The sequence below is a fragment of the Barbus barbus genome, assembly GCF_936440315.1.
Source record: "Barbus barbus genome assembly, chromosome: 4".
NCBI lineage: Eukaryota > Metazoa > Chordata > Actinopteri > Cypriniformes > Cyprinidae > Barbus > Barbus barbus.
In genome coordinates, this window is record NC_136732.1 from 3,556,982 (window position 1) to 3,629,070 (window position 72,089).

The window sequence follows — 72,089 nt, forward strand, 5'->3', positions numbered from 1 at the left end:
GTGCACATAGTGTAAAGTGTAAGTGTCCATAGTGTAAAGTGTCCATAGTGTAAAGTGTAAGTGTCCATAGTGTAAAGTGTCCATAGTGCACATAGTGTAAAGTGCACATAGTGTAAAGTGTCCATAGTGCACATAGTGTAAAGTGTCCATAGTGCACATAGTGTAAAGTGTAAGTGTCCATAGTGTAAAGTGTAAGTGTCCATAGTGCACATAGTGTAAAGTGTAAGTGTCCATAGTGTAAAGTGTAAGTGTCCATAGTGTAAAGTGTCCATAGTGCACATAGTGTAAAGTGTCCATAGTGCACATAGAGGAGAGTGTCCATAGTGTAAAGAAAAATAAGAATAAAATAAATAAAAAAAATTAAAGTTCCATACAGTTTTTCTTTGGTGTGGTAAGATTTGGGGTGGGGGGTGGTCCATGTTTCAGGAGGTAGGGGTTTGCATGGGGTTTCAGAGGGGGGCGGGGTGGTTTGAGTTCAGGGCTCTCACAGCCTGGGGGAAAAAGCTGTTGAGCAGTCTGGCGGAGCGGGCTCTGATGCTCCGGTACCGTCTTCCTGATGGTAGGAGCTGGAAGAGACTGTGGGAGGGATGGGTGGAGTCCTTCACGATGCTGTTGGTTTTGCTGGAGCATCGTGTAAGGAAGATGTCCAGGATGGAGGGGAGAGGGGCACCGATGATCTTTGCAGCTGTGTTCACTGTCCGCTGGAGGGTCTTGCGGTCAGCAGCACTGCAGTTCCCGTACCTGTCATGATACTGTACAGATGAGGAAGCAAGTTGCAGGTAAGGAAATGATTTATTGTCCAGAAACTGAATATACAGACACAGGATGGAATGATGATCGGTGACGCAGGAATGGATGGGCTGCACGGCCGGTGAGGTGAAGAGTGTCCAAGGTGGTGTGGGAATCCAGTACAGGAACGACGAACACACGACTACACGGACAGACCTTGACACCGGGAACCAGAACTGACGAGAACACACGGGAATTGGAGACAGAACAGCACGGGAAGACATCCAAAACGATCTGACAATGAGAAGAGAATCTGGTGATTATTTATGTGTGCGGGAAATGGGCTGCAGCTGCCGCTGCTGATGAGGCACAGCTGAGAGGAGTGAGTGGTGAATGCTCGGCCACGCCCACACACGTACGGCACGCACACACATGACAGTACACGGGACAAAGAGGACACAATGGATGCGCGAACCGTGACAGTACCAGACAGTGATGCAGCTGGTCAGCACACTCTCAATGGTGCCTCTGTAGAATGTGGTGAGGATGGGTGGAGGGAGACTTGCTCTTTTCAGCCGGCGGAGAAAGTGTAGGCGCTGTTGTGCCTTTTTGGAGAGTGACATGGTGTTGGTGGTCCAGGTGAGATCCTCTGTGATGTGCACCCCCAGAAATTTTGTGCTGCTGACTCTCTCCACAGTCGAGCTGTCGATGGTCAGTGGGGGGTGGTCAACGGAGTTTCTCCTGAAGTCCATCACAACCTCCTGTGTCTTCTCCACATTGAGGGACAGATTGTTTGTGCCACACCATTCAGCCAGCTGTGCCACTTCCTCTCTGTAGTGCGTTTCATCATTGTTGCTGATGAGACCTACCACTGTTGTGTCATCAGCAAACTGATGATAAATTAACACCATTAAAATAACTCTAAACAACACTGGATATTTTGCTGTGCAGGCTGTTTTGGGGCACCATTGACTTTGTTTCCTACTATGGAAGTCAATGGTGCCCCAGAACTGCTCTGTTTCCCAGATTCTTCAGAATATCTTCCTTTGTGTTCAGCAGAACAAAGACATTCATACAGGTTTGGAACTACTTGAGGGTGAGTAAATGATGACACAATTGTTATTTTTTGGTGAACTATCCCTTTAACAGCTACTGCTTTCCATGTTTGACTATTTGTGTGACTTATGTAACTATAGGTTCATAATGTTCAGTTACAATTGTATATATCTACTGCATTGTGGCATTGTATTTTTATCTTACAGACTTCATGTATTTCTTTTAGGGCTCAATATTTCCTGGAATTTTCAAAAAAGGCATTGTTCATTTTTTTTTAGTGATCAGCATGTTATTGATTCCTTATCTTACTTTTGAAAAAATATGAACTAAAAATAAATCTGTACACCTTAAAGAAAAAATTAATTTGTACACCATAGACACCTTGTAAACCTTGTGTACAAATTTTTTTTTTTGTCAAAAAATAAAGAAAGACAGAAATAAACGCCATACAGTCATTAGATAGCAGAAGAAAATTGAGAGGAACCAAGTGGATTCTGCTCACTATGTACATTGCATTGAATGTGATAAAAGCTCCATAGTATGTTTAAAATATATAATATAGGCCTATATTAAAATAATTAAATAACAACAAATACAAATAAGGCTCATTTTATTGATGTTAAATTTCATACTTGTATTGTCCCTCATAATCGCTATAACCGGTTTTATGTGGCATGCCTAGTTGCCACCCCTCATTCTACTCTTGCCCCCCTTTGCCACCCCAATTAAAAAACTCTGGACACGCCCCTGCTCCCCACATGTAAATGATAACAGTTCCTGTGAAACTACTGTGAACGGAGCCGGTGTGAGAAGCACGGGCTTAACCTACACGCATGTAAATAATTAAAGCGCATATACTGTATTAGAACTGCATCGCATATAATTATTTCATTAAATCATAGCGTTTGTGAATTCACAATTCTGATTTTTAATTGGGTTTAATATTTTATGGTGGAAAACAGTCTAATAATGTGTTTTATGGATTCTCGTCCGTGAAATGCACCACTTCTGCCGGTTAGTCGACGCGAGCAAAATTAAGTCGAGGATTTTTAAAAATCGAATAGTCGAATAAAATCGACCAATCGCAACAGCCCTATAGCTGTGCAAAGTTAAAACTAATAAAAACATTTTGAGTAATGGATGCAAACACAAACTTTTGATGCAGCATATAACAATGAGATGTAGAGATGAATGTGAGATTAATATTTTAGCTCAGTTTAGCTCTGTGGAGGAAGCATGAGCACTAAAAACAGAACCAGACTTTCCGGTGCTCAGTCAGTTGAGACCGAGTCCTACTCTGTAGTATGAGTTTACTACTGTATTAATGAAACAAAGGCAGGGGAGGACTGGCAGAACTGGTTCATAATCAAAGACAAAGTGTCACATTAAGTGATGTTGACGGTCAAGAAAACTGGGCGCTAATGCAATCTATGTTTGCATATGAATACTCAGGTTTCTAGGTTTATGTTTATCATTGTCATTTACATTTTGCATTGTGCTCTTTTTATTTAGATTTCAAGTATTTTAGTTCATACAATAAGACATTTATTTAAATCCTGTTGAAAAAAAGAAAAGAAACCATCACACAATTTGTAATGGTTTTTCTGGTTATAATGAAACTTGTATTGGTTTTAATGGAAACTGTAATGGCGCCTGTTGGACTCTACTGGTAATTGGTCACCTTCTATTCATGGCTTTTTTTAAAGCTAGTAGAGCCTAATGTAAATCCTAGTGTAATGTCCCAAAACACACTACAGGAAACCATTATTTAATTGTTTTAACGGTTAAAAGTTGATGAACAAAGGCTGATCAGAATGAAGGATGAGAAATGGGAATATCCTCATAACATTTGATTTAGGCGAAAACAAATACTATTCTGGAAAGTACACACATGGGGCCCTATTTTAACAATCTAAGCGCATGGTCTAAAGCGCACAGCGCAGGTGCACTTAGGGCATTTCCGAATCCACTTTTGCTAGTATAACGACGGGGAAAACGGTCGGCACGCCCGGGCGCATGGTCTAAAAGGGTTGTCTCTATGTGTTTTTGGGCATAACATGCAATACACCAATCAGAGTCTCATTTGTCATTCCCTTTAAGAGCCAGTTGCGGCCGCGCCATGGCAGATTCGCTATTTAAGTGGCATAATTTTAAGGTGCACAGACTGAACACGTCTCCAGAGAGCAAACAGATCTGCTCATGCGCGAGCAAATAGGTAGGCTAATTCTGATACTGTCTATGGCGCAGTCTATTTTCAGTTCCTCAAAATAGCAACGCACCAACAATGCGCCTGAACAAACCTCTTTTTTAGACCAGCATGCCCATAAGCGCACAAATGAGCGCAAATGCATTTGCTATTTAAACAATGCATCGCAGGACGGGAAAATGAGAACCGCGTCGGGCTGAAACTAGCAAAAACACTTACGCCGGGTGTATGATAGGGCCCATGATATTATGGCAATATGCTGTATAGTTCACTGAAAAATGACTGTCATCATTTATTCACCTCAAGTTGTTCCAAACCTGTATTAGTTTTTTCTTCTGCTGAACACAAAAAGGTTTTCTCCTTGCTTGATTTTACTAATAAATGTTTCTCATGGCTATAAGAGAGAGAAGCATGACACCTTACCTTTATTTACTCAAATCAAATTAATATTAAGAGCAGTTTCAGAGCAAAAATGTACAAAGAAGTCAGAACACCGTTAACTAAACAAAGAAACAAACAGTTTAATGGCAACAAATCAACTTCATCAAAACAGTTATCACCAATATTAGCACTCATTACTTGCCATGATATGTTAAATATCTTTCAAATTATTGTATGATATCTATCGCCAAACACAATTTAACATATATTTAACCTCTGCTATTTATGCACAGGTCTAAGAATAAAGTGCAGATATACTGTACTGAAAGGATGTCGGGAACGGGATATTGTTAGACCGCCCGCTGCTGTTCAAATTGCACCAGAGTTACCGACCGCTACGGCGTTTTATTTGGGAATTTAATCCCGTGTCGCAAGAAATCTGGTCGGGTCCCGTGGGAATGCAAACCTCTATATTAGATCAAGCACAGAATCAAGTTTGCGCTGCTGCGCGTGATCACTTCAAAGATCAGACGAATACAGTGGTGGGCCGTCAGAGGAAGCAGGGCCTTCTCTGCTGGCCCTAAAAAAAATTTAATTATGTGAAAAATGTTTTTATTGATTATTTAGGTATCTTAAATTGAATATCTTAAAAGTAAACGAAAAGAAAATGACAGCTGCAGTCATCGGCGCCAACACCAGCTCTTGTTGCCGATCTCCTAAAAACGCCTTTTTCAAGGCGCTCTTTTGCAGACAAAAAGAGAATAACTGAGAAAAGAACCTATACCCAAAGTGAATTCGCTAACAAAGGCCAGCAAAGTAATTTATGTGCCATTTCAAAGATTGCAACTATGAGTGGCTAACAGCTAGCACCGAGCACAAGTTATTTTGTTGGCTGTGTTTACTTTTTAATACGAGTAAAGGGGCATGGAATGACCGACCCAGGGACTTTATTTACAAGTGACAGGTGAGTACGTTATTATTTAATGAGTATTGTATCATGCACATTGTTATGGAGGTGTACGTGGTGCAGTTGATAATACTGTGGTGCGGTGTGTGGATGTCCGGCGGTTGTACAGTTTTGCTGCTTTGAGCGTGTCCTCATTTTAGAGTGACGTAAATGTGCAGTGACCAGTGGACTGGCAGATTACTTTTACTGACCATGTAGGGAAATTTACTCTGCATTTAACCCACCCTAATCTAGCCTACTGTTGAAATTGTTGATCAGCCATCATTGTTGTTGAGAGCCTGTGTGTGGCATAATATGTGCATTATATGCATATAGCTGTGCTAGCTGTAACAGAGATGTGTAAGATGTGTGCATGTAGTTTACAGTTGCTTACTGAAGGCCCTGACTGAAACCCCACATTACCCCACTGGACAAATATACACGTGCATCTTGAAAAGCGGATGTTTTGGAAAGTGCTACGCCACATTTTTGTGCCATCTAGTGGTTTAGATGAAAATAATCTCAAAGACGCTTTTCTGCCAGGGCGCCTTTAGCCTGTACATATTTAAGGGATGATGCACGACTAGCTGTGCATTAAATGATTTGAATGCACTTTGCGTCAGGTGGTTCTTGACCTCCATGTTGTGGATTAAAATTGTTTTATGCACAGCTAGCTATGCATTATCCCGCTTATACCACGGTCATTTGCCAGAATTGACAAGTTAAAGCTGGTAATGATATTTGCAGTGCAATATTTGACCAGAAGAGTAAAAAGGATGTGAATTTTTCATCAGTTGCGGCTTGTTAGCGCTAGCATTCTGCCCAGTTCAAATCAGACACAGAGATTAAATAGTGTGGTAAGATCACATTTATTTGACTTTATTGAATTATCTACTGAATTATTATTTGAATTAATTGTGCGTTACCTGTGTCTGCGCATCTCTGTACAAACAATGAAGCTGTGTTTAGTCACTTCAAAACACCAGCTTGTTGCTGAGGAATCTAGTATCTAGGCTATTTTATTAATAAAAGTCGCGGGGCAGCGCTGACAAGTTTCTGTGTGTGTGCAGCGCAATCTGGAATCTTCAACCTCTCTCTGTGTGTGTGTGTGTGTGTGTGTGTGTGTGTGTGTGTGTGTGTGTGTTTGTGTGCAAGTGATGTGTGTGAAAGCTCATTTACCACCATGTCTGTCATCAACAGGAAGTTACAATGAACTAATGCCACAGCTCTTCAGAACAGCAGCAGTGTGTGATAAGATGAAGAGCACTTTAAAATTAGTCAATACAATGAATACAGCCTTTAAGAGTGAATCCTCAAATCATTCATTCAAATGATTCATTTAGTATTGGCTGTACACTAGTTATTGCATTGCTTTGTGGGATTGAATGAGTGCACTTGATAATGTCCACTATAGTTTCAGGCACCACTATACACAGCGTGTTTGAAGCTGCTGTGTTTTCTTCTAAACATTTAGCAAATGAGAACAGTTCGGTCATTCATGATGGTGATGGTGACTTATGAACGTCCTTCAAATTCTTCAGTGTTACTATTGATACTATATATGTAACTCCACCGGGTCCGCACCGCCACAACTCGTTCTTGTTCTGAGTGAGTCTCAAACTCAGAGTCTCCGGCTTGGGAGGCGGGCGCTCTAACAAGGAGGCTAAAGCCACGGCCTCTAGTGTCAGTCGCTAGAACGCCTCTTTTTGAGATCAGGGGAGTGAGGTTTACACACAATAGCTCTACGTCAGTTACATGTGCAAGTTTTGATATTATATAAGATATTAAATTTACACACACAAACACACACAATATAGTGGTAAAGTGAGACAAATGGTTTTCATAATAATTATAGATTAAAATATATTTCTAAAAATCACTAGTCATTTTTATACGTTTATAGATTTATAGTAATACTATATATCATCTATATACCATCTATATACTTTATAGATGGTTCTAAACTTAAGTGTCTGATGACACGTTTTAATTTTTTCACACATTGACCACAACTTTGTTTCCCACTGGTGTTAAAAGAAGACAAGCTCTGACTACTTAAACACATCTATACAGGAACAAGGAACTATATAGTTTAATGGTTAAAGAGCAAAAATGTCTGATGATATTTATGACGATGCCTTCGGGACAGAGACTGAGGGAATGAAGAGAGAGAGAGTGGAGATGGCAGTGGATATCTATGACAGTATAGATCATGTGAGAGATCATGACTTCAGGACAGAGACAAAGATACACCAACCACTTCAGCGTACAGGTAATAACATTCATTTATTTGATTATATGTTCCAGTTTGCACATGTTCAGTCATTTAACATCATGTCTGTGGTGTCCAGGAAGTGATTGTGTGAAGATCAGAAGCTCCAGAGCTCTATATGTGTTCTTCAGATGCTATTATAGGACTTTAAAGTTAAAGTTACAGACAATAACTAATTATTTGCGTATGTCACAAACCTGAGTGTTCCTCATGAATGAACACACTCAGTAAGGCCATAAATCTGATATCTAGAATAAGTTACATATTTATAACTGAACTGTATAGTCCTGCTGACAACCTTAAACAAGCGTTGAAGCGCCCCTTACAAAACAAAAATATATGGGAATATACTGGAAAATATAATGTGATGTATTAAATAATACATTTCCATATTACTGGATACTAGTGCTAATATTTTTCAATATACTGCAATATATACATGGACCATGTACGGGTGATACCTGTACATATAAAAACTATATAGCAATCAAGACAAAACTGCACTACATTTTCACATAGTAGCTTTATTAAAAAAACTAATCAGTTCATTTCTCTTTGTAGAGTTAATGCATGGGTTTGTATAAAGCTGAACACATATTCATAAACTTCTATTTCACTTTATTTTTTGTATAGTTAAGGTCATTGCACACTGAGTCTGAAATTTTCGTATGTTTTTTCGTATTCGTAATCCTAAAAATTCATCACGCACAGAAACCTTGCACACTGAGTCTGATGCGTATTAATAAATCCGTTGCGACAGTAGTCTACTAAATGGAGTCTACAAGCATTGAGGATGATTTTGTTGTCCTCTCACTTCTTCAAAAAAAATAAAAGAAAGGAAATATTGGGTCCGTCCAATCCTGAGATTCCCCCTCCTTATTAAGGAGCAGCGGGATTATCCCGGGCGATTCAAAGTTTACTTCGGGATGTCAGTGGCTCAGTTTGATGCTTTGCTTCCGATACTAGAGCCACATATTAAAAAGAAGACAACCAATTTCTGTGAACTCAGTGTGCAAGGATCTATATACAGTGCTTTGTGCTGCAAGACGAAGTGGAGGAACTTGACAATCTCCATTCTGGATTTTGGCGTTCGCTTGTACGGTGGCTCTAAACTGTCAAAACACCTCTCAAAATGCTTTCCACGGATGCGAAAAACGAAAAAAAAAAAAAACCTGAACCTTATTTATCTTGAAATTCCGATTTTACCAGCATATGTAAGGTATAGATATACTGTCCAGGACCGTAATTCCTATTTGAAAAGGTTAACTTTAACAGACGAAACCAGATTGGTCGACCCGCACATGCTTTAATTGGAAGGAGGAAGGAAGATGGCGGCGCGATCGATCACAGCGGCTGCTCCGGGTCCCAAAGACGGTGCTTTTATGTCGTTTAATATCGTCTGTTTGTCTCCAAATAGTGTCAGTTTACCGCTAACTCTTAAGGAAATCACCCCAGAATTCATCTATGATCGCCAAAGTCTTTTGGATATCAGCAACGCATACGAACATCAACTCTCGCCGGCGGCTACTGAGAAGCTACGAGGCCTTTGTTTACTGCTGGAGCCGGACCTCGAGACCGCGGCCTCGCCTATTGACGCTACCCGCACAAGGCAGCGTCGCAAGCGGTGTGAGAGAGGACGGAAGCGCGGTAAGCGCGGAGTTATACGAGCTAGGCTAAGAGCTAACCCCTCAAGACCGGCTCTTCCAACACTCATGCTCTCAAACGTTCGCTCTCTGGAAAACAAACTGGACTTAATTCAACTCAGTCGATCTACACAGCATGAGGCAAGGGACTGTTGCGTGTTTGTTTTCACCGAAACATGGCTAAATGACAACATCCCGGACTCCGCCATTCAATTGCACGGGCTAACCAACTTCCGAGCGGACAGAGATTCATCACTGTCTGGTAAGACACGCGGAGGTGGCTTGTGTGTGTATATCAACAAAGACTGGTGTAACAATGCTGCGGTATTATCAAAACACTGTTCATCGCTGGTGGAGTTTATAGTTGTGAAGTGTCGACCACTCTATCTGCCGCGGGAGTTCACAGCCATTGTTATCGTTGCGGTTTACATCCCCCCGTGTGCAAACGCTAAGGACGCGCTTCGTGAACTGTATAGCGCCATCAGTGAACAACAAACAAAAAACCCTGACGGCTTTTTCATCATAGCCAGTGACTTCAACCACGCAAACTTAAAGACAGTTTTGCCAAAGTTCTACCAACATGTGAACTTTGCAACAAGGGGAAACAACACACTGGACTTTGTTTACACAACAGTAAAGAACTCTTACAAGGCTGTTCCCCGCCCCCACCTCGGGTACTCAGACCACATCACTGTTATGCTAATCCCAGCATAACTCACCAAACCGGTTCAAAAGCAGATCACAGTATGGCCAGACAATGCCACCTCAGCACTGCAGGACTGCTTCCAGGACACAGACTGGAACATGTTTAAAGAGGCAGCCACCTACAACCACACAGACCTGAATGAGTGCACTGAAACTGACTGCTTACATCAAAAAGTGCACTGATGATGTGACAGTCACCAAGACCATCACCACACGTTCAAACCAGAAGCCATGGATGACAGCAGAGGTTCGTGGGCTGCTAAAGACCAGAGATGAAGCATTCAGATCAGGAGATAAAGCAGCCCTCAAAACAGCAAGAGCCAATCTGTCCTGTGGCAACAAAAAAGCAAAACGGTCATATGCCCAAAAAATCAACAACCACTTCACAGACAGCAGAGACACACGGAGCCTGTGGCAAGCCATTCAGACCATCACTGACTACAAGCCCCCGCCACAGGCCTGTGATGAGGACACATCCCTCCCCGATGCACTCAACCACTTTTATTCACGGTTTGAAATGCAGAATGACACACCTGCACAAAAACTGCCCACACCTCCCAACGACCGGGCGCTCTGTCTGTCTCCAGCCGACGTAAGGAAGACCCTATCTAGGATTAACCCACGCAAGGCTGCGGGTCCTGACAACATACCTGGCCGTGTTCTGAGAGACTGTGCTGCACAGCTGACAGATGTCCTAACAGATATCTTCAACACCTCGCTGAGCCAGGCAGTCGTCCCCACATGTTTCAAATCCACAACAATCATACCGGTACCAAAGAAATCACCTGTGTCCTGTCTCAGTGACTACCGTCCCATAGCACTGACTCCAATCATGATGAAGTGCTTTGAGAGGCTAGTCATGCATAACATCAAAACCAGCCTCCCCAACACACTCGACCCGCTCCAGTTTGCATACCGTCCAAACCTCTCTACGGACGATGCAATTTCCTCCACCCTCCACCTGGCTCTTACCCACCTAGAAAATAAAAACTCCTATGTTAGAATGCTGTTCATTGACTTCAGCTCGGCATTCAACACAATAATCCCACAACAGCTCATAAATAAACTAAACCTGCTGGGCCTTAACAATTCCCTTTGTAACTGGATCCTGGACTTTCTAACTGGAAGACCTCAGTCAGTCTGTGTCGGCAACAACACCTCGAGCACTACAACACTGAGCACAAGTGCCCCACAAGGCTGTGTGCTTAGCCCGCTGCTCTTCACACTGCTGACCCACGACTGCACTGCCAAGTTCAGCTCCAACTGCATCATCAAGTTTGCTGATGACACAACAGTGGTAGGTCTCATCAGCAACAATGATGAAACGCACTACAGAGAGGAAGTGGCACAGCTGGCTGAATGGTGTGGCACAAACAATCTGTCCCTCAATGTGGAGAAGACAAAGGAGGTTGTGATGGACTTCAGGAGAAACTCCGTTGACCACCCCACACTGACCATCGACAGCTCGACTGTGGAGAGAGTCAGCAGCACTAAATTCCTGGGGGTGCACATCACAGAGGATCTCACCTGGACCACCAACACCATGTCACTCTCCAAAAAGGCACAACAGCGCCTACACTTTCTCCGCCGGCTGAAAAGAGCAAGTCTCCCTCCACCCATCCTCACCACATTCTACAGAGGCACCATTGAGAGTGTGCTGACCAGCTGCATCACTGTCTGGTACGGGAACTGCAGTGCTGCTGACCGCAAGACCCTCCAGCGGACAGTGAACACAGCTGCAAAGATCATCGGTGCCCCTCTCCCCTCCATCCTGGACATTTTCCTTACACGATGCTCCAGCAAAACCAACAGCTTCGTGAAGGACTCCACCCATCCCTCCCACAGTCTCTTCCAGCTCCTACCATCAGGAAGACGGTACCGGAGCATCAGAGCCCGCTCCGCCAGACTGCTCAACAGCTTTTTCCCCCAGGCTGTGAGAGCCCTGAACTCAAACCACCCCGCCCCCCTCTGAAACCCCATGCAAACCCCTACCTCCTGAAACATGGACCACCCCCCACCCCAAACCTTACCACACCGAAGAAAAACTGTATGGAACTTTTTTATAATTTTTTTATTTATATTTTTATTTTTTGTGCAATTCGAAGTGTGCTACACACAGGTGAGTGGGCCTGTACAAACCACACTCTCCTCTATGTGCACTATGGACACTTACACACACTGCTGCGTGTGCACAATCCCACAAAAGACTCAGCAATATATGTATGTTTACATGCTCATGCACTACAAATCATCCTGCACTGTTCCCCAACCAGCTGCTGACTCAAATGTCTCTTTGCACATGTACAGTATTTGTGAAGCATTCGTATAGTTTGTATTTTTTATCTTCTATTTTTTAGTTAGTATAGGGTAATATTTATGTGAAGCATTCGTATAGTTTGTATTTTTTATCCTTTATTCTTTTAGTTTGTATAGGGTAAATACTTATATATTAGTATACTTATAGTTAAATCTGTCAGTAGGTTAGTTGTGTATAGGTTTATAGTGTTTTTTACTTCATTGTTGTATGTCTGTATTTATGTAGCACCGTGGTCCTGCGAGACACGACATTTCGTTCCACTGTATGTCCCCACATGTAGCAGAATGACAATAAAGCTCAACTTGAACTTGAACTTAATTTAAAGCATGGTCGATCTGACAGGATTTCCTCCGGTTGAGTGACTCACATCTAACCTGTATAGTAAAGACAAACTCACAGTGTCTATCTAGTCATGAAGATGTATTTCAGTTTCAGCAGGCAACTATTTTTACAGCTACATTATTATTCCAGCCACAATTAATCACAACAATGTATATAGAATTACATATGATTAAGCATATAAATCGTCAGTTTGTTGTTTTACACACGTGCACACAGACATTATTTCATACACGACATAGTGAGATGCATAAGAAATCTTTAGACATGCCCATAACAACAAAAGACAATACTTTATTTAACCTTTTCTGATAAGAAGTGTGTGCTGCAAACGTGAGGATTTTTGACGATCGTTTCTGTCCAGTCCACTCGTTTTATCTCGTTTCACCACAGCTGTCGTCGGTTTTTTGTCTGGCAGTGGCAGCAGGTATGCCTTAAAATTTAAAATTGGAGCCTCTACAACATGGATTCTGGCACCCAACATCACAACAAGATGATATTTTAAGATCCTTAATATATAAGGAATATTTTTATTCCTGGTTTGAATGGGCCGCCTCCAGCTAGCGCTGTGACGTAACTGTGATGTCGGCCCTAAAAGGGTCTATAGCACGTGAAGATCCTGCAGGTGGCAGATCATTTATAGCCTTTTCTCACAGCAGCTAGAATAATTAAATGTCATTTTGATGGTGGATTGTAATCCAGAAAGGATTATGTGTTTATGAAACATGTGAATGAAATAAAATTATATTGCAGTTTTAAAGTGTTTATTATAATTAATGTATCCGTGCCCTTCATTATTATTTTTTAATTCATGTGCCCTTGTAATCTTTAATCAAAAATGTTGACCTCCCCTCTCCCTCAAAACGACTCCTCTACTCTTCCGGTCACGAGTGATGGAGCAAGGGCGTAAGATTCTGATTTGGGTCATATATTCCAAGACGTAGGCTAGAATCTGTGATTGCGAAGTACAGTGAATATCCACACCGGTGTGGTGACTGACAACTACACATACTCCTCAAAACATTAGATTCATCTGCGCTGGAGCCGTACCAGAACACATCCCACGCAAGCAAGATAATTCCACAAGCAGCTGCAACTCCAGGTTTTCAAACAGAGATGGCGATAAATAGGCAAAACTTATAGATTGCAGCTTTAATCATAATGGCCACAACACATAAACATAATTATGCATGTTAATTGGTATGAAACCAATAGGATGTCTGTCATATGCTCTTGTACTTTGACATACTTTGCCCCACATTGGCCTTCCCTACTGAGATCTCAAAAAGCAGAGAGCCAAAGTAGAAACACACAAAGACAGCTTCCACCTTTTACATAACTGAGCGAACAAAAACATCCTAACCTGTGTATGGCTATACAGACACTGATGGAACACGGGATAAGGACAGACAAGAGAAAACAACCTCAACACACAATATTGAAAGTGTAGTTATATTTGGACCTGTATGTAGAAATTAAAAAAAAAATTCTTCATGTCTGTCATCTTCAGGGAGTGATTGTGTGAAGAACAGAGGCTTCAGATCAGCTGCAGTGTGTTTGGTTCTGCTGTATGTTCTTCTGCTGACTGCAGTCATAGTGCTGTGTGTCTACATCCATACAAACAACACAAACTACACACAAGAGACACACCAGCTACTAACCAACATCACCAACCTTACAGAAGAAAGAGACCAGCTAGTAAACAAGAGCATGCAGCTGACAAAAGAGAGAGATGAATTATTATCAAGTAACCGTGATCTGATTAAAACAACAGACCAATTACATCAGGAGAAAAATGAACTGTTGAAAAGTATTCATGGAATGGGTAATTATGAACTATATTAAAACTAAAACAACAACTTATTAGTAGATCAGTGTGATGGGAATAAAGTGCTAATAGTTGAATTGTTTGTGTTTTCAGATGGATGGATTTACTATCAATCTAATCTGTACTTCATTTCCTCTGAGAAGAAGAGCTGGACTGAGAGCAGAAGATACTGTACAGAGAGAGGAGCAGATCTGATCATCATAAACAACACACAGGAACAAGTGAGTGAAACTAATGTTATAACTATGTTATCTATGGCAAGAAAATTGTTGTACTTTATCATATAACTGTTATTTTATTTTATTTGTATTTTTTTTCTCAGGATTTTGTGAAGAAAATATCTGCTAATGGTAATGTCTGGATTGGTCTGACTGACAGTGATGAGGAGGGCAGCTGGAAATGGGTTGATGGCAGCACTCTGTCCTCTGGGTGAGAAAACACTGAACTGATCTGATTATTATTAAATAAATGATTCATACGGTCAATATCATATCACACAGAAGCAGCACTGAACATCTAATGCTGATCTGTTGATGCAGGTTCTGGAATCCTCGAGAACCCAATGGACATAGAAGAGAGAACTGTGTTCTGATTTATTCACCAGGATGGGCTGATTATCCATGTAGTGATCTTTTTCTATGGATCTGTGAAAAGAGCATTTTAAAATAAGTCATCACATGAACTGCAGGTTCATGTAATAAAATACATATGGGTACATTTTCCTCTAAGAACAGCTATATATAAATGAACTGCAACTGCTAGAACACAGTTTCTCTTGCTCTCTCTCTCCATACAGAGTAGAATAATTTACATCAAACAGAAGTGAAAGTGCAAATACACTCTTTGAATGAAGCAAATGTTTTTTTTTATATTATAGACTTTTATAATAGATATAAAAGAAAACTGCTTGGATTTGTTTTGAGCAGTTATTACAGTAATTATGAATTTCTGTCAGTTAAAAAAAAAGAGGGAATTTGGAAGATGGAATAACACCATTTGTTCTCCTGCGTCTCCGCTTGTCCCATCCAGCTCTCCTGCGTCTCCGCTGGGGCCATCCAGCTCTCCTGCGTCTCCGCTGGTCCCGTCCAGCTCAGCTCCTCAAGAGCGCCCCCAAGTGTCTGCGCTTCCAGAGCCCGACAGAGTCCGCACTGGTTTGTTCAGCCACCATCACGGTACAGGCCCCTGCTCTGAGAGTCACTTCACCAGCTTTATGCTTTTTTCATTTGAGAAAAATTACTTCAAATACTAAAACCAAAACTGAAAGACCTTCATGGCAAACCACCAAAATAAAAGCCCGTATAACTTTTGTAAAGATTACATATTATATATTTGACTTTTGTAATATATTTTGACCGATTATATTACTACTGTATACTAAAATGCAGTTCCTCACAGTAATAATAATAATAATATAATTTTAAGGAATATCATACAACCAAGTTATATTTTTATAATTAATATATTAATTATTTTTATATATTAATAATTTATACAGTTCCGTTGTGCAGCATCTTATGAGATAAAATGAAATTGCAATTTTTATTTTTGTACTGAATCACAAAACAGAATCCATAAAAACATCAAAAATAAAACACAGAATTTAGGGAAAAATCAAATTTATTTATTGGGGCCCTAAATTAAAAGTTTACCAAACTGGTTTACCAAGATGGCGGCACGAACACATCGCGAGGCTCAGCGTCTTACCAGATTTAGGAAAATAGTGTTAATTTACCTGGTTATTTCACTCGTGTTCGCGCGATTCAGCTATGCGAACTACAGCTATACAAAACAGTCACTTTTGGACATCAACAAACAGTGTTCCAACATAGTTTTAGATCATCCTTTCGACTTCAGCGAACTCCCGCCGGAGCTACTGAGATCACCGCGGACAAGCGGATCACTCGTACCGGCCGGAAGTGCTCGGCGTCGAGACCGTAAACAAAGACGGGGAAAGCGTGGAGGGCTGCGTGCTAAGCTAAGGCTAAACCCACATCGACCAGCTCTGCCCAGCATCTTCCTTGCCAAAGTACGTCTCTGATGAACAAGATGGACGAACTAAAGATCTGGACCCTCACACAGAAATGGCTTATGGACTGTAATGTTATGTTCTTCACTGAAACATGGCTCTGCAACGATGTCCCAAACAGCGTGGTGCATATGGATGGACGCTCTCTCTTCAGGGCTGACAGAGTAGCAGCAACCTCTGGTAAAAACAAGGGTGGTGGAGTATGCATTTATGTAAATAAATCATGGTGCAAAGACTCTGTCATTGTTGATACCTACTGCTCTGCTGAGCTGGAGTTCCTGATTATCAAGTGCAGGCCATTCTATCTACCACGTGAGTTTACTTGCATTGTTGCTGCTGCAGTTTATGTACCTCCGGACGCTAATGCTAACGCGGCTATGAAAGAACTTTGTGCCGCTATTAGCAAATTACAAACCCTGCACCCGGATGGAGCCTTTATTGTTGCTGGGGACTTCAATCACTGCACTTTTAGATCTGTTCTCCCTAAATTTCATCAAAATGTCTCCTGCACTACAAGGGGACATAAAACATTGGACCACGTTTATACTAATGTGAGTGATGCCTACAAAGTCACACCCCTCCCCCACCTGGGTCAGTCTGATCACCTCTCTTTGTTCCTGCTCCCCAAGTATACCCCAGTCATCAAACGTGTGAAACCTACAATAAGGACTGCTAAAATCTGGCTGGAAGGTGCTGACTCCACTCTTCAACATCAATTCCAGCACACAGACTGGAGTGAGTTTGCTGTCCAGGCCACCACAAACTCTCAGATTAACATTGACATTTATACCAACTCTGTCATGGAGCACATCAACAGCTGTGTGAGCAGAGTGACCACACACAAAAAAATAAAATTTTTCCCCAATCAGAAGCCCTGGATGAACAGAGAGGTTCGCCTCCTGCTCAAAGCAAGAGATGCAGCCTTCAGGTCTGGAGACCAGGAGGCTTACAGCTCAGCCAGAGCCAACCTGAGGAAGGGTATCTGCCAGGCCAAACTCACACACAAACAGAAGATTGAAGAACACTTCAACTCTTCAGACCCCCGGCGTATGTGGCAAGGCATACAATCTATCACAGATTACAAACCACCTAACTCTGTGCCCCCCTCCAGCTCTGCCTCCCTCCCAGATGAGCTCAATCACTTTTATGCTCGTTTTGATCAAAATAATAAGGAGATCTCACTCAAAGCTGAGCATCAACCCAGTGAACTGCCTCTCACACTCTCCACATCAGATGTCTACTCCACTCCCTGACGGAATACCTGGTTGTGTGCTTAAAGCCTGTGCGGAGCAGCTAGCTGAGGTCTTCACGGACATTTTCAATCTGTCCCTGGCCCAAACAACTGTCCCCACTATCTTCAAAACCTCCACCATCGTACCAGTACCGAAACATTCCACTGCCTCGGTCCCTAACGACTTCCGTCCTGTTGCACTCACCCCCATCATTGCCAAGTGTTTTGAGAAACTGGTTGCATCCCACTTAAAATCCTGTCTCCCTGCTACACTAGACCCATTCCAATTTGCCTATCGCCACAATAGGTCAACAGAGGACGCCATCTCAACAGCACTTCACTCTGCCCTCACCCACCTGGACAGTCAAAACACACATGTGAGAATGCTGTTCATAGACTTCAGTTCTGCATTTAATACAGTAATCCCCTCCAAGCTGATCTCCAAACTCAGCCAGCTTGGAATCAGCACACCCATCTGCAATTGGATTCTAGATTTTCTGACTAACAGACCTCAGTCCGTTAAGTTAGATAACCTCTCCTCCTCCATCATCACCCTGAACACCGGCGTGCCACAGGGCTGCGTACTGAGCCCTCTCCTGTACTCCCTCTTCACCCATGACTGTGTTCCTGTTTATGGCTCCAACACCATAATTAAATTTGCAGATGACACCACGGTGGTAGGTCTGATCAAGGATGACGATGAATCAGCCTACAGGGATGAGGTGCAGCACCTGGCTGTGTGGTGTGCCACCAACAATCTAGAACTAAACACCCAGAAGACAAAGGAGATCATTGTGGACTTCAGGCGGACTAGGAGTCATGCACACACACCCATCTACATCAACGGAGCTGTAGTGGAGCGTGTGTCGAGTTTCAAGTTCCTTGGCATCCACATCTCTGATGACCTCACCTGGTCCCATAACACCTCCACTCTGGTCAAAAAGGCACAGCAGCGCCTTTACTTCTTAAGGAGCCTTAAGAAAGTTCATCTGAATCCCAGGATCCTTGTGGAATTCTACCGCTGTACCATTGAGAGCATACTCACGAACTGTATCTCAGTATGGTACAGCAATTGCTCCGCATCTGACCGCAAAGCACTCCAGCGGGTGGTGAAAACTGCTCAACGGATCACCGGCACCCAGTTAACTTCCATTGAGAACATTTATTATAAGCGCTGTCTGGGCAGGGCAAGAAACATCATCAAGGATGCCTCTCACGCTAACCATGGACTTTTCACCCTCCTTCCATCCGGCAGGCGTTACAGGTGCGTACGCTCTCGCACTAGTAGGCTCAGGAAGAGCTTCTTCCCCGAAGCTGTGACACTTCTGAACGCCACACCACTAATCTAACTCCTGCACCTGCTTATTACTGCACTGGTCACAGTACTTTACACACATGCATTTGCACTACTCATATTTTTCACAGACTGCACATTGTCAAAGCTATTACACTATAAACTGTATAAAGTTGTTACTATACAAAGCACAGTAAACTATTTCTATAAATATTGCACAATTGCTATTTTGCATAGAATACATTGTTCTATCAATATTTTGCACACTCATCCAGCTGTATTTATTTATTACCACTGTTCTCACGTTTCTGCTGTTCATAATGTATATAATCCTACATTGCTCTGTTCATAATGTACATACAATCCCTACATTGCATTCCTATTTATATTCTGTATATACTCTGCTCAATACTGTATATAGCAATTCCACTGTACATTCTGTAAATCATATCTTCATTTACTCTGCACTTATATGTATATAAAACACTATATTCTTGCACTTCTGGTTAGATGCTAACTGCATTTCATTAGCTCTGTACTTGTACTCTGCATAAATGACAATAAAGTTGAATCTAATCTAATCTAATCTAAAAGGTAGGTCCTCTGTGGAATTTAATTTTGAACAAAGTTATGTTTACCTTCATTCTCAAGGTCTAACAAACATGTGGAAAGCATTTCCTTCCCCATTAATGGTAAATGAATATCATGATAAACATCAATATAGTATGATATGGAAAAATATTTATTGTTTTTAATTATTATTATTTTTATATTTTGGTAAAATGGTAAAAACATTGAAAATGCTTGTGAGAAAATATGAATGTCATGTATGTATGTATCAGTGGCGTTCCGTCCATATAAGCTGCGATATAACCCAGGACGTCTGAGTTCATGGGCTAATTAATATAAACATAATTATTGTCACGTTTCACTGGGTGCAAGGAGCTTGGAGACACAGAGATACTCAATATCCAGGTTTATTCGAATCCAGAAACAGAACGAGGAGCTTGGGGAATGACAAACATATATGACGATCAATACCGAACACAGGGGCAGGGAAACACAGGGCTTATAAACACTAGGAAATCAACAAGGAACAGGTGTGGACTACTCAAACGGGGCTTGGGACTAATTAACTAATAATGACAGGAACAGGAAGGCAAATAGAGACATGGGAGGAGGGAGAAACAAGACACAGGACTGACATAACGCCCCCCTCACACCATATACCATCCAACGTGGAAGGGGGGGCACTCTGGAGGCCTCCAGGGATCAGGGCGCAGGGCTACCGGCCTCCAGAGCGGGGGCCCGTTCCCGGAGCCATGGCGGGACGGGAGACACAGGAGGCCCTTGCGGATCAGGAGACTAGGGAGGCCATGGCGGGTCAGGGGGCTCGGGAGGCCATTCTTTCGGACCGCCCGAAGGGTTCTGTGGCCTTGGCCCGGCCACACAGGCTGTGACCCTCTTACCCCCCCCCCCTCTCTGAGGAGCGGGCCTTGTGGGGCGCACTTGCAGTGCGGACTCTGTCGGGCTCTGGAAGCGCAGACACTTGGGGGCGCTCTTGAGGAGCTGAGCTGGACGGGACCAGCGGAGACGCAGGAGAGCTGGATGGCCCCAGCGGAGACGCAGGAGAGCTGGATGGGACAAGCGGAGACGCAGGAGAGCTGGACGGCCCCAGCGGAGACGCAGGAGAGCTGGACGGGACCAGCGGAGACGCAGGAGGCACAGGCACAGGAGGGCGCTCTTGAAGCGCGGATTCGCGGGGGCGCTCTGGAACTGCGGGTTCGCTCTGGAAGCGCGGATTCGCGGGGGCGCTCTGGAAGCGCGAACGGCGGAGGGCTCGGGAGAGTAGACGACGGCGAGCTGGCTCGGGACCAGACGCTTCCCAGACACCGGTAGACTCCCTCTCTCCAACTCAGGCCGGTGGTGTCTGGGAGGTCCACGGGACGGTGGTAGTTTGCCCCGAGCCAGAACAGCTTGTTCAGAGTTGTATCGTCAAATGCTGTCGCCGCGGCAATCTCACAGAACTTCTCCGCGAACTCATAGAAGGAATGACCCTCGCGGATCAGGGCTGCGAAGCGGGAGGCGGCGTCCATCCCGGGGAGGGAAAAACTGGAACCAACAAAAGTAATTTCCAAAAAAACAAAAAATGTTGGATGCCGCTTAATGTTGTTTGGTCCGATATTCTGTCACGTTTCACTGGGTGCAAGGAGCGAGGACACACGGAGATGCTCAATATCCAGGTTTATTCGAATCCAGAAACACAGAACAAGGAGCTTGGGTAATGACAAACATATATGACGATCAATACCAGAAACAGGGGCAGGGAAACACAGGGCTTATAAACACTAGGAAATCAACAAGGAACAGGTGTGGACTAATCAAACGGGGCTCGGGACTAATTAACTAATAATGACAGGAACAGGAAGGCAAAATAGAGACATGGGAGGAGGGGGAAACAAGACACAGGACTGACAATTATAAGTTGATACCTTATCATTTGAGATGTGACTGAAAGCTTAATAAAGTGTTGGGAATAAGTTTGTACAATTATTTATTTGAAAACACCTGCAATTTTCCATAAGTCTACGTCAGTGACGGAAGCTTCCGTGTAAGCGGATTCTCCTCAGCTTTGGCGCCTCCACTCTGTTGCTGTGACTCGTCAGGATTGTTGCGCGTTCTCAGTGGCTTGCTGGTAGACGGCTGATTTCATGCGCGAGGTAAACTGTCTGCGAAGCTGTCATGCGCTAGCTGTTGCTGCCAGATCTCCATTGCCAAAAATTACATTTTGTTTGATGCAAAACTAACAACTATATTTTTGTCACGAATCCTGGCCATGCACTTCCACTCATTCACCACCAGAGGTCACCCGTTCACCACATGGACTTTTCACACTACACAGCACATTGGACTCCATTTCCCATAATCCATTGCACTGACGACACACGCACAGCTGTTCACAATTATCACGCCCACACCTGATATCCATCTCGCAATCACATCACCCAATCACTCACTATTTAAGCCTGGGACTTGCTCTTGCTCTCTGCCGAGTATTGTTAGCCTAGTCTGCATACCAAGCGATCTCTGTTCATAGTTTTCCTCGTTGTTTTCCTGCCATGTTCCTGGATTATTCTCTCTGCCTTGCCCTGTTTGGATATTGTACGCCGATCGTCGACCACGCCTGTTTACTGACCACTCTTCTGTCTTGCCCTCAACATACCTGTTTGCTGGTTATTCGACCCTGCCTGTCTTGACCATGTTTCATAATAAAGCTTTGCAAATGGATCCGCACGTCTCACGTCTCGTCAACCCTGTAACAATTTTCATGCTTTCTCAAGCAAAGCAAATTTTGAAAGTCCACTAAAAACATATCTGGTCATAGGCATGTTGACAATAACGCCTTCAACAATATCTAAGTAGTAAATAAATAATAATAAAAAAATATTATAAAAAATTTGAAATAATAACAAACATCAGGAAAAAACCCTTTGTTTTCAGTATACTTGTGTCGCTTACAGTTAAATCCTTCTGTGATTTTATGGTTTGCAACATTACTTACAAGATATTATTTTTATTATTATCTATTTATTGGTATTTTGCATAGTCTATTATTGTCATCTGGGTGGGAGTTTTAACTCCTATTCACTGGGAATAAAAAATAAATACCGGTAATAATAGAATAAAAAAAAATAATTGAGTTGATGCAGAGAAGTATAGACCAGGGGAATCCCCCTTCTCCCCACACTCTGAATATTACACAACCTATCATAACGTAACTATGTGTAAACGTTATTTGGTGGTTTTTACTTGGAAAATCAGCTGTTTTCTAGCATTCGAATAACTATGGATAAACCTCAATTGAAGAAAGAAGGATTGGGGGGGGGGGGGGGGGGGGGGGGGGGGGGGGGGCTTGTCTTAATCTTAGCACTCAGCATACCCGGTTAAAAAAAGTCACCACTGTTCGCCACTGTTATGTATGTATGTATATGTGACAATGACAAATAAAATTATATTTATCATTTCATTTATTTATTTATTTGGAATTTTATCAAACAAGTAGACCTTGAGACCATTTTATCCCTTCAGGGAGCCCTCACTCACAAAAAGGTTGGTGACCCCTGGTCTAAACAAAATGCTGGATGATCCGTTCATGTCTCATCTTGAGGCTGTCGGCCTTCACACAGTCGTGAGCTTGCAGAAGCCCACACTCATCACTAGAACATTCCAATTACCCTAACAACAAACCCATCGCTCAAATCGTCAACTTCCTCTAATTTGAGGCAATGTCTTCTTGCCTTCCCTAAATGACATTACAGTATTCATAAAACCAGTACAGACACAAACCAGTCTCAGCAGATGATGTCTGATGACGTTTCAGTGGAATAAAGGAGGGTTTGAAACCGTGCTTACCTGAAACAGCGAGAATATCTGTAGATGGTGATCAGACCTCAGTTAATCAATGTTATATCATTATCACCATTAGATTTAATCACCGTTAAATCTAATTAACTATCCATTAAAGGGACTTCTTTCATTCCTGCGATGAAAACTGCGAGAGGAAACGCGTTAAAAGCAAGGCTGCTGCTATTCATGGTGGAATGAATACTTTATTTATTGAAATTGAACATTATTTCTCTGGAGCAGCCTTGTTTATTTCTTCATAAAAAGCTTAAAGGTATAGTTCACCCAAAAATGAACATTACTCCATTATATACTCGCCCTCAAGCCATCCTAGGTGTATACGACTTTCTTCTTTCAGACGAATACAATCGGAGTTCTCATAAAAAATGTTCTGGCTCTTTCAAACTTTATAATGACAGTGAATACTGGTTAGGACTTTCCATCCATCCATCATAAAAAGTATTGTTGTTTTCGCTCAAATCAAAGTGTGGCGCATATGCTGTTTGCGTTCAGTGGATATTCTCCAAAATGGAGCTAGGGTGACGTGGAGGAGACGAATTTTAATAAAGTAATTTTTTTGTTTTGTCCAGAAAAAGTATTCTCGTAGTTTCGTAAAATTACGGTTGAACCCCTGATGTCACAGATTATTTTACAGATCTCCTTGCTACATTTCTGGACCTTGATCATGTTAGGACCCTTGCTATTTATGGAGGGTCAGAGAGCTCTCAGATTCCATCAAAAATATCTTAATTTGTGTTCAGAAGATGAACGAAGGTCTTACAGGTTTGGAACAACATGAGGTTGAATAATTACTAACAGAATTTAAATTTTTGGGTCAACTAACCCTTTAAGAACAGTACTTCTGGGATTCTGGAGTATAGATTTGATAAAAATGACCCCATTCAAAAGGTTACATTATTAATACTGTGCTGTTGCCTGGATGATCCACAGTTGTTTTATTTTGTTTGTTTTGTGATAGTTGTTCATATAATACAGCACAGCATTAAAGGATTAGTTCACTTTAAAAAAAACTTTTGCTGATAATTTACTCACCCCCATGTCATCCAAGATGTCCATGTCTTTCTTTCTTCAGTCGAAAAGAAATTAAGGTTTTTGATGAAAACATTTCTCCATATAATGGACTTCAATGGGACCCAAACGGTTCAAGGTCCAAATGACAGTTTCAGTGCAGCTTCAAAGGGCTTTAAACGATACCAGACGATGAATAAGGGTCTTATCTAGCGAAACGATCGGTCATTTCAAAAATAAATAAAACATTTTAAGTTATATAAGCACAAATACTCAATGCTCTGTTCTGTGATGCGTGTTCGTGACGTCACGTAATACGCAATGACATTGAAAAGGTCACGGTTGACTTAGGCAGAAGTACAGAGTCAGTGTTTACAAATGTGCGGAAGGAGGACCATATACACATATTCAAATGTCTTTGTGTCAGTTTATCGTTTAAAATGCCCATTTCGTGTGCGTATCCTGGGTGTTTTAATATTAAAAAGCCTACTGACTCGGTACTTCCGCCTAAGTCAACCGTGACCTTTTCAACGTAATTGCGTATTACGTGACATCACGAACGCGCATCACAGAACAGAGCAAGGCGAGCATTTGTGCTTATAAAACTTAAACGTTTTTATTTATTTTTGAAATGACCGATCGTTTCGCTAGATAAGACCCTTATTCATCGTCTGGTATCGTTTAAAGCCCGTTGAAGCTGCACTGAAACTGTCATTTGGACATTGAACCGTTTGGGTCCCAATGAAGTCCATTTTATGGAGAAATGTTTTCATCAAAAACCTTAATTTCTTTTCGACTGAAGAAAGAAAGACATGGACATCTTGGATGACATAGGGGTGAGTAAATTATCAGCAAAAGTTTTTTTAAAAGTGAACTAATCCTTTAAGTCCATCTTAGATTTTTTTCTTTTAAATGTGCATTTTTAGGTTCAGTAATTTAACATTAATTTCAAAGAAATGGAAAGTCAGCCTAATTTTCAAAAATGTCCAATGATATTTTCATAGAAAAAATTTGAAAAACATCAAATCAGTTTCATTTTTTTTCACCCCCTTTGATCTCTTGCAAGAATTTATTTGAATATTATTCTTCTGCACTTTTTCCCTCTGATGCAGTGAATCAGAGACTTCTAGGTGTATAAAAAGTCCTTTTGCATTTGTAGGATATCAGACAATGGAAAAGGTAAGAGGTAGGTGACTGATGAGACGTTAAACGTTAAACCGAGGTCCTGACTCTCTGTGGTCGTTAAAAATCCCAGGATGTCCTTCGAAAAAGAGTAGGGGTGTAACCCCGGCATCCTGGCCAAATCCCTGGCCTCTGACCATCATGGCCTCCTAATCATCCCCATACACTAATTGGCTTCATCACTCTGTCTCCTCTCCACCTGTAGCTGGTGTGTAGTGGGCGTTCTGGCGCAATATGGCTGCCGTCGCATCATCCAGGTGGATGCTGCACACTGGTGGTGGTTGAGGAGATTCCCCCCCTTCTATGTAAAGCGCTTTGAGTACCCAGAAAAGCGCTATATAAATGTAACTAATAATTATTATTATTATTGATGTTGGGGGTGGTACCAACATGACTGAGGTTGGGAGTTGGGAGGAGGTTGCTCTGGGTGATGGTAGCATGGAGGTTGCTGTGGTTGACTGAGGTATGGTGGTTGCTGTTGCAGGTATGTGTGTGTGTGTGTGGTGGTGGGGGGGGGTTGTACAAGGTAAGGGGGTTGCTGGCGGGAGAAGGGTTTCTGAGCTCCAGCCAGAGCCTCAAGTGCACAAGCATGGCGCTCAGCTGCCTCTGTCGCCCTCTCAAAACATTGGACAGCACGATTGAGCACCTCAGTGATTGTGCTGAGGATGGCTTGATCCTGCCATGCCTGCTCCTTAAATATATTAATCTGGAGAGATGATCTTCGCCTTCTTGGCTGCCTCCAGCTCTCCTGAGATGAAGGTGTAGATGATTCCCTGTCTGTTTCCTCTGGAATATTTGGAGTATCAGGGTCTTCATCATGTGGTGTCATGGGCCCATCATCAAAGGATGCAATTAACCCTAAAAAAACAAGACCATAAATCTTATTAGGACACACACACACACACACACACAAAAAGTACTTTCTTAAAAAATATATTTTTTTTTTATTACAATGTTTTTATGCCCCAGGATATGTAGCCCCTTTGGTTGTATAAATTGATTGAAAACATAATGTTTGTTTGGCAATGCGTGGTACAACATTTTAGCTATATTTATAAACCATGTTATTCCATCGTAACTTACAGTTAATATTTGTTGTAATATTCTGTTAAACGATAAATACAATGCACAGCATAAATGAGTACACCCCCTCTAAAACTGAACAAATTCAGCAGTTACTCTTTACTTATAGGACATGTTAGGGTTCTTTGGAGATATAATGTTCCAACAAGCCTGCTTGATCAATTACCAAAGAAGAATGTCAAAATTATTCAGCAAAATAAGATTTTCTGATCAAAGTGATCAAATGTTGTGTTGCTAAAATGAGTACACCCTCCTGAAAATTACTAAGTAAAAAAAAAAATGTATAGGTTTAAGGCTATTTTTGATCAACAGGTAAGTATATTGAACCACAACTGTTAAAAGACAAGTAATTTCCTGACAATTAAAAGTGTTATATAGCGCACTGAATCATACTCAGACTTAATGCTGGCAGCAGTGGAACCACTTGAGCGAGAACTGCCAGCTGACTTATTTCTTAGCATAAAAGAGGACAATGTTACAAGAGGAATACTACATTTTAAGTGTGAAAATATAGTAGAACTGAAATTAAAAAACAATGGACTAGTGACAAGGCTCCTGAAATAATCAGGTCTTCACTTTAAATTTTAATTTAGTGATGAGTGAATTTTTGCTAGAAAAAGAGCAGGAGAAATAACATGCAAGTGTCTCGGAGCCGGCAAAAGCTATGAAAAGAGTGAGACTTTATCTCACAGAGTATGACGCAGCCTGCAGAAGTGACATGCATGGTTGTTGTCACCACTAGAAGTACCTACTGTAGCCAAAGCAAAATAAACTCATTTAACCTCTTCCAAGGCCCATATTTACAAAATAGAGACTTCTGGGAATCCATACTCTGGCCTCATGAGACCAAGTCAAGCATTTCAGATCTACCAGCAGTGTTGCTAGAGGAGGAGTACAGTGAGAAGTGCTTGGTACCCACAGGGACGTTCAGTGGTAGTAAAGCTCTTATATAGGGATGAATGAGTGCTGAAGGTGTGAGGGAGCTGTGCTGTCATGAATTCACACACCACTGTGTGATGTAATACAAAACTTGAAACAGAAGATGCTACCCTCCCCTCGTTCCCTGCATTATTGGGCATTTCTTCAGCATGACAATGAAGATATTCATTCTCCCAAGGTGAAAATCCTTCACTGGACATGTATTTCACTCAATCTTAACACTCTTGAGTAGCGGTGGGGGATTCTGTAGAGACGAGCTGAGCAAAACTCCCCATTAAAGACCAGAGCATTTAAGGAGGTCATCCTCCAGGAGTTAAACGGGACAGATGTGAACATTTGTCATGAACTTGTGCACTCAGTGCCAAGAGGGTCAGAGCAGTAAACTTAAAGTTCTTGAGGACATACTAGGTACTCGCCAGCTAATGCAAAATAGAACGAATGCTTGCCTTACCTATGCTGTTTAGAACTGTGTTCTTGGACGTCACAATAGGTCTCTGGCCAAGTATTTAGTCCATTTGGTCAAAATACTTAAATTTTACTTTCCCTCTCCCACCAGCACCGCTTTTGCAAAGTTTTCTCTTCTCTGAAAGATATTTTTGTTTTAGAGCTTTCCATTTGGACCGCAAGATTTGCCACGGCTTGACAAAGCCCTTCTCTTTCATGTCTGCTTCCAAGTTTTGGTAAATGGCAGCATTTCTCTGTTGCTTTGAATCTAATATTCCCATATTTTGTTATCTTTAATTAGTTTAACAAAGAACTCAGTCTGATCTTCGGTCCACACATACCGCGCCATCTTTAAAGAATGATCATATGACTTTTTACGTATAACGTTACACCATGTGACCTGTAATCGCGAAAAAAAACGTTTCCATTGCACTTTTACGAATTATTGCTTTTTCACATTGCCTGAAAAACCATCTCATGCAAGCGTAAAAACTTTTTTGCAATACATGGGCTTTTTTGCGAAATTGATGCGTTTCCATTAGGCGCATTTTCAATTCGCAATTTCAAATTTGCGCAATTTGAAGGGTAATGGAAACGCGCCTATTGCAGTGATGGGGACTCGAGTTTGAGACTCGGACTCGAGTGCGACTTAAGTCGCACACACAGTGACTTCAGACTCGACTTGAGACTCGTCCTCAAAAGACTTCAGACTCGACTCGAGCTGCGGGACTCGTGAACAATGTTTATTTTTAGGAAACAACTGATGAGCTCGCTGTTATTCCCCTCCCTCCGTTACCTATAACCTGCCCATGTAACACGTGACGTACTACGTATCTGCTGCGCGCGGGCGCGGCCACACTTTAAAAAAAAAAAAAAATTTTTTAGGCGCGGCCGCCATACATTAGAGGACAACGAACAAACATGGCGACTGCTGTGCCATTCATCGTTAGCTTTGGATTTAAGGATAGATTATACAGTTGGTACATTAGTAAAACCATTACGCCTATGGAGAGTCCCGTAAACCACATATCCGAGTGAGTGAGTGAGTGAGTGAGTGTGTGTGTGTGCGCGTGTGCTTGTGTGTGAGAGAGTGTGCGACCAGTGTGGTCATTGAAAATGTGTTCAGATATATATTCTTCACAGAAAATGAGCCAAGGTCAAAGAGTCTGAGTTTGAAAAAATAATTAATCGTATAATTTTTCTCTTGGTAAAAAATGAAAACGGGTCCTACAGATCCGAACACCATACAAGGGTTAATTGCCAAACTTGTGGTGGTCGATTAACGTAATCGTTTACGTGCCGCTGGCTTCCATCACGTTAATTAACGTTGTCTGCAAACAGGTTACAGAATTATTGTTGATCATGTAACATTACTCTGGTTTGAGAGTTTGGGATGTGTTGACTTACAGTAGTTTATAAACTATGATTAGTTGCATTTTCATTGCCATTTATGTGAAATTATTGAACTTAAATATACAAGCTTGATAAAAATGATCATTCTAAAGAAAATTTCAGATGGCTTTTGCATCTGAACTCTTCATATATTTCACATCGTTTGGTTTGTTGCAATAGTGTTTTGCATTTAGCTACAATGTGATGTTTGACCATATTAAGTCTTTCTTAATTTTTGGTCTGTACTGTACTGTGTGTTCATGCTACAAGGCAAAATACAGATATTAACTTAAAAGTAAAGCATTATTGGTGTTTTTGTCATGTTGCAATAGCCTGTTTACACTGATTATATACCAAAATCAAAGCTGATACTGTATGCTAATAGATAAAGGAGTCATAATAACATATTACATGCTTTGAATTCCTTATATATAGCTATGCAGTGTTGGATGGGTCGCTGTATGTGATGCAACACTTATTATAACCAGAGACTTAATATAATAAAGAGACTTGAGACTTGACTTGGACTCTAGCTCAGAGACTTGTGAGCATCTCTGGCCTATTGTTGTACCATCTTGATGACCGTGATCTCAGCGTAGAAGAGTTTACTGTCTTAATTGACTGTATTTCCACTGAGATATTGGACTCTGTTGCTCCGTTGAACCCTGGTTGAATGACACTACCCGCTCTCTCAGACGTGCCTGCAGAGTAGCTGAGAGAAAGTAGAAAAGGGATAAACTAAAAATCTTGTTCGAAATGATGCAGCACGCACTATGTAAATACCAGAGAGCAGTAAAATCTGCTAAAACTACATTTTTTCCGACGTTGTAGCTAGTAACAGCCAGCAGCTGCAGGTTCTTTTTAAAGTGTTTAATTATCTTGTTAACCCATGTGATTCAGATTGTATTGTACAATCTTTAATATTATGTGTAACAAGATTGCTGGTCTTAGTTTTTCACCCATCACAGTTATCACTGACCGTTTTTCACCCATCACGGTTATCACTGACCCCCCTATTTTCTCTTTTTGCCCAGCTGTCTTCCAGCAGTTTGAGCCGACATTTCCCCATCTTTCTGATGTAGTTAAACAGCTACGTCCTGCAAACTGCCCCCTTGACAGTATTCCTGACGCTTAGTTTTTGACACTGTTGGGCCAAGCGTTGTATCTTTGGTTAATACATCTCTCAGCTCAGGGTGTGTACCAGCGGTTTTAAACATGCCGTTGTGCAACCGCTTCTAAAAAGAATAATTTGGATCCTTCAATTTTGTCAAATTTTAATTAACTTCAATCATTTCTAGATGAATGTAGTATTTTGGAAAAATTTCAGTCTGGTTTTAAGCCCCGTCACAGTACAGAAACTGCTCTTTTAAGAGTGTCTAATGATCTTCTTTTAGCTGTGGACTCTGGTAACTCTGCTGTTTTAACTCAACCTGTTTTTCCAGCACTATGGTCCAAGTGCAAGTCTCACGGGCCGCACGCATGTCATTTACATATTACATCATCAATACAAACCAACCAGATTTATGATATTATTTTAGCCTCAATATTATGATATCTAAACGATTACATTTATTGAAATAAATAAATAATTCTACTCACTATTAATAAAACACCTGATGTTATCGGGAGCTGACAAATTTTGTGAAATTCTGCTCGTAAAGAGTAACGGCACAATGAATTTGCGATTGTAAGTTGCAGTAAGACGCGCACGGAAGCGTGACTTGACCCGTGCTTTGCAGAAAGTGTGCGTTCACAAATGTTGATCCAAATATGGAAAGCATATTCGAATGTAATAATCTGAGGTTCTCTCCAGAGATGTTTTGCCACATTTCTCTAATTAAGGATGATTGCTGCGTGTAGTAGCCTATGGGTGTTTCTTTTTACCTGAACATCTTCAAGTGAGTGGTGGGGCAAACCGAAAGTTGATGCCGAAAGTCCAGCACTCTCTTGTAAGGCGTAACGTAATTTAAAGCAAACAGTTTAATTTAGCTCAAAGGGAATCATTTATGATTTTATAGGGAATTTGAACAGACTCACTGTTTCACAGCTGGTCACTAAGGCGGCAGTGAACAACATTAACTCTGCACTGGATATTAAAATCCAAAATATAGTGAAAACACTATTAAATAGCACAGTAACAAGATCGGCAGATTAAGACATTAACTTGTGAGCACAAAACACAAGATACTTCTCTTTTCAATATAAATAAGATTTTATTTATATAAACCTAAGACATAAACTAATCTAACACATGAACACAAGCATTCACACGTTGCAGAAAAAGAGAAAGTAAGGAAAGGATGAGTTTAAGAGAATGGAAATGTGATATCCCAAGTTTACAGCAATATGTTCAATTGCATAGACCTGAACAACCATCAATCACTTAATTAACCCTCACTTTGAGTTTCTCAATGAGGCTAAGATTTATATTAAAAGCACCAACTCAGCAAAATTCTGGAAGTTACTTGCTTGCATTGCCTGTGTTAAGGGGTTCCCTTGTGGCATTGTTATTGCAGAAAGGGGTTCCCCGAAGTTGCTGATTGGCTGGAAGTTCAATAGTCTTTGAAGTGACGTCTTGGGCGTTGGCTGAAGATGCGGAGTTGGTCTGGTTGAAGCTTGAAGCGAGTGCAGTCGGAGCTGAACCTTGCAGCAAACTTACATTAGAACAAGAAACTCCATGGAAAGAAAATAAACTAAAAAAGAATAAAAGGATGTAACGAGACTAGGTGGGTTTTCTTCTCATCGTGGTGTTAAGTATCCGCTGGCATGCAGGCCAGAGCATGCTGGAATGGCGCTCAAAAAGTAGCGTCAAAACGCGATGAGAAGAGCAAAAAAAGAGAAAGTTTGATGGTGTCCTGAGATTTTAAACTCGGCTTCTGGACACATCCCATCTGGTGTCTTAACCAATTAGATAGGCTATTATCTTAGCTAGAGGTGTTCCTTCCATCATAAATCAGCATGTTATCAGTCACATGGTCCCAATTTTACACACTCTTGCAAAGTATACTTTTGGATGTGATTTCTATAACCAGAATATGATACATTTGACAGAATCAATTGGAAGAAACGTTTCAAGCTATAATTGTCAAACTCATACATACCAAACACGAATAACATTTAAAGACATTCAATAGTTATTAACAAGACAAACATAATATGTGCTTAAAACATGATAGTCTAATGTGTGAGTTACATACATAATATGGGGTTGTGTATAGAAATGTCCTTTTAGGATGATTTTATGTGCATATGAAAAAGAAAGTCTCTGTGTAGTTCTATGGGGAACGAAAGACATGTTCTTTGGACAAAGGAATTTCGGTCTTGTCTGTCTTCTATGTCGGGGAAAAGTCAGTCTAAGGAAGCTCGTGATTTCCAGCGTGTATTTACATGTGACAGCCATCTCTTTGACCATATGTCTTGATTAACTGCCCCAAATTTGACGATCTCCTTCCTGTGTTGGACTTATTAATAAGTATTCATTTGTCTTAACCTGTTAACGTTCACCAGAGCGACGGCGCACTGAAGCGTTTTTTTCCCCCACTAGTTTAATGATATTCTTTCACGTTAAATTCATTCATAAACATTAATCTTGACAAACTATATATCATTCTGAAGGTCTAAGCCTCAAGCATCGACGACAGATCGCTGTTTTTCGATGGAAAGCTTATAAGGAATGCATTTGCTACATTTGTGTAAGCAGTACACATCCAAACATGCAGAATAAAGCAGTACGTACCAGATTAATTGTAATAATGAGTCACAAACGCGTCCACTGCTGAAATCCCAGTTTAGTTAGAGAGGTAAGGGTCCATATATATATATATATATATATATATATATATCATAGCAACCACAGCGTCTCAACTGAAAAAACTACAATACGCTGCCCTCTCAAGCTCACAGCTGGGCGTTTTCCGCTGGCTTTGGTGGACACGTGGACACTTTTTTTTATATAAAAGTTAAATATAAACTGTACTGTACTTAACACTTTAACCTTCAACCCCATTTAGGGCCTCGCAGGTGAAAATAACCTACCTGAATTAAAATGGTAACAGTTTGTGACAAAGTGTGCTTACACAAACAAATTAGGTATCTTTGGAAAGAAGAGACTCTGGGCTTTACTATCTATCATCCAGAGTTGATAATGCTCAAAAAGATAAAAAGTTATAGACACTGACGTGCCTTGAAAAATATTTTTCCACACTGAATGTTTTTTTATTTCATATACAAATACATGAAATAAGTCCTGGAGCAATCCAGAAAAGTAATGGATCGAAAGCCATGTGTCTCATCAGTTCATATTTCAAATTTGAAGAAGATACCATGAAAAATGAGATTCCTGCAATATTTTTTCTGAAACTATTTATGGTCCCCCCACCCCCCTGTTTGAGGAAAAATAACCACCAAATGGATTGCAGAATTATACAAGCTATTTTAGTCATTATACATGTTCCTGCATAGTTTTTCAATTATAAAATAATAGACAGATTTATTTGAGCACTAAAAAATACAAAAATAATTATTTGAGTAATAAAAAAGGAAAAAAAAATAGAAAAAAATGCTTTGTATATAGTATGTATACTGAAGTATTCTTCGTTATTCGTTATTACAATGATAAATATCACTGCCAGACGTGAAGTGATATTGCCAGACATGGTCATAGAGTCAGTAAACACACGCTGATGTGCTTCCATTCAGATTATAATCAAACAGATGGGCCATATAATCAATAATAGCTGATCAATGAATCACAATGATAGCCGTCATAGAGTCGCTAATAAACACGCTGATGTGCGTCCATACAGATTATAATCATGCAGACACGGCCACATTCCCCACACAATACACACACACACATATAAAAAATGTAGAAGAAAAAAAAAACAGTTTTTTATGGATAAAGCAGATCGCTAAGTTATGCCCCGCTCAGATGACAGCGTGCGTCACAGAAGCGTCACTGCCGGCAGGAGGGAGCGCCAAATTCAAATAATCTATATTCCGCTTTTCTGAGACTTTTTTTTCCGTAGACGGTCTCATTATGTTTGTAAGACCGTATTCTACAAAATCGTTTTGTTTTTTTACCACCAAGACGCTGTTTTTGAGCGTAATTTATTCCATAACGGACGCGAACAATAACTCTCTGAAGAAATGAAACGTAAACAAAGGAATATTCATCCTTATTACAACGTTATTGTTTCGCTGGACTAAAAGTGCTCGCTGGGATGTTTTTCTGTGGACCCTTACCTCTCTAACTAAACTGGGATTTCAGCAGTGGACGCGTTTGTGGCTCGTTATTACAATGATAAAGGTACGTACGGCTTTTTTACTCTGCGTGTTTGGATGTGTACTGCTTACACAAATGTAGCAAATTTGTGCCACTCATTCCTTATAAGCTTTCCATCGAAAAACAGCGATCTGTCGTCGATGCTTGAGGCTTAGACCCTCAGAATGATATAGAGTTTGACAAGATTAACTTTGTCCCGTTTCATTTATTCTATTAGAAAACAATGACACATGCAAACAAAGAGCGTTCAGTGCGAGGTCGCTCTGGTGCAGGCTATTAAAGATACTTCATCCTCACCCTTAAATTTGCTGCTATGTATCATCTCTTCGGTTCTGTCTATCAAAACCGCTTCAACAGCTCCAATTAGCACTATAGGTTCTGAGACTTTGCTTCGAAGCACTTGCTGACTAAATATATTAGACACTACAGTACTACGCTGTTAAATGCAGTCAATATACTATAATCTTTCGAAACAGCGCATTAAGTTATGATCACTTGTACTTGTGTAACTCCAGGTATGGAGTAACATAAAATAAAACATTTAATAAAATAAAAGATAAAAGTACTTTTTAAAAACAATTTACACAAACAAAATAATGATAAAAAGGACTGTTATTAAAACAAACAATAAAAATATTAACATTACTTTTATCTAACTTCATAAACATTGCAATTGGAACAAAATAAAAAAATAATCAACATCTATGGTTGTGGGTCCGTGTATTTGGCGGCCAACGGATTTTCCTTTTGAAATTAGAAAACTAAAATCGGGAATCAAGCTGTTTCCCGACTATCATTTAGAAATAGGAAAACAAAAGTTGGAAAATGACGCGTTTTCCGTTTTTTTGCGTTGATTATAAAAAACAAAAAAATTCCCCGTTGTCCTATTTTTTTTCAGATGTGTTTATAAATGGAAATCGGCAATTAAAATACACCTGTGAAAATCGTATATCTCAATTTTGTGCAGATTGATTGTAGTGACCCGGAAGCGGAAGCTATAGTATGACTTGGATTAACCGTTCTGTTTATGTCTATGGAACATGTCTTTGCATGAATATGCAGGTTTTATTGCAGAAAAAAAACAAATTGGTTTGACTTGTGGTGATATTGCCGCTGCATTATGTACCCAGTTTGGCACAAGACGGGGTTTTTCAGAGAGAAATGTGCGGAGATGGTGTGCTGAGCAGGGGCTTGTCATGGACTTCTGCCCTGACAGCCAACTCGAAGTTGAAGTTGCCAATGGTATTGCTGAGGTAGGTTTTTAAACATAGCCAACAAATGAATTCAAGGCTATACTCATCCTAAACTTAAAAAAAAAAAAAAAACTTTTTCTTTCTCTCTATTTATTCCTTCCCTTGCTAGCTTGTATTTATTTGAACAATGCCTGAGACATGGTGTTACGAGCACTTCCACTGTCTGATTGCCTCTTCAAGATGAATCGGTTTATGTATTCCCCACTTGTAAGTCGCTTTGGATAAAAGCGTCTGCAAAATGACTAAATGTAAATGTATACTCAAACTAAATAAAAAGTCAGTTTCTAAGTCAGACATACGTACGTACGTTACTATAACGTAAGGTAATGTTACAGTTTTTCGTATATAGTTAAACTAAACATATACCCCTGTGTGTGTGTGTGTGTGTAGCCCAGTTGCCACACATTTTTTGTATTTTATTTATTTATTTCAGGTTTATTTAACAGGGACAATGCACACTAATAATACATAATTAAATGTACAGTATGCCAGAATTAGCCAGAGGGCTATTTTACATCTGCTGTCCCTGGACAGATCTTAAAGTCACACCTACAAAAGGATTAAAATATTACATACATATTAATATGAATAGAAAGAAACACATAAAAAAAAACAAAAAAAAACAATTGATCAATAACAACAACACCAACACACACATACACACACAAGCCAAACTGCCAGTCCATGTAACAAACATTTTTTGGACACATGCACAAAAAAACAATATAACTGAGACAATAACCAACAACAGAGGTTTCACCAATCTAAACACAAGAGAAAACAATAAGCCCACCTCGTCGGCATAGCGCAAGAAGCACAAACAAACAAACAAGCAGGACAGAGAAGACAAGGTTGCAGCAATATTTCATGTCAAATGTAACGTTGACAGTCCTGACTACCTATTCTTTAAGTTAAGTTTAAAAGAAGCGTAAGTTTTGAAATTCCTAATGTGAATTGGAATGAGATTCCATTCACGAGCAGCTCTGATTGAGAAAGCTGTTTGACCAAGTGCACTCTTCCGAAACGGGACAATGCAGTCACCTCTTGCTGCACTCCTTGTAGATCTGCAAGCATTTGGTACTGTGCTTACAAACTGGCGCAATACGGGAGGAGCCAATCCATGCAGAATTTTGTACATTAGACAGAGATCTGCATATATAATCAAGTTTTCGAAATTTAATAAATTATATTTTTTCAAAACATGAAAATGATGATAATATATGGATTTCCTATCAAGTACTTTAAGAGTTTTTTTTTTATATAGGGAGAGTAGTGGTTTGAGAGAGGTGTTACTAGCATGTGACCAGGTTGTCAAACAATAGGTGATATGAGATAGAATCATTGAGTGCATGAACATCATAGCGGCCCTTTTTGACATGCAGCCACGGACATATCTAAAATTTGCCAGGTTATACTTAATGTGATTACAAACCTTTTTAATGTGTAATTTAAAAGTAAGATTGTTATCTATGCATACTCCAAGATATTTAAAATCTGAGACGACTTGTAGTCTTTCCCCTGCTACGGCTACATCAGGTTCAACACAGCAGCTTTTAGATTTACTAAAAAACATACATACAGTTTTGGATACATTCAGTTGAAGGCAATTGTGATTTAACCATTCTGTAATCTTTTGCATCGAGTTTGATAGCAGATCAGCAGCTTGAGCTGCACTGTTAGCATGTACAGAGATTACTGTATCATCTGCATACATTTGGGTGTTGGCATTAGGACAAATATTTGGCAAGTCATTTACATACAAAGAAAATAAAAGTGGACCCAAAATAGAGCCCTGTGGGACACCTGCAGATAAGGAAATAACACCTGATTGATGATTCTTAACTCTAACAAACTGAGTCCGATGTGTTAAATAAGATTCTACCCATTTAATAGTACCTATATCAAAATTAAAAGTTTGTAACTTAGAAGAACTCCATGATTAATGGTGTCAATCATTAATTTTAAATCTAGAAAAACAGCACCAACAACCCCTCCTCGATCCAACTGTGACTTGACTTTATCAACGAAATAGCAATTGGCTGTTTCTGTTGAATGATTAATACGGAAGCCGAATTGATATGGATGTAAAGAATAAAACTGGTATTTAAATAATTTATCATTTGTTCTAAGACAAGTTTTTCGGCCACCTTGGAAACCACCGGCAGGATACTAATGGGCCTGTAGTTGCAAATGGACAAGCGATCACCTTCTTTGAGTACAGGAAAGACTGCCGCCAACTTCCACACATTTGGGAACAACCCCTGAGCAATTGAAAGATTAACAATTTTCGTAATTGGGTATACTAATGATTCAGAGAGCTCTTTCAACATAACAGTATTCATTCCAATGACATCTTTCGCTCAAGATGGTTGAAAGCTGGCTCTGTTTGTTCACCTTGACAAGGAGTGTTCTTATATTCAGAAGAAAAACACTTGATGATATTTTTTCAATGAAATAATTATTGAGAGCATCAGCTACTTCAGCTGGCTTATCTCTTAATTTTCCACCAACAATAAGTTCAATTGATTTGACATTATTAACATCATGTCCCATTAATTTTCTTAACTGGCTCCAAATAGTTTTAGTATTACCTCCTGCTTTTTCAATTATGGTCAAAAAGAAGTTTGCTTTGGCTATCCTTATCTCTTTAACTACTCTATTCCGTAACATAGTGAAAATATGTCGATCACTGCTTGCTTTAGATTTAATGGCAGATTTTAAAGCCATATCTCGTTTTTTCATTAAATTTAAAATATTTGTGGTTATCCAAGGAATGGTGTTCTTTTTTTTCCTATGCCGTTGTCTGCATGTAAATACATCAATTGAACTCTGCATTTGTTGTGTAAATCTTTGACTGTCTTCTTCCAACGATCTTCCTAAAAGTACGTTATCCCAATTGATGCTCTGAACGGCACTTATGAACTGACCCTGCAGTTAGCTTCCTGGCTATTAAGATCATATTATGATCTGATAGTCCAGTCAGCATATTAAGGGATTTAACAATTCGCTTTGGTCGATTGCTAAATATTACGTCTATTTGTGTTCTTGTAGAATTTGTTACTCTGGTAGGCCCATATATCAACTATGTAAGATCACAATCGTCAGTAATCTGTTTTAATGTTTTCCTTGACGCTTTGTCTTCCCAATTGATGTTGAAGTCTCCCATAATAATCACCTCCTTATTAAAATTACATTCCTTTAACATATTTTGGAAATGTTCATAAAATATATTCTTAGAAGATGGAGAGCGATATAGTGTAATAAGTGAGAAAGACATAGATGGAGATACAGTTAAGTCCAATACACTCCAATTCATTACCTGACCCCTGAACCTCATGGCATTGAAAGTGAACTTTTACAAAGATTAAAACTCCCCCTCCTTTTGAGCCCACTCTATCTTTTCTATGCACCTTATAACCAGGAACATGTAAAGCTGATGAAGGTGAATTTTCATTAAGCCAAGTTTCCGTTAAACACAAGAAATCCAGGTTAGAGTCTAATAGAAGCTGATGGATTTGATCACATTTAGATTTAAAACTTCTTATATTTAAGTGCCCTCCTAAAATACCACTCGTCTTTAATTTGGGGTCCCAGATTATTATTGAATGATTGACAGTCTGAAATATATTCAGTTTCCTGTTTTTGGTGATTGCAACATTTAAAATTTTTGAGTGTACACTACATATTGTGTGATTGGGTGTAGTTATTGCATGTCTTACAGCCTTCTTTTTCACAGTACACGCCGTCTGATCGAGTGACGATATGTTATGTTCCGCTATCGGTGTGGATGGATTAGTTGATAATTTGTAGAGGGAGTTTTTATATGAGTAACTCCCTCTTAAACTGTGGTGTTTGTCACCTTTGTCTATTAAAATCGGCAAACAGTTAGATGTGACACCCGGCGATTCAGCGATGCAACCGCTGGACATGGTCTCCGCTAGAATCCCCTCCGCGGCCAGATCCGCGACACACCGCCGTTCCCGCCGCCGGCGCAAAGGCCGCTCCCCCCACGCCGGCCCCCGGCGAATCAACCGGCGCTCCCACGAGACAGCCCACAGGAACCCGAGCAGGCAACCCGCATCCAGCAGCACCCACGAAACAGAGATGGCGATCAAGGTTAGTTTGTTGAATCTGTTCAATCGATGATTTGTTACAAAGAGTACGTACCTGTAAAACAGCTGTGTTGCGACTTATATCGACAGTATTTACTTCCCCTCTCGGGCCAGGACACGGATGAATATCTCCAGATAGTAATAAACAGATTGTGATTAGCAAAGCATTGCTTTGTTGAATCTTGATTGAAGGCTTATGTTTCTTTGTTGGATAGTACAGTTGTGGATACATGAACGTTACTACCAGCGCATGTTTCCCATAGCCGAAGTTTGTTGCGGCTTGGGTTGTTTGTTTAATGTTTGTTGATATGTTAATATCAGTGGTCTTTGATACATTTAAAATCAATCCATAAAATAACAACGCCACTGCCGCACCTGTCCTGCCTGACACACATCTCGCCATCTTGGTTCCAAGCTTCAGCTCAGGACTCTACATAGTGTATGTAGCCTAATACTTTCAAAGGAAACATGAGGAACAACCCAAAAAGAAGCCAACCTGTTTGTGGTTCTACTACTATGTTTTTGTCGGGTAGGCTAGCTATATATAGAGAGAGAAACAGGTCATTTATCTAGCTATTTATCTAACCCCCCACCCCCCAGACTGGATCGTCTTTTGGTCGAAAAATGATGACTGTATATCTGTCTGCAAAAGGGGTTAAAGCTTCTGAGGGCAGAGTGGGTAAAGTGTTGAGAGGTGTTCATCAACCCTACCACACTGCAAGACAGCAGGTAAGGTCAAATAGCTTTTTTTTCTGTATTTATTTTCAATAGAACATTGGTGATTCAGAATCTGAGCATCCAAATGAATGAATATTGAGTTTCTATAATAATGTGGTTGTTATATTTTAGGGTGCCCGAAATCTGAATCCCATACCCTACAGTGCTGAATACATGGGTCACAAGCTATTGATGGTTTCAGCAAGAAGGTTGTCGGTCACTCCACCATGCCAATAAAAAACAACATAATAATTTATGAGGAAGTGTACAGGTAAAATAACTTTACTAGGATTAGTAGTTCTCAGAATTTCTAGGACACACTTGAAAGTACAACAAAATGAATGTTTAAATAAAGATGTGTTGTAACAAAGTTAAATAATAACTGTACTGTATTTAAAGTAAAAAAAAGCTTTGCTCAAATAAAGATTAAATTGAAATATATTGGCCTGGCTTCACAGACAGGGCTTAGACTAACCCAGGATTAGGCCATAGTTCAATTAGGAAATTTAAGTAATTTTTATTAACATGCTTTAGAAAAAAAAACAAAGGCACTGATATATTTTAAGATCAGTCAGTGCAGGTTTATTTCAGTTGAAACAAAGACACTCACCCCCGGTTTCACAGACAAGGCTTAAGCCTAGTCCTAGACTAAAATGTAAATCTTAGCTGTTTCAAATGAAATAAACTTGCACTGACTGATCTTAAAATATATCAGTGACTTTCTTTTGTCTCAAGATGCGCCCCAGTAATGTTTTTTTCTAAGCATGTTTATAAAAATTACTTAAATGTCCTAATTGAACTATGGCCTAATCCTGGCTTAGTCTAAGCCCTGTCTGTGAAACCGGGCCTCAGAGTTACATTTTAGTCTGGGACTAGTCTTAAGCCTTGTCTGTGAAACCGGGGGATTGCGTTTTAACATGAATTTATATTTAATTTAGTGATTCCTCTGCGTACCACTAGAGGGAGCATGAGTACCACTAGTGGTACTCGTACCACACTTTGAGAACTACTAGCTTAGACTGTTGTTGTTTATGTTTAAAGGTTATGTTTTATGTTTGTCTGTTATTTATCCTCAGACCTGCTGTGCTTTCCTATGGACTATGGGACCAGGTCAGAGTTGACTGTGGAAAAGAGTTTTATCTGACATTATTCATCCAGGAAAACCTGGCAGAACACAGACACAATCCTCAAAGGCAGCCATACATTCAGACACCTTCTACAAGGGTGAGATAAATGTGTTGTTGAACATGAATCCTGGTTTCTTGCAATTAAAAGGATAGTTCACCCAAAAATGAAAATTTGATGTTAATCTGCTTACCCCTAGGGCATTCAAGATGTAGGTTGTTTTTTCAGTAGAACACAAAGATTTTTTAAATCAAACCGTTGCAGTCAGTCATATAATGGCAGTCAATAAAAGATAAATTCTCCTTCAGCGACGACCTCTTCGCTGATCCAGGACTCCAGACGCTCGCCGTTGAAACGCATCGCTGCGGATTGGAAGGCTGCCTTTTTTCCTGCTCCCCGCTGATCCAGCCCGCTTCGCCGAGCCACTTCAGCGATCAGAGCGGACGTCAGCTCGTCCCCTGCTGCCATCCGGCGAGCCTTCAAGAAGAGCAAATTTCTTCTAAAAGAGCAATTGCGGCGTTGTTGCAAATGCCGCGCCGTAAGTGCGTCTCGTGCAAGCTTTCGCTGCATGATGCCGACGGCCACTCAGAGTGTGTTTCCTGCTTGGGTAAATCCCACGCAGAGGCCGCTCTGAGCGAGATGGAATGTTCATACTGCATGAACATGAGTCTCGTGACTGCGCGCTCGGATCGCTTTCTTTTCAGAGAGCGACTCCGCCCCTCGCACTCTCACGTTTTCTTCCTCCCAGGGACCTGGTGGGAAAAAACGGCGGGGTAAAGGGCTTAAGCGCTCAGCGGCGAGCGAGCTCACGCCGGCTCAGACTCCGCGTGCCTCGCCCCCGCTATGCAGAGTGGATTCTCCCGTCCTCTTTGAGCACGCGGATCAGCGTCCCTCGGTTGGCGCGAGTGACGTGATCTCGTTCGGTGCTTTTGAGGACGAGCTATTAGATGACAGCATGTCTCTAATAGCGTCAGACGCAGAGGATATTTCGGGCTCTACCATCGACCCCGCCCCCTCCTCGTCTGCCGAGCCCAGCGAAGCAAAGCCAGGGATGGATGCCGAGCTCTTCCGCATCATCGCTAAGGCCGTTGATGAGCTGGGTTTGGAGTGGTCTACGCCGGAGGAGCCCACTCGTAGTCGTCTGGACGAATGGTTCCTGCCGGGGCGCCGCACGGCCCCTCGTCAGCGAGCTTCTCCGTTTTTTCCGGAGGTCCATGACGAACTCACGAAGTCGTGGCGTGGAGTTTTTCCCCATAGCGTCTAGCGACGCAGTACTTGTTCCCGTATCTAAGGGAACCGAGGTTACGTTAGTAACTGAGTACGTTATCACTGATCTGTAAATCCTTAAATCTCACTACTCACTTCTTGACTCTAAAGGAAAGGGAATACCAAATGAACTGGCTAAAGAAGGGTGTCCTACAAAACTTCAAGAGGACCAGCTGCCTATTGGTACAGTTGCTGCTGACCTTTATCAGCAGGAATTGGGATCAGCCTTGAAAAGGGAATCAATTTTTGGATGTGATCCTTTCCCATCTGAAGAAGCCCAACAATGGACTGAAACTGAGTTTGTTTCTCACTTTGACTTGTTATCACTACACCAAAATGTGATTAATCATAACTATGGCCCTTTTAAGGATGCAGTTTTGTCTCTTATTGATATCACCAGAAGCTGTGTGTGACCTGTTACAAGTAACCTGCAATAATCAATGAAACGGTATACTGCAAAAAAACATTTATTACAGAAAGTGTAAAACCTGTTTCAATCAATAACAATTGCACTTAATTACAAATACATTCCACTTTTAAAAGTCTTTCTCAGTCAATTTGTTTTGGTGCTCTTGTAAACAAACTGAGCTTTTGCCTGAAAACTAAGCTCATCAGATTGAATGTAGATACTGTAACACTAACTTCCTTGAACTTAATTGCATTTACCAACTAGTGTTCTACCCATAAACATTAAACAGGATGTTGCAGCTTATCATACCAACATTACAACTTTTTTTGAGAACTGATCAGTGAATTTAACAGCCGTAACCAGGTAACATGTTTGCCCATCCTTACTGAAACAATGATGCATGACTTATTCCATTTATATCTCACTCAAGAAAGACAGGACATCAGAGAGACCCTTCACCTGATGCACCTTGGTGCTGAACTCTTCTGCCCTGCATTTCAGACAGTTATCTGCATTTAACAGCCACTGCTCCACACATGTTCGGCATCCAACCAGAGACTCGCAACATATGGCAAACATGGGCTCCGGCAGTAGAACTGTAAGGTTTTAAACAAAGAAATGATTGATGCTGAAAATTACAGTTACTTTCAACATGAAAGAAAATTAACTGAACTAACTGACTGTACAAGTACCCACTGCTACATATCTTACACATACCTTTACAAACAAGACAGGTGAAGGCATCCTTCATTCGGCCCAGACATGCATTTGACATTAGGGGAAAGTGGGGTGAGTTGTGCCAGTTTTTACTCAAAGTGACTTTAAAGTGAGGTCATGACAGTAATGCCTTCAACTTAAGAATGTACATATATTTCAGGATGTGGTGCATCCCTGAGAACAACAACTTTGGATCTGAAATAAATTGTTTCAGAAATATAGCTTTTAGGGAAAAAGTGGTCTTGTGGCACAACTTGCCCCTGGTGCGGGGTAAGTTGTGCCTTTGGGGAGAATATGTTGGGGTAAATTGTGCCAGTGATTTCTGAAGTAAAACAGAACATTTTAATGTTATGAACTGTAATGCTATATGAAAGCAAGACAAACTCAATACAAAATTACTTATTTAAGGTTTATTTAGATATTGCCCTATAAAACTGTTGGAATAAGTAATATTTTGCAGTTTTGGGGAAAACACAAAAAACTTAAATACAAAATATTTGATATTTGTGAATCATTTCAGGCAAAAAGGCTTTGGCAATAGATGCCTGTTGACATACATAGAACGCTGTCTGTCAATTATGTAACATATAAGAATAAATATTCTTATATGTTACATAAAACTTCTCTTTAATAACAGTGCAAACTCAAAAATGAAATCAGTGATAGCTAAATTAAACAAATGGCAGGTAAGTCAAACACTGATGAGGCATGCACATCTCCTCACTTCTCCAGATTATCCCCTGTGGGTATGTAGGTCTAGGTGGTCTGGATCTGGCCTATTACTTAACATCCCACTTGTCAATGCTGCAGGGGAATATAAACTTCTGCTCCCTTCTGGCTGTACCACCAAGTTTTTGGGGTGTGGGTAGTTTCTTGAGCACATCACCTCTAGGGATGACTGGCACAACTTAACCCAGGCCCTTTGGCACAAATCACCCCAGACCAACAAGTTTGAAAAACTAGCATGATCCAGCAGTTAAGAGCTAACATCATGCCAACTGTATAGACTCATTGTGTAGCCTGCTAAAGCACTAAAACATGTGTGAAATGTTTTCAAACTTATCTATAATTGTTCAGACACTACAATCAAAAAACCTTGATCATAGAAATTTTACTTTGAAATGAAAAAAACAGTTTTTTGAGCTAAAATGTGTTTACGTCTCATGCCATGTGTCTCTCTTCTTTGGAGGATGAGTAAAATGGATGGCTTTTCAAAATTATGTGGTCACATGACCAATTTCTTCTATGGTTTTCCAGAAACAAGGGGTGGAACTACTTCCCCCCTGGCACAAATCACCCCACTCTCCCCTATAGATTTTGGTGAAAATCGGACCAACAGTCTAGAAGGAGTTTGAAAAAGAAGGTTTTCCACATATATCAAAATGACGTATAGAAAGTTCAGCTGACTATGGCAAAAGTTAATCAAAAACAGAAAAAGCAGTTTTTCATATCTCCTGACCACTACGTGGCATTGTGCTGAAACTGTGCAGGTAGCCTCAGGTCATGGTTGTTATAACACACACCAAGTTTGGTCTCAATACGCCAAACCGTTTCGGAGATATAGCCTCACATCCATTTTTGTGTGATATCTGAGGGGAAGATAAAAGACATTACTACACCATTTACAGCTAAGGAGTGCTTGATTTAAGGATTGTACTTGCTTTATGAATGTGACCTTAAATATCCTTTCAAAATGACACCACTGCCGCTGTATCTGTTAATGGTTGTGAATTACTAACTGATCATTAAATCAGTTTTGCTGAAGCCTGGACATATTTCATAAACATCTTAACAATTAACACTGACCAGTTAAAGAGGAATCAATCTGACAGAGTTACTGTGAGAAATAGATTTTTAGTTTTTTGAAGTGCACTTTTAAGCATTTTTATGGCTAAAATAGTTAAATGAACAGTTTAAATTCACTCAGAGGGAAATCCCTCAAGAATGAATAACATGAATTGTAAAAAGAGACTTGACTGAATGTAACAGATTGGATTAAATGGAAATGGCTGTAGCCTAGCTGAAGCCAAATAAAACTCTGTGGCCTCAGATAAACTCAGGACGCACTACAAATCTAAAACAGTAGTCATCAGGACAGGGGTTAGGCAGGCCCATGCTGCTGCTTGCTGGAATCACCGCCATGCCATTTCTGAACTCTTGGACATGAAAGATATTGTTTTCATTCTTACAGCTGAGAATCAACCTGTTGCTGAAGCGAATGCTGCTGGCATACCTGTTCTGATTGCCATCAGCAAGGAAGCGTGCAACAGGAAAAGAACGACATGAAATACCATTGTTAGAGCATTCCTGAGCACTGAGAAAAACCTGGGCTCTCCACTGCACCTTCTGCTCTCTGTAAAGGGCACTAGTGTGTGCAGGAGTGGAGAAGGTTTGCAATCTGTTATTTAGGTCATCATAATCGTAGTCTGGGTGATTGACTGTTGTGTCATTGATAAATACACTCCACTCATCTCCAGTATAGATTCTGGGTAGATACTCATTACTCATGTTATCCATTTTATTCCTGATCTTAGAGAAGGGCAGAGCATTGAACTGAAAACCTTTGAGTACACCATTTAGGTAGAGTTTCTCATGATTCTGATGGAGAGCACTTGCGGAAAATTGTATTTCATACAGTTCATCCACTGAGATCAAGAGGAAGCGAATGTGATTGAGGAGGCCTGTCTGTTGCTCAGAGTTAAGCTCATCACCTTTGTCTTGGATCCATCTCTCCAGAGCTTTAAGAAGTAAAGCTTCATCCTTCACAATCAGGTCTGAGCGCTGCAGCAGAGCGTCCATCAAGTGAAAAGAGATGCTGTTCCACACTGGAGAGCTTATGAGAAACTCACCGTTCCAGGAGAGATACTGAAGGACGTTCTCCTGCAGAACAAGGTCGCCTGTGCGGACGGCGTACTCGTACATCGATACCTGGGTCTGGAAGGTGTTATCTTGGGGAATGAGTAAAGTGAAGACCTTGCCGACATCCTCCATAAGCTTCTTCACTCCAAAGATAAACGCCAGCTGATGAAGACATTGAGCTGATGTGATGGAAACCTCAATCTGACGTGTGTAGAAATACCTGCACAAAAACAGTTCAGATATTGTGTCTAATGCCCATATAGAGTCAGTAGAATTCTGACTTCAGTTTAAAGCAACATTTAGCAAAATGAAGTGACTTGAGAAAGTTACCTGAGAAAAGCAGAGACATGAGGATGGCACGTCTGGCTGACATCCACACTGAGGTTTCTGGACTCGTTTGTTAGGTTTACTTCTGGATAAATCATGAGGATCAAACGGTGCACACAAAACGCCAATTCTGCCTCTTCACTGAGATCTCGTACATTAATGCTGAAATCACAACCATCTCCACGGTCAAACAGAAGACCGAGATCATCAGACAAACCCAGACTGTTATCCACAGTGAACTGACGATTGATGGTTATGTTTTTACCTGCAAAGAAAATGTAATAAAAATAGATTAAACAACAGAAATACTTGCAGTGATATCTGGTAGGTGAATGTCATACCAGCCTCACAGACGACTCCAGCATCCTCTTTATGTGTGCAGTCAGTAACAGCCCAGCCGCTGAAGCTGCAATCAGAAAGTGAGCTCTCAGAGCCTTTACACTGCATGTCATCCAGCCAGATTGGACCAGAACCTAAAAATAATAGAATTTGGGTTAAATTGGGTTAAGACCAATGTGTATCAATCAAACTGCGCTGAGGAGTTCATACCTTCTCCATAAGTCCCTCCTGTTATGGCTGATATGGCTCCAGGAAAACTCATCTGACGACACACCACTTGCGCTTCGGCCAGATCCCATCCGTCGTCACAAACTGAACCCCACTGTCCATCATGATAAACCTCCACACGCCCAGATGAAGCCAGACCTCCCACAAGTCTCACGCTGCCCTCCTGTGTTGGCTGTTTCCGTCTGTCATCTTCAGCAAATAACAGAAGGTAAAAAAAAATGAAAAACTGCTCAGAAAAGGTTTTAAAGAGGACGGTGGAAGCAAAATTCACTTTTATGTTGTTTGCATATAAAATTCGCAAGCTCTCGATTCGATTCTTGGTTCGATTCTCGATTTTTTTTTTTTGTATTGCATTCCGTGAATATAATTTTAATACAAATGCTATTGATATTTTTAAAACATGAACAGCAAACATTAATTTGATTTTGATTTGATTAACTTTATTAATCCCAAAGGGAAATTCACGTCACAGCAGCTCATCAGAAAAAAAGATAAAAAGGAAAAAATACTTCATAATGCAATATTTCATACAGCCCCTTCGTTTCAAGCATCATAATACACTCTACACTATATTATAAATACAATTTAAAATAATCCATCAGTCATCTAATATGACATCGATTATATAAGCTAATGGCTGTTGGTAAAAATGACTTTTTATATCGTTCTTTATGGCATCGGGGCTGAATTAATCTTGAGCTAAAAGTGCTCACACATGCTTGAACTGTTCCATGAAGAGGATGACAATCTAGTTTCATTATACTGACCAGTTTATCAGTCATTCTATCCTGTGCAATCACATCAATAGTGGGCAACACGCAACCCACAACAGAACCTGCCTTTTTTATCAACTTATTGAGTTTATTCTTCTCCTTCTCTAGCAATCCCCCTCCCCAGCAGGTGACAGCATACAAGATCACAGATGACACCACAGAATCATAAAACACTCCAAAGGATCTCAGTCGCCTTAATAAATGAATGCGACTCTGACCCTTCTTATAAACCTGTACTGTATTGTCAGACCAATCAAGCTTGTTATTCAAATATACACCCAATTACTTATATGACGTGACAATCTCAATTTCTGACTCTTGAATATTCACTGGCACCACTTTGTGAGGATATCTACTAAAATCAACCACAATTTCCTTGGTCTTACTAGCGTTAAGCCTAAGACCATTCGTTTTACACCAGTATACAAAACTCTTTAAAAGCTCCCTGTATTCACTCTCATCATGCTCCTTTATACAGCCAACAATTGCAGAATCATCTGAAAATTTCTGAAGATGACAGTTTTTAGAGTTGTACTGAAAATCTGAAGTATAAAAAGTAAATAAAAACGGAGCTAAAACCGTTCCTTGGGGAACACCAGTGCTACTCATAACTACTTGGGACACACAGTTATGCATCCTTACATACTGTGGTAAATTAATAAAAATAAATTAAGAGCAGGTCTTTATTTTAAACCTATTATTGTTTTGTATAGAGTCTTATTTAAACAATATTAGGGCCCTATAAAATATTCTTCTTCATTTTTCTGGTAATCAGATAATGGCATATAACATTAATTTGTAGTATTACTACAGCATTTCACCTGAGCATTGCAAATCATGCATATGGCTTTGTTCTTGATTCTTGTCAACAATATCTCCGCCATGATAAGCCCTGAATGAATGACAGGCTTTCTGTTGTAACATAGCGCAAGGTAAATAAGAGGGTGACATCTAGTGGAGAAAACTAATGATAAGATTCAATATTACTGGATGAATCCTCATTTTTAAACGAATCTCTTCAATAAATGATTCAATGACATACATTTGTTAACGGTCACTTTACGCCACCTAATAGTGAAACAATGCAATCGACACGTTATTTGAAGCGCCAGTTACTTTCAAAAGGGGATTTGCTCTATTTTGATCGCTGCCATACACATCAATGTTTATCTCTGAACTATAAACTTTCATGCCAATATTTCTGTGATAACATGAATGACTGTAAGACAAAAATAATACTGTGTAGCTGAAAAGACTATTTGTCTACCCTAACAGAGCTGTTTTTGACAAGGTTAAAAGGGTGTTGTTTACCACAACTGTTGAGGAATTTTAGCCAAAGTATGTTTCAGAAATGAAGACCCTGAAGAATCATACCAACATCTGATGTCCCCTTTAAAGCAGTCAATAAAATGTGTTTAACTTCAGATAACTGTGAAACTGTTGCTACAACAGACATATTTGGTTGTAAAATTCCAATAGACAACTGAATAGATTTAACATAAAAAAACTTATGCAATATATATATTTTTAATGAAACTCTTTCCAATACAAATACCACAAACAATGTATTTTAAATTGAAAAAGCAAAGGTTTACTAACCAAACAGGGTCCGACGTTGAGCTGAAACATGAAGAAACAGCAGAGACCACAGAAGGTACATGATTTTTTTTCTTGCTGGAAACAGCAGAGACCACACAGCTGAATTAGTAAGAATTCACATTTCCTTTAAATAATAACCAAATCAGGCCAACTATCCAACTGGAAGCTCAGATCAAACACTGTGTAATCAGATTTAAGTGTTACCAAAATGTTTATTTCACAAGCATGCTAAACATGCATTTAAACAAGAACTGTCTGTCAGCATATCTCGGCTATGATTAGTGTAAGAAACATACATTTTTCAGTTTTCCCACAAACTTTGCTGTTTTTTGCCGTTGGTTCTGCTTCAAGATCCTCTTCATGCAAACACACACGGGAAGAACGAGACACACAGTGGTTTTCTTCAATGTCCTCCTCCTTCACAGTTTATAAATTCTTCTTGTTATGCATATTCATTGATTTAAGAACAAAGACTTTCAGAATTGATTGGATAAACAAATGATCAGATTATCATAAGGCCTCCTACTTCAGTTTAGCATTTGTGTAGATGGTTCTACTTCTTTCCAAGGCCACATTTTTCAGGATGAAAAACATAAGGGAGGATGAACACCGCAAACTATTTGTACTATTGTGCACGTACACAGGAAACATGACTTTATAAAAGAACATTATGACCAACAAGCCAAAAATATACGTGAACGTGATGGAGGGGGAATTTTGTATCAAGTTATCTGAGTCTCTTAATATCCTTACAGTTATGCGAGTAAGTCCAGACAATCTAAATTCACACAACACAAAGTAAGAGATGAGTTAATTTCATTCATTAACCTGTATGACATACTGTATGTGTGAATTTACTATCTAGCTACTAGTTAGAAAAAACTCTACTTTTGTTCTACTCACATTCTGCATTTACAATTACTAGCTAACATTCGCTAGTCTGTTTGGTAAAATGTGTTTCACTAATACAGTGTCTACTGTATATATGGTCAATAAAGTGATCTTATTTAAAGTTTCAGATTAACACAGTTTCCATATATTAATGCAATGCATGTTACCTCTCAATCCTAATGGAAGATGTCCAAAAACATATTACAGGAAACTATTTGTATTTATGGTTTGTAATGTTTGCAATGTTATTTGAAAGTGGAAACCATTAGAATTTCTGTAATGGTTTCTATTGGCTTTGTTTTAGTGGAAACAGATAGGCCTATATTTAATGCAGTGTAAATATAATTGTCTGACTCACCACATCACTGACATTTTAAAAAGGAAATGTGTAAATCTTACCGTTTTCTTCAAGTTGTATCCTTCAAATACAGTGGTATTTTTCATAATGTTGTGGAGATGCCTACACACAACATCAACCTCTGTGCAGCTGCAGTTGTACAGTTAACTATTATCATTGGACATATTAAAACCGGACAATGGAGCACTTGACCACCGAATCCAGCAGTGTCCACCATAAGTGTGCATCATTGATCATTGTTTTCGCTAAATGTTTATATTTTCTCATAACATGAGATCTGCACTTTAGTTTAAATATGTATTATTGTGCACCTATAGCACTCCTCGCTGTCATTAGAACATAGCCACAGGAAAAGTGATCAAGCGCCTCCACTATAAACTCATTTTTGTTTAACTTCTGCATAATGACTTTGTCATTTCAGTGCTTATCTCCATTAATGAGAGTAAATGTGTATATCGAAATGAAAACAGGTTAAATTCTAGTTTACTTCATAACTTTTCTCACTCCAATAAAAAGTGTGCATACGCAGTCAAGAACATCTGTACGGTGCGCACATATTTACGCCAACATTTTTATTTTTTAATAAATCCAGATAGGTGCATGGAATGCCCATTTCTATGCCCATTTTGTGCATACGCAACCTTTATACACAAGGCCCCAGCTGCAACTGAGTAATTAAAGCCATTTTAGCATAATAGCAGTTGAAATGGCTGAAAAATCATAAATACAACCACTGATAATGATTTAATGGCTTATCACTTTTGACCAATAGGTAACGCTGTTTTCAAATCGATGTGGTGTGTTCTGTGTGAGGTGTCAATGGCACACACAAAGTTTGGTGTCAATATGTCAAAGCTTTGCAGAGATACAGCCTCAGTGTCATTTTGGCATCATGCCTCAACTTTGTAGAGGCGCTATACGAAAATGGGTTCGCCTATCGCCACAAAATCCATAACTTTTTGCCAGCATGGTCTGAAGAGGATCAAATTTGGTGAAAATCTGGACAACGGTCTAGGAGGTAGGACTGTGCACAGATCTTTTGAGGGGCATGTACTGAAACTGAAAAACGGCCATTTACAATCACTCCGATAGCACTTGAAGGCAGCATGAAGCGTGCTCTGGCTCAGAACATAAAGTGCAATGTGAGGTCAGCCCCTGCTGACAATCGCGCTCGGGCTCGGTTCAAGGCCACCGTGCCTAGTGTTAGTACACCCTTAAAGCACTGTGGCTCAAGGCCAGCCATTTTCACTGTCGTGATGGATGATAGCATTCCATCCAAAGCCAAACTGTTCCTAGTTTTGGTTTTGATAGTGGAGAGCACTATCTGCATCTGCATTCAAGTGGGGAAGCCACAGTGTTTTAAGTGGGAGCCCCTACCCCTTTTATCAAGACATTAAAATGTGCAACAAACACAACACAAAACACCATTCATAAACTGATAAATGTGTTCTCTTTCTCGCTCTTACGCACATACACAGCTTGACATACATGCTCAGGGCAAGTTCTTCAATCATACTTTATGTGTACAGTATGTACATTGAGCACTGCTTTTCAATTGGTTCATTTGGGGCCTTTTTATTTTTAATACATTTACATAATACATATTATTTTATAACATCTCTAGTCTTTAGTTAGTTTCTATATCTGTTGTTTAAATTGTTACTTGCTGCTAAGAGGGATTTTCTTGTTTTGTACCTATTTCTACTTTTAATCTTTCGTTGCAATTTGTATTTTTGATTGCACTTGTTTGTAATTAGAATAATAGCCATAGGCTAAGAAGTAGCTTTTGTTATTTATACTTGCTCCCTTCCAGCACTTAAGTGCGAACTTTAGTATTGATTTGAGCAATCACCCTGCTATAGGCTTTTTGGTGTGCTAATTAGAAGGCGGCGACAGCTGTTTTCACTGAAGTATCGTTTGGCTGTGCATTTATTTGTTATTTGTCAGTTAACCCAGAAGCATCAGTGGAAGTGTTCAGCCTCGTCGTGTGAAGACCTATGAGTATAAATACCTGCAACTTGAACTGAGCAACGATACCGGCAATGCACTTAAGTATTTCGTTTATCTTCCCTTTACACCAGGGGTCATTAAACTCTACAGGACTTCTGGCCCCTCCAGGACCGAACTTGGTGACGCCTGCTTTACACACTCTCCTTTTTGTCCTCTTTTGTCCACCTCTATCATGTTTTTCCAGTACATCAGGGTTGTCTCTCAACAATGCTCAAACATCACAGGCAGACAGCAACGCAATCTTGCAAACCTGCATGCTACTGTCACGATCTCTAGCTGGAGTGCCTATGTCAGAATCAGAATCAGAATGAGCTTTATTGGCCAAGTATGTTTACACATAAAAGGAATTTGTTGTAGTGACAGAAGCTCCACAGTGCAACAGAAAGACAGTAACAGGACAGGACACAGGTAATAAAACAAAATAACAAGAAATAGCCAATAACCAATGTACAAAGCAGCAAAAAAAATAAAAAATACACAATATATAATATATAATATAGGCGACTATGTATGTATGATAAAAATAAAAATAAAATAAGTGAGTGTGGTGAATGGATAATGAATTAGTTGTGTGTTCCACGTTTATTTATTGAGTGTTCATGAGATGTATTGACTGAGGGAAGAAACTGTTCCTGTGTCTGGTCGTTCTGGTGCTCAGAGCTCTGTAGCATCGACCAGACGGTAACAATTCAAAGAGGGAGTGTGCTGGATGTGAGGGGTCCAGAGTGATTTTACCAGCCCTTTTGCTCACTCTGGATAAGTACAGTTCTTGGAGAGTGGGGAGGGTTGTACCAATGATTCGCTCAGCAGTCCGGACTACCTTCCGTAGTCTTTTGAGGTCAGATTTGGTAGCTGAGCTGAACCAGAAAGTTATTGAGGTGCAGAGGATGGATTCAATGATGGCAGAGTAGAACTGTTTCAGTAAGTCCTGTGGCAGGTTGAACTTCCTCAGCTGGCGAAGAAAGTACAACCTCTACTGGGCCTTCCTGACAATGGAGTCAATGTGAATATCCCACTTCAGGTCCTGAGAGATGGTGGTGCCCAGGAATCTGAATGACTCCACTGCAGTCACAGTGCTGTTCATGATGGTGAGTGGGGGGAGAGCAGGGGGGTTTCTCCTGAAGTCCACGATCATCTCCACAGTTTTGAGCGTGTTAAGCTCCAGGTTGTTGAGACTGCACCAGACAGCCAGCTCCTTAACCTCCTGTCTGTAAGCAGACTCGTCACCGTCCTGGATGAGGCCGATCAGTGTGGTGTCGTCTGCGAACTTCAGGAGCTTGACAGAGGGGTCTTTAGATGTGCAGTCGTTGGTGTAGAGGGAGAAGAGCAGTGGGGAGAGAACGCAGCCCTGAGGAGCTCCAGTGCTGATGGTTCGAGTGCTGGATGTGAATTTGCCAAGCTTTACTAACTGCTGTCTGTCAGGAAGCTGTTGATCTACTGGCAGACGGAGGTGGGGACGGAGAGCTGAGTTAGTTTATTTTGAAGGGTTTCTGGGATAATGGTGTTAAAAGCAGAGCTGAAGTCCACAAACAGGATCCTCACATAAGTCCCTGGTCTGTCCAGATGCTGCAGGATGAAGTGCAGTCCCATGTTGACTGCATCATCCACAGACCTGTTTGCTCTGTAGGCAAACTGCAGGGGGTCCAGTAAAGGTCCAGTGATGTCCTTCAGATGAGCCAAAACCAGTCTTTCGAATGATTTCATGGCTACAGACGTTAGGGCCACAGGTCTGTAGTCATTAAGTCCAGTAATTTTGTGTTTCTTTGGGACGGGGATGATGGTGGAGCGTTTGAAGCATGAGGGGACTTCACACAGCTCCAGTGATCTATTGAAGATCTGCGTGAAGATGGGGGCTAGCTGATCAGCACAGATTTTTAGGCAGGCTGGTGACACCATCTGGACCAGGTGCTTTCCTTCTTTTGTTCTTCCTGAAGACCTGGCACACATCATCTTCGCTGATTTTAATTGTAGGTGTGGGGGAGAGAGCGGTTGCTGGAGGTGTTAATGGTTGTGTGGAGAGGTGTTCTGGGCGGGTGTGGGGTGATCGTTCAAAACGACAAAAGAACTCGTTTAAGTCGTCTGCCAAGTGTTGATTCTCCAGAGTGCTGGGGGGTGGTGTTTTGTAGCTGATGATGTCCTTCAATCCTAATCACACTGAAGCAGGATCACTGGAAGAGAATTTGTTCCTGAGCTTGTCAGAATAATTCCTCTTTGCCACTCTGATCTCCTTTTCCAGTGTGTATTTGGCCTGGTTGTACAATACTTTATCCCCCTTTCTGTGAGCATCTTCTTTGGCCTGACGGAGCTGTCTGAGTTTGGCAGTGAACCATGGTTTGTCATTGTTGTAGAATAGATGAGTCCTGGTAGGAATGCACATGTCCTCACAGAAACTGATATAAGATGTTACAGTCTCTGTGAGCTCGTCCAGGTCATTTGCAGCAGCTTCAAAAACAGTCCAATCAGTCAGGTCGAAACAGGCTTGTAAATCCCGCTCTGTTTCGTTAGTCCATCTTTTAACAGATCTTAATACAGGCTTTGCAGACTTAAGTTTCTGCCTGTAGGATGGAATAAGATGAACCAAACAGTGATCAGAGAGTCCTAAAGCTGCTCGTGGAACCGAGTGATATGCGTCCTTTATTGTTGTGTAACAGTGATCCAATATATTACTGTCTCTGGTGGGACATGTGATGTGCTGTCTGTATTTTGGCAGTTCACGGGAGAGATTTGCTTTATTAAAGTCCCAGAGAATGATTAAAACAGAGTCCGGGTGTTGTTGCTCACTCTCTGTGATCAGATCAGCGAGTTTCTGTAAAGCTGTGCTCACGTGCGCTTGCGGTGGAATGTAAACACTCACGAGAATGAACGAGCAGAACTCCCGCGGCGAATAGAACGGCTTGCAGTTAATGAAGAGCGTTTCTAGATCTGAACAGCACATCTTCTTTAACACAGTTACATCTGTACACCACCTCTCATTGATGTAAAAGCACGTCCCGCCGCCGCACGATTTCCCCGTTGATTCTGCTCTGATCAGCTGGTAATTAGGCAGATGAATCGCGCTGTCCGGTATGTCGCCATTCAACCAGGTTTCCGTGAAACAAAGAGCAGCAGAGTTAGAAAAGTCCTTGTTTGTCCGGGAGAGCAGAAGGAGTTCGTCTGTTTTGTTGGGTAGAGAGCGGAGATTCTACAAATGGATGCTAGGTAACGCTGTTCTAAATCCGCGCTGACAAAGTTTCACGAGCGCGCCGGCTCGCTTTCCCCGTCTGTGCCTCCTCCTGTAGCGTTTGACCAGAGCTACGGCTCCACCAACTACAATGTCCAGCAAAACGTCCGAAAAATCAAAAACCGGAAGAAGATTTTGTGGTGTGTTCTGCGGAAGGTTCAGCAGATAATCCCTGGTAAAACTGATCTTATTTGAAAAACAAAAAAACAGGAAAAACAAACAAAAACAATACGAACACTGAAGAGCAACGCACAATAGCTGCCATCAGCGGCGCCATTTTTCCATTGTAGTCTATGTGCTCTACTAGAGGACACCTCATCCTGTACCCTTTACCATTCACCCCATTTCCCATAATCCTTTGCCTGGTCTCATCAGATCTCATCATCAGTTCACAGCTGTCTCATATTAGAAGGGCTTTAAAAGATGCACACTCAAACACTTCACTGGTGATTGTTAGCCTGTAATGTTTTCCTGGTTCCTGTGTTTATCCGTGTTTCCTTGCCTTGTTTTCGTGTTTTGATCTTGGACTGTTCATCTGTTTTATTATCGTTTGCTGCCTGCCCTGACCTTTGCCTGTTTTTTGGATTACGCTTTTTCCTGTGCCTAGGAAATTACTGTTTGTTGGTATTTGGACTCCCTTTCCTTTACCTCCCCTGTTTCTCCTTTCCTCTCTCTCAGATGTTTCCTGCTGCCATCGGTCTTCTCTCTCTCTGGATTCTCTCTTTTTTGTCTTCCTTCTCCATTTCTCTCCATCTTCTTTCTAGCCTTTCAGCTGCTTCCCGTTCTCTCTCCACTTTCCTTTCCTCCATCTCTCTCATCAAATCCTCAAGGTCCTTGTCTTTTTTTAGGTCTCACTGAGGATGAAGAGGCCACAGCAACCTCTGCCCCAAAATACCTCATCCATGGCACTGTACCATTTCCAGGATGCTGCTGTGGACTCTCCATCCTCTGTGCTCACGCCAGTCTGCTCAGATCCTACAAAAATGCACAAACATAATACAAAAGCAGCACAGTGTGATTTGATTTCTGTATTAGAAGTAACAAAATGATCTTACTTTATATATTTTCAGGTTTCCCCCTTTTTTTTCTTTTTCTTTTTTAACAAATGCCGCCATCACCATTCCTTGCAGGTCCTGCTCCACCACAAAAGCTCTGCTGCAAAGGCACAGAAATCAAGAATCAGAAAAGTGCTGTAATAACTGTTTGAAATGACAATAAAGTAAACTACAGCTTAAAATGTGAAAAGATGTTTTATTAATTTCTGTTGTACACTCACTCAAAGCCTTTGATGGCAGCATTCTGCTTTCTGTTGAGGAGGGCTTCATTATGTCTCATCTGTCCCTGTAACATCCAAACAAGATTCAAGTCACCTCTGGGATTTATCTGCTCAATACTACATTCACATGTTCAGGTAGTTGCTGATGTGTTAAGTTGCTTTTTATCCAAAACTATTTTTCCTCCATTTATCAACTGTACTAATGGACAACTAAAACATAACTTGTTTAATTTCTTTATGTAAATTTATTTCCATTGCTTACAGTAACTTCTAATGTTGACAACAATAATAGCACACATACATCACTCACTCAGATGTCTATTACATGTGCTCATCTGCAATACTTATCAAAGATTTTCCTGTCAGATGTTAAATAGATATTTAGTAATCGTCTCAGAGATATATGGTTTAATCTTCCGATTAAATATAAAAATCCACTCCTCATCTCTCTAACCATCGCCAAAAAAATTGTTAAACTGGAAAAAAAAGTATACATATCAACCACTGGACTAACCTTCTTGTAGAATATATTTAATTAGAAAAAATAACTTGCACAAATAAGAAAAATATATTTATATTTACGGACATCTGGAATCAATTTCTGACTTATTTCAATATACATGAGAATCCTGGCACCGGACCCATGCACTCTCCCAACAACAACTTTACAAACATATAGTTAGACAGATGAATAAGGGGAGTGAATATATAGACCTACAAGATTCAACGACCTCACTAGGGCCGTTTCTGAATGAGTGAACATGTCAAAGTGGATTGAATGCACATGCAATCGGATTCACTCCTAAATAAACTGATTCCCCCCTCAGGGCATGGGAAATGTTTCGAAGGAGACCAGGTAGTAAATCAACCCTCCCTGTTAAGGGTGACAGCATTCTCTCTGGTGCACCATACTCTCATTTAAATATTATTCTCAAGAGGAGCATTCCTGGCTGTTCCACCCCAGAATGTCGACTTACTCCTATACCACCTTGGTGCCCCCACAGCAACCGTGTTTTTTTTCTCTCTCTCCGTTTCTACTTATTTATTTCAATAATTTCTCTCTCTCTCTTTATTTATTTTGTATCCATTCAATTATTTTTTAACTTTCTTTATCTTCCTTTATTTTTTTTATATTTCTTACCTTTTCCTCTATAAACATTCTGCTCTGACCTTCTACAAAGAGGCTGTTATATATATATATATATATATATATATATATATATATATATATAGTATATACATACATACAAATCTCGTGAGAATTAGTGCACCAGCCAGGTGAATATTTATGATTCAAACATACTTTTTTGCTCGCCTACTGCTTTTTGCCTACTGTATAGTATGGAAGTATGCGGTTTTGAACGCAGTCAGACACCTTGATTCTGAATAAATCAGCCATTTGAATGAATGCCTAATGACTCGCACATTAAAACAGTCATTTACGGTCATCTACTGGTGGTTTGGTTTCATATTTAAAAGTATTGCATTTTACCCAACATTTTTAACTTGTATGTTCAAAAATATTTTAAATATTAATCTTATAAACTTATTTATGCATTTGAAATTTTGTGGTGTAAATGCATTCATGGCACGTCAGCTACATCTAATGTCACTTCAGATTAGGGCTGTATACCTTGGAGAACCTGGCGATACGATACATACCTCGATACACAGGTCACGATTCGATACGTACCTCGATACAGAGCTGTCTCGATACGATTTGATACAATGTGACACGATTCGATACGATTCAATAAAAATACATGGGCCAGAGCCAATTAGTTAATGCTGAACACATTTACTCAACAAACAGAACTCATTCTCACAGAAGCATTTTTCTTCAATTTAATGAAGACAAAAGTGCATTATAACAAAGTGCATTTTGCTTAAATATTTGCAACTTTAAGTGCTCTGATTAATTGTACACAAATTGTATTAATCTGGAAATTACCACAAGTCAACATTTAACTTTCCAAGGGTACAGTCTGAGCTCACACAAGCACAAAATCTTCTTCTTATTATTCTTAACTTCTTATTAAATCTTCTTATAATTCTTTTTTGTGACACCATGTACTGCCATAACATATTTCACTATGAAATCACTTAAATGCTACATCTTGCTTTAACATTTTCCATGAGTTTTTTTGAAACTCGTGGGCGCCGCTGCGCCCCCTAATGGCCGGGCGGAGTATCGATACTAAGGGCTAGAATATCGATACTGTATCTTTTTTTATTATATCGGTATGTATCTAAGAATCGATATTTTGAGCACAGCCCTACTTCAGATGCAGCTTCTGTGTTTCCTGCAGTGAAAACATGCACTCTAATGTGAACATTAAAATATGCAAAAATAAATTACTCCACTGCTCACAAAGAGAAGTATGAACACTGATGACAACAGAGTTGCACTGTCCAAAACCATTTGTGGTATATTTTTTTTTTTTACTTGAAGCAGATGTTGTCTTTTCCCTTTATTTTGTTGTCAGAATGCACCAGAACACTTAATTTACATGTTAAATTCCCAAAACTTTTCTTGTGGGGTGTATTCCCCTACAAGGTTTATATTCTGAACTATGTCACCTTTTTGACCTCTTATGAGTTTGCAGGTATGAACCTTTTAAAAATAAAAGTGCCACTTTTTCCCACTATCACGTACTGGGGTGGCATTTTCCACCTATATATAACTGGAACATAGAACTACAAAAAGATTTAATGATATTTTAAATTGTTTACATAGTATTCTGATTCTGCATGTTTATTTATGTAAATGCTGTGTGACTTTGACATGTTTTAATGGGTGTGTGCGTTGAACAGATGGGAATTTTACTTAAAAATGTTCTGAGGTCATAAAGGAAAATGTTTGGTTTACAAATTCAACCAATGAATTTAAAGCAGAGGCGGGATCAAGACTTTTGGAAATTTGGAGGGAATGTTTAGCAGAGACTTTCGTTGGAGAACACATGTACTGGAAGGAAAATGCATTTACTATACATTTTCAGGAAAATATTAAGTAGAACTATAATTGGCTAAATATAGCTCACACATTTGAATTAAAAATGGCTGTGCTTTTAAGTTAAGTTACTCAATCTAAATATCCCATCATATGCATTTTGATTCAACTGCAGCCAGTCTCATCAGTCGACTGCACCAAAGCTGCTTGTATGGGGTAATGATGCTTTACTAATGCTGCTTCATTATCTGTCTGTGAAGCTGATATGTATATGCGACCAGAGAACTCCTTTAATCTCAGTGACACTTCAGATTTCAAATTATTTCCTGCCCCAACGTGTTCCTGTAAGATATTCACAGAGATGCCGTAGAGTATTCAAAGTATTCAGGACATGTTTTTTTACATGAGATTTTTTTATTTTTGACTTTTCAGGTCAGTGGAGAATATTTGAAGGTATAAGGCGAAAGTTAAAAAGTAAAACATGCACACATCATTCAAGATGTCACATTTTTCATGATTTCATGCAGGATTACATTAAGAGTAGTAGCATAGGATTTGAAGATGCTACGTGTTTGCTTTTCTAATTTCTTAAAGACTACTTTTATTTTGCATGTGAAAGATCAAGCAAATCAACAAAGACAAGAGCTAATTCTTGCAAAGCCTATGTGTCATTCAAAATAATCAAAGATGACAGTTTCACAGGTGCTGTGGTAAACAAAATGCTTGAACACAGTGGACATGATACTGGGCATTAAAGACAAGGGTGGCCTGTTTTTTCACAATCAATCCCGATCTGATACCAAAAAGGCTGTGTATCAGCCGATACGTATCACTAACTGGCTATGTCTTCACTGGCCTTTTTAAGGGTCAATTACATTATCAAAATATATTTTCCACAGTGTCTTAATTTACTCTACAACCAGAGTTGATTGCCCAGCAGCCGTATCACTTCATAGGTATAAATCACTAATTTCTGATATTGGATGACCTACTGAATAAAAGCGCAACATGCGAAACATATAATTATCAGCTTCTATGGCAGAGCAAAAAAAAAAATGAAAGAAAGAAAAGGGAAAGCTTCCAGCATCTGAATTTGAGTTTGTCTTGACAAAATCGGACAAAAAAGATCTAAAAGCTGCTAAATTTGCTGCCGTGGCCAAGATTATAATAATAATTAAATTTTTTTTTTTTTTTACAATTTTAGTGCACATACACTAAATGGTTCTGCCGACGATGTCGTCTTTGATTTAGCAAAACCATTCCCTGTATCACATAGTTTGATCAAACTCCACACCACAATCTTCCCCTTTAAATGGACTCCTAAGCCTATAATGGTTTGCAAGCTGATAAACATTTGGCTAATATAATAAAAAAAGCTAACAACCATTAGTCTAACACGTCAGTTAGCCTAATTGAGCACTGGGTGTATTATAACTTAAGAATTATATTCACATAGACTGAGATGTGATGAACTGTAAACAGCGATAAGGTATAGCTAAGAGTGGTCCGGATCAACCTTACGAAAGTATGACTTCCAGAAGGTATAAGAAGCTTCAGTCTGGATCCAACCCTTAAATGATCTGAGATGACCGAACACCTGAGAAAGATAATGCCAACCCCTCAGAGGACCTCAGAGGATGCCAAAGCTCAGACAACATACAGAATTACCAAATTTTGCCTTAAGTTAAATATTAAGTTTCTGCAATATATAAATATATTGTACAAATATATACAAGTTTATTTGTATAGCGCTTTTTACAATACAAATCGTTACAAAGCAGCTCTACAGGAAATTATTTCATTACATAGTATCAGTTCTTCCCACGGTGCTGTAGAGGATAAAGCAGTATGGAAAATGGATGGATTCTTAATTTAAATAGTTTTTAATTATGATTTTTTCAGACACGAAGAAACAAACAATAACAGACAAACAGACACTTAATATAACAACTAAAAAAAATGGTTTTGTCACATTTTTCAGAGTTCCCAGACGTTGAATCTGATTCTTTCCAGTTGTAAAGTAGACGTCTGTCCAGTTAACCAGACAGAAAAAGAAATGCCGACAGGTGCTGCAGACAGGGCACAGGAAGAAGTTGCCAAATACACAGATACCTCGTCTATACCTGTACCTTGCTCAGAAGATCCACTAAAGTGTTGGAGTATGCATGAGAGAGAGTATCCACTTTTGTCTCTTCTGGCAAAATGCTACCTTTGTGTTCCAGGGACCAGTGTCCCAGCTGAAAGGATTTTCTTCACAGCTGGAGATACTGTAACAGCTCAAAGAAGTTGCCTTCTGCCAGAGCATGTTGACAATTTTCTTGCAAAAAATAAATTACAGTTTCCAGTGAGGCAGTGTTACTTTGAAACTGTTAGTCCAGTGTTAAAGTATTAGATTTCATGCAATGTTCATTGGCCTGCAGCCTCCTTGTTGCAGCTAATGTTTTGAGATGTTATGTTTGTTTCATCTTAAATGTAAAATACCTTGATCCTGTTGGAACAAGGCATGTGACTGTTCTGATGTACACAATTTTCAACTGTTATTCTGAAGAACTGACTACTCATACATTTTTGAATCACTGAGGTGGGTTTTGTTTTAATGTTTAATGTGTGCCTGAAATAGAGTCTAAAAACCTCTACAGCCAAAGTATGTATGTGGCTCTTTATTTTTTTTTTCATTCATTCACAATTTGTAAACTGATGTTCACAGTTCAGATTTAGAAATATCAATAGCATTTGTATTAAAACTATCTTTACTGAATCGAGAATTGAATTAAGAATTGAATAGAATCGAATGCTTGTGAATCGGAATCTAATCGGAACATCTGAATCGATACACAGCCCTAGTGGTCATGAAACGGGCAAGGGTCAGATAACATTACAGGTACAACACATGCAAGGCAAAGAATATTCCTAGTCCAGGCGAAGGTCTTCGATCGGCGAACAATATCCAGAGGGCTTGACAAGAGGGATAATCCAATAAAGTCCAGGCAAGGTACAAACAGAGTCCAAACGAACAATACAAGAGCAAACGATGGCAGGCAGAAAATCAGACAACCAAGCAATACAAAAACACATCGTTGATGGTTCTGCAGTTTGTGTCCATGTTGCAAGCATTCCTGCAGAAATAATTTCTGATAGAAAGACTATTTGCAGTGAAATTTTGTGGACATTTCTAGATCATTGAGTTCAGAATCCATTAGAGCAGCAGTGTTCAATTCCAGTCCATGTTGATGTATTGTGTTTATCTTGTAGGGACCAGTGAAGACACTGAGAGCCTAATCAATTGGCACATTTCCAATGAATCCCTTTTTATGGGCGAGAGAAATGCTGCCATCAACTGTTTTGAGTAAGTAGTGGTTATTGACATTTGTATTAACTGTCCTATTGTAGTATTGTAAAATCTGAAGAAAAACAGACAAAAAAACACTCTTACTAACTTTTCATTTGAATGCAGAACAACCGTATCACAGGCACAGCAGTCTAACTAACCTGCTTATCTCTCTCTACCGGGTCTTATATTTCCTGCATTAACTTTATAACTGCTGGGGCAGCAAAATAAACAGCACTTTCACAATGATTATAAGGTCTGTGCACTACACTATGTTTGTTATATAAGTATAAAAAGCTTAAATATTTGAGTGTTTATGGCACGGTTTCACAGACAGGGCTTAAGCTGGCTGCACACTAGACGATTTTCAAATTTTTACTGATTTTAAAACCATGGGAGACCACACACATGAAGACAGTTCAACCGATTTTTAGCCTTATAATCCTCTGAACGCACACACTAGATGCTTCGAGCAGACCGCGAGACCACACACTTGAAGATTGTAGGAAAGATTGGAGACTCGCGAGATCAAACGTGACTAGAGAAGAAAAACAAATCGACATTGTCAGCTGGCTCTCCTGGCGCTCGTTCTGTTTCACAGTGAAAAATAAAGTATACAAATGAATATGGGTGATGACGTCTCCCTGATCGTCAGCGGTGGCCGGACACCTGGATGTGTTAAGGCGCCGGTCTGATCTGGGTTTGTTTATGTTGTGTCCTGGTCTGTCTGGAGCACATGGCTGTCAGTTGGTAATTGTGTTTGTCATGTGGTCTATTGTTACCCCACCCCTCTTGTTACCTTATTATCTTGTTAGGGTTGACACCTGTTTGAGATAATTGGTCACCCTTTATATTCTCCTCGTTTTCGGTCCTGTGCCAGATTGAATCTCTGCTTTGCTGAGTTAACCTGGCTCTTGTCTCTGACGGTTATCTTGCTCCTGTTGTTGTCAAGCCTAAGTCTAGTTTCTAGTTTTTTCCTCAAGTTTATTTTTTACCTTTTGAGATTAGGGCTTTTTCTTTTGATTTAGTTTAGTGCTATCTTGTTCCTTTTTTTTGAGCTCCTGCCTTTTAGTTTTATTTTTTCCTTTTTCCCTTTTGCTCCCCAGTTCCCCCATCGGCTCTGGCTGCTGGACTACCTACTGCCTGCCTCCTCCCTCCCATCCCTGGCTGCCCATCACCGCCTGCTTCCTTGCCCTTCTGGTTCTGTCCATCTAGCTGCTCAGCCATTGTCAGCCTCGTTCACCAGCCTCAGGAGACCCCAGTTAAGTCAGCCTGGCTTCTGCCTTCGTCGTCTTGGACCCAGTCTCCCTCTCTCTCTCACTGTTGCCATTTCCTGTGTCCTGGAGTTCATTACGGAGTTGGTCTACCTCATAGCTCTTGGACTGTTGCCCTCTGCCTATCTCTCAGAAACCCCTTTTCCTAGACACTTCCTGCTGAGTTGTTCATCTCTGCCACGGACCTGGCTGGAATCTCTCCTGGTTACCCTCGTACAGTGGCTAGTTCCTGTTTTGTGTTTGAGTCTCAATAAATCTGTTATCCCTGCAACTGATTCCTCTTCCCTTACCACCCCTGACAGGATGAGCCCCGGGGACATATCCCCAGTGAAGATGTCGACTTAAATACAATGAAAATAACTAAAAGTATAAAAAAACCTAACTACATAATACTATTATTGTTAGAAATTGCAACAATATAAAGTAGAAATAAATACATTTATACATTTAAAATTTTAATTAAAACAATAAGTAAACAATAAATAAACAATTATCTCCTGGTCAGAGGAGAACTGGCCCCCCGACTGAGCCTGGTTTCTCCCAAGGTTTTTTTCTCCATTCAGGGAGTTTTGGTTCCTTGCCGCTGTCGCCTCTGGCTTGCTCAGTTGGAGACACTTAATTTCTAGTGATTATCGTCAACTTGATTTCGCAGATACTATTTAAACTAAACTGAGCTAGACAATAACATCTCTGAACTCAATGAAATGCCTTAACTGAAAATTGAGCGTTTAATATTATTTTTATACATTAATGACACTCTATCCTCCAATTTGATACTGTTAAGTGCTTTGACACAATCTGTATTGTTAAATATAAATAAAGGTGACTTGACAATAGAGGATTTTTGGACAAAAAATCTATTGCGATAAGCCACGAATTAGGGGTGCAAATCGGCCTTAAAATCGGGCTTAAAATCCTCTAGTGTGCGGCCAGCCTTAGACTAAACCAGGATTAGGCCATAGTTCAATTAGGACATTTAAGTCATTTTTATTAATGCACTTAGAAAAAAACATTACTGGTGTGCATCTTGAGACAAAACAAAGGCACTGATATATTTTAAGATCAGTCAGTGCAAGTTTCTTTCCATTGAAACAGCTCAGACTTGCATTTTAGTCTAGGATTAGGTTTAAGACTCGTCTGTGAAACCGGGGGTATATTTACTGTTATATTGTGCATTCAGCGATTTACCACAGATCCACAAATAAGTTAGTTTCATTAGTTAACATGAACAATACATCAGCCAAAGTTCCTGGTCTAGATGAACAGTTTAAAAGGGGTCATATGATGCGATTTCAAGTTTTCCTTTCTCTTTGGAGTGTTACAAGCCGTTTGTGCATAGCTAAGATCCCTAAAGACTAAACTCTCAAACCCAAAGAGATATTCTTAATAAAAGACTCTACAGCATGACTTCACAATTCAGTTAGGCTCATCAATGATTACCCCATCAACTTCGGTCAGAAATCTTGGTGTAATCTTTGATGACCAGCTGACCTTCAAAGAGCACATTGCAAAGACTGCTCGATCCTGCAGGTTTGCACTACACAACATCAGAAAGATCAGGCCCTTTCTGACAGAGCATGCTGCACAACTTCTTGTCCAGGCCCTTGTCGTTACTAGACTGGACTACTGCAATGCTCTTCTGGCTGGTCTGCCATCAAACACAATCAAACCTCTACAAATGATTCAGAATGCAGCGGCACGACTGATCTTCAACGAGCTTTAAAGAGCGCGTGTTACACCTCTCTTCATCTCCTTGCACTGGCTACCAGTGGCAGCTCGCATCAAGTTCAAGACACTGATGCTTGCGTACAGAACTACCACAGGCTCAGCACCCTCCTACTTCCACTCACTATTACGAACCTACATCCCCTCCAGAAGTCTGAGATCTACTAGTGAGCGACGCCTTGTGATACCATCACAGAGAGGCTCAAAATCACTCTCCAGAACATTCTCGTTCACCATTCCTGGCTGGTGGAATAATCTTCCCACCCCTATCCGGAATACTGGATCCCTGGCAATCTTCAAGCAACAACTGAAAATTTCGGCAGTACATCATCTCTTTCGTCAGTACTTGACTTCATCCTAAACTCAAAAAAAAAAAAAACTCTTTCCCTCTATCTTTCTCTCCGCTTACTAGCTTGTACTTATTTGAACAATGACTGAGACTTGGTGTTACGAGCACTTCCTCTGTCCGATTGCCTCTTCAAGATTAATCGCTTTTTGTATTCCCCAATTGTAAGTCGCTTTGGATAAAAGCGTCTGCCAAATGACTAAATGTAAATGTAAAAGTTAAGACTCAACTACGCCCACCTAAAATGGCTAATTTAAACACGCCCCCACGTCTATGTCACTGTGTGGGAAAATTTGCATAACACCGCCAAAATGTACACGCAATGAAAGGCGGCGTAACTTTAATTCTCCCTGTAGTATTGTTGCTGCCAATACTACAGGGAAACTATGTAGTTTCCCTGTAGTATTGTATGAAACTAACATAAACAGGCTTCACAATGTATTACAGTCTCTGTTATATGTGTACTAATAGCCACCGCAAACTTGAATAGTTGAGCGAACCATTAAATATATAATTTAAACATGTAAACTAAATTAATGAATACAACAAACATGCCCCATCAGAAGAAATATCATTAAAACGTCATAATACTGTATACACCCATCAACAGTCTATAAAATGAATATTTGAGAATTAGATATATGAACAATATTATAGACCAAGATCACCATAAACATACTTTTAAATCAAATGGTGATTCCTCAATACATTGTTCTTTCCATTACAAACACACAATTATAAAACTTAAACTCAATGAACATCATATTATTACGGGTAATCAGTGTGCTGGAGATTTTAATCCTTCAGATTTCATTATATTAACAACAAATCTGTCGCGGCACGTCCTAGATTGAAACGCCATTTTCATAAAAAAAAGACACAGAAAGTGTATATTATCATCTTAAAATAGTATACACATATTTTCAACGTTTTGTTCATGTTTTATGTCCTTGGGGATAGCGTTCACCCACCTATTTGAATAAAACGATAAGACAGACACGTTGTGCTGTCCCAGATAGCACACGTACGCCTGCAAGATGTCTGTTAAAGATCTCTTGATCTGGAAAGCATCTGCTGTCTACAAACGTCTGGCAGACGTCTTTCAGATGTCAATTTTACATACATTCTAAACATCTTAAAGACATCTAATAGACGTCTACTTGACATCTAAAAGGAAACGTCCTATATATGTCTTGCAGATGAGCAAACACTATAAAAAATGTCTTGCAGATGTAAATGCAGACGTCAAATAGACGTCTCCGAGATGTACGTGTGCTATCAGGGGTCGCTCTTGTAATGGCTTCTTCTCCGCGACTCACTGTTAACCACTCAGTCTCTGTTCAGCAGTGTCTCCCCCTGCTGTCCACTGGGTTATACCACAACATTCAGTTTAATCACAGTACTTGAAACATCAAAAATACTTGAAAAAACAAACAAATTATTCCTGTGACTACACATACAGGGTGTCACATGTGTAGCGCATATATAGTGCAGTGATCCTGGGATGTGAACACTATAAAGTGGGGCAATTCCAACGTCGTAAGGACAGTCTGGTGCTTCTGACTCACAGCCTGTACGTAGTTTCGATATTTCAAGAATTTGTTAACTTACTGACTATTCAAACGTGAGTTTTGAGCAGTGCAGAGTAGTGCTTGTTTGGCGTTTCTACAATCACAAATGCAGAGCTATGTTTACGCTGCACAACATGTAAAAAGACTGTGTGAGTCATTATAATCAGTCATTGGCTGCATATACACTGCAGAATAGAATAATATTTAGGTGGTAGATATTGTTAAGCATTTTTTTTTTTTTTTTTTTAGTAATTAACCCTCTAAGCGCCAAAGTCGCAAAATTGCGACAAGACGTCATACTTCATGAAATGGGCTGTAGTTCCTAATCTGGTGTAATGGCTCATTTGTATTCCCTTCCACTAGATGGCAGACATGTAGTACTTCGATTCTAGACCAAAATTGTTCGAGGAAATAGCAGAGTAAGTGAGCTATCGTGTCATTGATGCGGAAGCAATTCAGTTCATAGCGTCTGAGTAAATTGTGAGATTTGTGAGAGAAAATCGCCAAACGGCTAATAAAAGTTGTACTGTGAGGATGTGTTGCAAATGTCATTCGCCGATTCTGACTCTGAAGGGGAATATTTGCCTTTTGGAAATGACGATCGGCCGTCTAATGATCGCGCTTCTCCAATGGTGCCATGGTGCCGCGCGCAAGACGCGATCGTTCACAAAGCACAAACAAGTGATCATTTCAACACTTTGCCCAACGGGGATGAGGGTGGCAGGGGTGGACGTGGTCTTAGTGTCCATAGGAGAGCTGTTGCTCTCTGATAATCGGCCAGATTGCGCTGTTTGTTCTGATCGCGCGCTCCAAGGGCCGCCGGCAGACAGTACAGGTGTAGTCAGTTTGGGGTAGGTCTGTGCGCTGTGCCATGCAATGAGAGGTACCATACTCTCAAGAACTATAAACTGTCACATAGATACCTGATTGGACAGATAGCTGGTCAACTGATCAAAAAATAGGCACATGTATTTTACTATGGCACAGTAATATAGTAATAATTTACTACTTTCTCCTGTTTTACTGTTGATTTCCTCTTTTCCTGATCATTTGGAATGAGGATAAAAAGACAAAAAAACAACAACAACATGCAAATAAGTTCAAACATCCATTCAATATCTATTATTTCCTGAATATTACTGATGAACTGATCAAAAAGTAGGCTACTGTTCACATGCGTTTTACTACTATATAGTATAGTAATATAGTAATAATTTAGTACTTTCTCCTGTTTTATTGTTGGTTTCCTCTTTTCTGATTATTTGGAATGAGGAGAAAAAGACAAAAAAACAAACAAAAAAATCAAACATCAATTCAATATCTACTATTTCCTAAATATTATGAAATTCAAGAGGGTCAAATCCATGATGACATCATAATATGCAAATTAGATGAGTATATTTACACCCCACATAAACTTTCGGTCATGCCCAACATTTTTCTAATTTACAGTAGATCTCTATCTTTAAGCCATTTCAAGCCACAAGCTTTTGAAATCTTGATGTCAAAATCCAGCATTTTTTCCAAAAAACCCTGGCGCCTAAAGGGTTAAATCCAAATTTGTTCATCAGTGATTGTACTGTATATCAAAGGCAGGGACATCTTTGTGTGTATTTTATTTTGTGGTTTCAATGGATTGAATGGACAAAATTATTACGCTGCTGTTTTATTGTTTCTGTTTCATTTGTCTGTACTGCAAAATGTTTAAAAAAACCTCACTTTTCAATGACTTAGGAGTTGCATTTACAGGGGAAAATCCTACCCGACCGCTTACACAGCAGGCGCAAATGCACGTATCCGATTCATATCTGATTTATTTCCATATATTAATGAGGCCATTATGTCTTCACTGAATGCAATTAGATACCATTTTGAAATATATTCCAAATCTAAAAAGACAAATAAAAGAATTGAAGCCTTTCAATTTCATTACCATTTATACAAACTTAGTAATAATTTTGTGCTGTAATGTATGTAAACATGGGCCATGTAACATATACTGCAGTAAATTCTAATCAGTAGGTATAGTTTCATGCTTGTTTTATAAATACATTTTACAACATAATAAATTGTGTTATGCTTCTCATTGTTCTATGAGTGATCGAATGAGTTTGAGTGTCAAACTGTGCTAGTGTTATTGGCTGGTCACAAAGCACTTTTCATTCTATCGACTTCCATTTACATGTAGACAAATGTGGGAAACAGTAAACGCAAGCTCAAGAAAATTGTTGCATTCCAAATTTACATTTTGATTAACTCTGTGTGATGAACGTGTGACCAAAAACCAGTATGTCAAACTTGGACCTCTAAGCTGAATTAAAAGAACAGAAACTTTAAATCTGCAGCACTGCAATAAAGTGGTGTAGATTGCATATTTTTATATTTTGGTTCTATTAGCATGTTTTTGTTTGATTTTTTACACATTTCTCAATACTTGGGTCAGTTTATCAAAACTCTTCCAACACTTTGCTAACCAACTTTCAGCTTGGGGCAGTAAATTTCACATTCAAAATGCATTATCAAACATTACATTTAGTCATTTAGCAGATGCTTTTATCCAAAGCGACTTACAAAAGAGGACAATAGAAGCAATCAAAACCAACAGATCAATAATATGCAATAATATGCAAACTTTGTCTCATCAAACAATGACCTAAAAACTACCCACAGGAGGCATTTCACAAGG

At 40.0% G+C, this 72,089-nt stretch overlaps 1 protein-coding gene across 1 annotated transcript; it reads right to left on the reverse strand.

Annotated features, from left to right (window-relative positions):
• Window positions 1–43,656: 43,656 nt before the first annotated feature.
• On the reverse strand, window positions 43,657–50,853 carry LOC306866705 (galectin-3-binding protein A-like). The gene is made up of 6 exons (XM_079411988.1): window positions 50,751–50,853; window positions 50,455–50,529; window positions 48,065–48,271; window positions 47,857–47,988; window positions 47,519–47,780; window positions 43,657–47,408 (listed from the first exon to the last, which is right to left on the reverse strand). Exons 2-6 carry the CDS (start codon window positions 50,513–50,515, stop codon window positions 46,376–46,378), a joined length of 1,695 nt encoding a protein of 564 aa, XP_079268114.1. The 5' UTR covers window positions 50,516–50,529; window positions 50,751–50,853; the 3' UTR covers window positions 43,657–46,375.
• Between the last annotated feature and the right edge of the window lie 21,236 nt (window positions 50,854–72,089).

What these genes read in the sequence shown, in the direction of transcription:
- LOC306866705 (XM_079411988.1), bottom strand. Translation starts at nt 50,515, where the DNA reads ATGTACCTTCTGTGGTCTCTGCTGTTTCTTCATGTTTCAGCTCAACGT. An exon ending in TGGAGTCGTCTGTGAGGCTG is followed by an intron (nt 47,781 to 47,856) that starts GTATGACATTCA and finishes TTTTCTTTGCAG; the next exon opens with GTAAAAACATAACCATCAAT. An exon ending in CATGTCTCTGCTTTTCTCAG is followed by an intron (nt 47,409 to 47,518) that starts GTAACTTTCTCA and finishes GTTTTTGTGCAG; the next exon opens with GTATTTCTACACACGTCAGA.